At 38.6% G+C, this 72,089-nt stretch overlaps 1 protein-coding gene across 4 annotated transcripts; it reads right to left on the bottom strand.

The window, feature by feature from the left end:
- Nucleotides 1–37,535: 37,535 nt before the first annotated feature.
- Nucleotides 37,536–63,690, bottom strand: SLC35B3 (solute carrier family 35 member B3). Of its 4 annotated transcripts, none has more exons than XM_055322581.1 (11): nt 63,602–63,679; nt 59,041–59,176; nt 56,832–57,125; nt 54,498–54,619; nt 50,612–50,766; nt 49,270–49,377; nt 44,934–45,031; nt 42,643–42,735; nt 42,119–42,230; nt 39,172–39,241; nt 37,537–38,162 (listed from the first exon to the last, which is right to left on the bottom strand). In XM_055322581.1, exons 3-11 carry the CDS (start codon nt 57,030–57,032, stop codon nt 38,012–38,014), a joined length of 1,110 nt encoding a protein of 369 aa, XP_055178556.1. In that variant the 5' UTR covers nt 57,033–57,125; nt 59,041–59,176; nt 63,602–63,679; the 3' UTR covers nt 37,537–38,011. The 4 variants fall into 4 exon arrangements, with proteins under 4 accessions (XP_055178553.1, XP_055178556.1, XP_055178555.1 ...); XM_055322580.1 differs by having other exon boundaries at nt 59,041–61,031; nt 63,602–63,677; XM_055322579.1 differs by lacking the exon at nt 63,602–63,679 and adding an exon at nt 60,906–62,383.
- Between the last annotated feature and the right edge of the window lie 8,399 nt (nt 63,691–72,089).

The following is a 72,089-nucleotide window of genomic DNA, read 5'->3' as shown; positions in this document are numbered from 1 at the left end:
AGCTCTTCCCCTACCAGATCATCTGCAGGTTTCCCTGAAATCTGTTCTAGGGGGCAGGCATCCTCTCTCTGCATGAAGATGTACCTTTACTGTCGTTTCTCAGCCTTTTAGCCTTTCCTGCCCAATGTTTAATCAAATTCTATCCACTTGTCAAAATATTCTAGAAATAGCTAATGTACATTGTATGTCTCTAATATGCCAAGCACTGTGCTAGGCCTTTAGAAACATTACCTTAATTAATCCTCAAAACCAATCTGAAAAGGAAATGTTATCTCCCATTTATAGGGGAATAAGAAAGTTAGCCCTTGAGGACTCTGAGAGGTTTAGCAAGTTTCCCCATATCCTGTAGCAATGGGGAAGCTGAGACACAAATTCAGGTTTATCTGTCAGCAACGTCCACACTCTCTACTGGAAGCATTGCAGCCCAGTGGCCAGGCTATGTCCTTTTGTGGACGTGCAGTCCTGGGTTTGAAATATAGCTCTACCACTTATGACACTTCCAATATTCAAGTGTTTTAGTTATAAAGTCAAGATGATGATAATACGTACCTCACAGGCTGCAAGTATACAGCTAATATAATACTTGGAACACAGTTCTCAAGCAATTTAATGTTCATATTGTCATTATTATACATACTCTTACTCCTAAGGCAAATGCCCTACCCAAAGTCTAACAAGTCACATTTCTTCCAGGATTATCCTCACCCAGATATCTCTCCTCTAAGAGCTTTGCTGCATTTCCTGTATATACCATACCATTTAACTTAATTGTTGTCCTCCTATTTTGTTCTCAAGCTCTCTAGCAGTTGTGCATTTGGTCTCACCAATGAATTATATCAATTTTGCTCTGAGAGTTACAGCACAATCTACAGGTAGAGCTTTATGAAGTTTTGGTAAGTGCTCTACATGATTTCAAAGACATCCCTGTTGTCTGTCCAAAAGCCAGTATTGTCTGGTTTGATCTCAGCTCTACTACTCCTCCAAATGCATTACTGTAGTCATTTCAAATTAGCTGCAGTTTACTAAAGCTGCTTATTTTCTCATATATCCCTCCTGCCCTCCCTTTCTCCTAGTGGTTCATCAATAGAATTAGGAACCTGCTACATGGGGCATCTCAGTTGGTTAAGCATCTGACTCCTGATTTCAGCCCAGGTCATGATCTCAGCATCGTGAGATCGAGCCTCGTGTCAGGTTCTGTGCTCAGTGGGGGGGTATGCTGGAGATTTTTTTCTCTCCCTCACCCTCTGCCTTTCCCCCTTGCTTGCACTGTCTCTCTAAAATATAATAATAATAATCATAAATAAATAAATACATAAATAAATAAAATCTTCAGAAAAACAAAACAAAACAAAAAACAAAGAAGAAGACCCTGCTATGTGCCAGGCACTATGCTGAACACTGGGGATTCGACATTAAACAAAGCTTATGTAGCTCAGTCTAGTGGGGAGTTGAGAAAACAGTGAATCTATTATACAACCATTTGTTGAGTATTAGAGAATATGAGTACCAAGGAACCCCAGGAGAGCCCCTAATCAGAACTGGGAAATTGAGGGTAGTTTCACAATGGAAGTGAGGTCCATGCTGAGACCAGAGGTGCCACAGAAATTCGAATGGGGATGGCTTAGGGAGAATGTAAATGTTCCAGTCAGAGAAAATAACTTGTAGTATGGCTTATAAGTAAGGGAGAGCATGTGGGGTCAAGAAGCTGAACAAAAATTGGTAGTGCTGGCTCACTGGGTCCTGGCTGGAGATGGAAACATGACCTGGTCACTGAAGCCTTTTGGACCATGTGAAAGGATGAGAACTTTACATAATGCTATATGTAAATGGCATTTTTTTCTCTTCAACATGAAAATTTCTTGGAGATTGGAATAGTCAAGAATATATTGAGGAAGGTTTGTTATGAGCAGTTGGAATAACCTGGGTGAAAGTTAGTGATGGCCTTTAGGATTTGGAGAATGTCTAGGGAATAGAATGTAGAGAAGTTCATGATAGATTTAGTGTTGGAGGAGACAGAGGACTTCAGAATGACTCCTGATCTCTGGTCTGGGCAGCTGGGTGGATACTGGTTCTAGTCAGTGGAGAAGGTACATAGGAGGAGGAGAAACTGGTTGGTGGAAAGGAATCTGTGTGTTCAATTTTGCTTAAGTCAATCTTGAGGTGACTATGGCACATCCAGATGGAGATGTCCAGTAGGTAGGACAATATGCAGATGAGTCTCAGGAGGTAGACAAGGGCTTGACTTAGAGACCTTACAACACAGTGTGTGTGTGTGTGTGTGTGTGTGTTTGTTTTATTTCCCCTGATTTGCCCTCTCTCCCTGACCTCACTTAAACTCCAGTTGTTAAGATTGAGGTTAAGTTTTACTTCCTTGATTGAGAAATTCCCTTTTCTTCTCATCTTCACTCCAAAGTCATCACGTATAAACCTACAGTGGAGCCCTTACAAGGTTGCTTTGCTACTACCCACTGGTCCCTCACTTTGGATTCTCCTCTACCTGGAGGCAAGGGCTTTGCTTGGTTCATCTCCATACCAAACATAATGCCTGGCAGATGTGTGTTTAATGAATATTTTTGCATACATTGTAATTAGAAGCTTGCTATGGTCAAAATGGCAAAATGCCCTTGCTTGCTTGGGCTCCTCTAATTTTCCACCAACATACCCAAGACCTGATTTACAAACCCAACTAGATTTTCCTAGGAAAGTACCTGCTCCGAACTTGTTACCTCACTCACCTCTCAAACATATCATTCCTGGCTGAACACCAAACACTGCTAAGACACAGTACTAAGGTGCTAAGGAGGAAAACAGAAATGAATCAATACATTCTCTGCCTCGAGGAGACACTCAGCTACAGATTGAAGAATGAAAGATATCTAGGTTCTGCAGGCAAGAAGAAAGAGGCCCCATCTCCTCACATCACATCTCTGAGGTGCCGCCCACCAGGGCTATATTTGGTTCCTGTCCCCAATCTTCCAGGATTACTTTCCAGACTTCAGTTTTTCAGATGGTCCTTGTCCTAGGCTACTCTAGATTTCTAATGGGAAGACCTTGCTAAAGCTTGAAAACAGAACTTTGGAAATCCATTCGGGAAAACTACTAGAATTCCAGATTTTACAAATGGCATTTTAGAGAGTTTTCCCGAGGTTGTCAAATGAACAATATCAAGTAGCCTCTGCAAAGGTCTGAGCCTGCTATAAAATGGATCAGTAGGTAAAATAATGGCAACGAGAGGTAGTAAAGTGAAATGCATTGTACTCTTTACTTACGATGCAACAAGGTAGACCAACCTTGACAATGGCTTTCATTAAAAGAACTTGCCGTTTGAAGAATCTTGAAGTGCTTTTCTTAGTTTCCAGCTAAGATATGACATTTTATTTAAGATTTTATTTATTTATTTGAGAGAGGAGGGGAGAGCATGAGCGGGGGTAGGGGGAGTGGGAAGGAGCAGAGGGACAGGGACAAACAGACTCTACCCTGAGCGTGGGGTTCCATCCCAGGACCCTGAGATCATGACCTGAGACCAAATCAAGAGTGAGCCACCCAGGCGCCCAAAGATGTGACTGTTTCAGACACACTTTGTGAGGGTGTGTATGAGTTTAAGTGAACACCTGACGGTCATACTGTAACAGACCGTGTCTCTTGAGAATCTATGTTCCTTTGTTTTATAGGAAGGGTGTCTCACGTTCCCTGCATGTGCTGCAGACCATGGTCGGCAGGAGCAGAAGCCCAGATACTGTGCCCTTGACCCTTGTTGGCAGTAGCCTGTCGCAGCATGCCGAAGGGCTTCTTCGAGGTGACAGGACAGTTTGGAAAAGATAGGCAGGCTGCTTACACAGACAGATGTCTCTGAAAAATGGACCTCAGGCCATCAGTCTCAGGCTGCGAAGACGATGGAAAAAGCCTCTAACAGGAATGCTTTCGCTTCTGAAATTCGGAAAAATAAATTTCCCAAGGACTGTAAAATGACTCTTGTCTCCTATATTGATATTTGTCTCTGAAAAATAAATGTCTTTTTGCATTATTTAAATAGCACATAATTAAGTACTAAGGGCTCTCTGTTGTTTGTACCCCAAGCACAGCTGGTGAGGTTTGCAGGCCTAGAGGGCCGCAGAGAAGCATGGCTCATAGGGCGGGAGAGAGAAAAGAACACTCGGGAAAGAGAGGCAGACAGGGACCAGGGGTGGGAGGAAGAGAAAGGAAATGTTTAACATTCAGAATTTGTCCACAGCCGATAATTTATTGGAACTCATCTGTAACAAGGCCTGGCACTGATTTATAAGTTGATTTGAAAAATAAATAAAAGTGATAGAAACCTGCATTTGGTTTTAATGATAGACTGTTGCAGCGTGAAAAGTAAGGATATGAAACATTGCAAGGAAATTAGATAGTATGCCCCGAAGACAATTGCAGCTACCAGCCCATTAATTGTTAGATATTTATTATTAAAAATTTCTTTTCATGAGTGACTGCAGAATATTTGTGCTACTCAAGCTGTTGAGTTCTGACATGAATGGAGTGTGGGGAGCTCATTTGTTTCTGTGTGTGTGTGTGTGTGTGTGTGTGTGTGTGTGTATAACTGGCAAGGCAACTGACCAAACTGGGTGATAGATCTTTATTGCAAAAACACAAACACAGAGGGGCTGCCTTTCAGACCACTCAGAACAGAACAAGGAACGCTAGAGCAATTGTTGTTTCTGGAGCCATCATCATTGCCATCTTCATCATCATCAACATCGTCATCATCATCATTATTATTTTTTAAAAAATATTTTATTTGTTTATTTGAGAGAGCATGAACGGAGTGGTGGGAAGGGCAGAGGGAGAGGGAGAAGCAGGCTTCCCACTGAGCAGGGAACCTTTCTCGGGGCTTGATACCAGGACCCCGGGATCATGACCTGAGCCGAGGGCAAATACTTAACCAACTGAGCCACCCAGGTGCCCCCATCCTCATTATTATTACTGCCATTATTTTTGACTCTCATGTAAACACAAACTAAATCATTTGACCCCAGAAAATAACATTACTGGCAAGAGCACTCCAGAGGGATTCAGCCTAAGAATGTGAAGAGCAATATTTTTTTTTATCTCACCAGCAATTAATTTATACTGTTTTGTTTTGGCCTGGGAAGATCCAGAAGGATTGCTACTTGAGCATATCACAGTTTAGATTATTATACATAATGGATACACCCCAAAACAAGGTCTCCCTTGCTTTAGAGTACCTAAAACCACTTTCTTAAAAAAATGGGATATTTGTGTTCTTATAGAGATTAAAAAAAAGAAGAGTAAGTCTTTAATTAACTGGAAATTCCTCATCATTACAGACTAACATTGAAATTGTCCTTCATTCTTTTTTTTAAAGATTTTTAAAAATTTATTTACTCATGAGAGACAGAGAGAGAGAGAGGCAGAGAGACACAGGCAGAGGGAGAAGCAGGCTCCATGCAGGGGACCCGACGAGGGACTGGATCCCAGGTCTCCAGGATCCCGCCCTGGGCTGAAGGTGGCGCTAAACCGCTGAGCCACCAGGGCTGCCCCCATTCTCTTTTTAATTAATATTTGCAACTTTATATTTGTGTTTTCTTATTTGTCAGATATCTTTAAGAAAAGGATATATGTGGGCGGGGGGGATGCCTGAGTGGGGCTTGCTGTGGGGCTGGATCCCACGACCCTGAGGTCACAACCTGAGCCAAAGTCAGACTTGGACACTGAACCTACTGAGCCACCCAGGTACCCTGCGATTTTTTTTAATTGCAGGGTTTGAGGGGATCCCTGAGTGGCTCAGTGGTTTAGCGCCTGCCTTTAGCCCAGGGCGTGATCCTGGAGTCTCAGGATCGAGTCCCACATCGGGCTCCCTGCATGGAGCCTGCTTCTCCCTCTGCCTGTGTCTCTGCTTCTCTCTCTCTCTCTCTCTCTCTCTCTCTCTGTCTCTCAAGAATAAATAAATAAAGTCTTAAAAAAAAAGGATATATGTGGACAGACTTCCATTTTTAAACTAATTAACTGGTTCAGATACATACATATTTTTTTTTTAATATTGAAAGGCATTTTATAGCCAGTCTTAATTCCTGATTCATTCTTAGGGTTATTTTCAGTTTTACTTTTCCATCGTGCAGTGAAGAAGTAAACAGACAAATAATTTACAGTGGGGAAGGCTGCCATAGAAAAGACACATATGTAAATAGTTCATTTAAAAAATTGCTGTGATGAATTGCCATGCAAATCCATAAATCCATAAATTTAACTTGCCATGATTTAATGTCATTTGTATCTAATAAAAATACAGTCCAAAAAGTACAGTCTAAGTGGTCCATGTGCCATGATATCCAGCTTTGCCATGGAGTAATTTACAAATGCTGTTCTTTGCTTCTCCGTTTCACTGATGGCTTTTGCTGAACTCCTCGGTCAACCACTGAAGATTCGAGTAAACTCTGGAGCTGAGACCATGGCTAGATGGTAAGTTTCCTGAGGGGAGAGCCTGGGGCTATGTCAATCTTTGTAGCTTCAGAGCCCAGCCTGGTGCCTATGACTTTGAGAACAACAGACTGATCAGCTGACTCAGCTGGAAGGCTTCATTTTGAAGAGTTTGTGAAAACCACCAACCAGTGTTTATCGCCTCCCATCCTTCCCCCTACCCCGAGTGAGGAGGGCATTTCAGCTACTGATACATAGATGCTGTCCCTGTGGTTGAGAACCAGGCTTGCATACTGGAATAAAGGATTTATACTGTAAATTTCCTCCTCCTCCTCCTCTTCTTCTTTTTCTTCTTCTTTTCTTCTTCTTCTTCTTCTTCTTCTTCTTCTTCTTTCTTTCTTTTCATTCTCCTTTTCCATCTCCTTCTCCTACCTCCTTCTCCTCCCCCTTCTTCTTCTTTTAAAGATTTATTTATTTATTTCAGAGAGAGAGAGGAAGGGAACATGCATGCAAAGGGGTGGAGGGGCAGAGGGACAGAGGGGGAGAGAATCTCAAGCACACTCCCTGCTGAGCTCAGAGCCTGACATAGGACTTAATCTCAGGACTCTGAGATTGCGACCTGAACTTAAATCGAGTCAGGTGCTCAACAGACTGAGCCACCCAGGCGCCCCTGCTCCACCATTCACTGGAGCCCACCCACTCCTGTCCTCTCTACAAATCACCTTATCTATCATTTCTTGGAGATCGTACAGATATCCTTAACTCCATCTCAGCTTTGCTTACATTTCCTTTCCTTTTCTCTCTCTCTCCTGTCTCAAATTCATTTTCCAAAATCAACTCTGCTTCTTCTTGGGCCTGTCTACTCCCCACACATAGTCATTATTTTTTTAAACTATAAATCAGGGGCACCTGGGGGGCTCAGTCGGTCTGCCTTCAGCTCAGGTCATGATCTAGGGGAAGGCTTGTGTGGTGTGTCTAGCAGTGATGGTGAGGGTGGTGAGGGTGGAGGCCTCCAAGATGAGGGAGCTAGGCCATCTGCTCAATGTCCTGGCCTGGTGGGACCATTCCCTATTCTCTACCCTCCTCAGAAGTCTCTGCAAATGGAGGCTCTGACTATTTTTTTCCCTCCAAAACTAGATAGAAGCTTATGTCTATTTTCCTAGAGCAATTATTAATGGTAACCCCTTTCATTTTCAGAAGTATCTAGGTTTGGATGATGTTATGGTAGCCACCTCTTATCTGGTGGTAATACATTTTAAGGCCCCAGTGGATGCCTGAAATTGGAGATTAAGAGACTATTAACAATAACTACTAACAAAATAGAGTAATTATAACAATACACTGAACTAAAAGCCAGGTGAATGTGGTCTCTCTCTCTCCAAATAGCTAATTGTACTATACTCTTCTTGGGAGGGTATGAGATGATAAAATGCCTCCATGATGAGATGAAGCGAGGTGAAAGGTATATACACTACCACATAGTTTTAGCCTACTCTTGACCTTTTGATAATAGCTCAGAAGGAGGACCATCTACTTCTGGACCGTGGGTGCATGGGGGTAACTGAAACCATGGAAAGCAAAACCCTTCAAATAAGAGGGAACCACTGTATATGATTACCTATCAAACTTTCCTATAGAAATGTCACCAGCTTATAGTGTCTTTTCTGATATTCTTGACTGGCTGTAATCTATTTCTTTTCAAAACCACATCATCTATCTTTTTTTTTTTTTGGTGTTTTCCTGGTTATAGTCATTTACTATGGTCTTCACTTCTTCCTACTAAAGTTTTGAACATAAAGACTGTACCTCAGTAGATGCTGCCAGAGTACCTAAGACAGTGCCTTGCACAGAAGTGAATACCCAAGCCTGTGTGTTGAATGATAAGCGACTGACTGACGGACTAGAAACTCAGTAGAAAGACCACTACTGACATAGGGAGTTTGAAACCCATGAGTTTGGATCTCATTTCTTCATAAAAGCTATACAAAATGGATGGTGAATTTTCCTGCCAAATCATGAAGTAGAGGAATTTTTAAAGAGTTTACAAACTACAAAGTACAAAAGTATCTGTTTAGCTACTGAATTTAGAACAGCATTTTCTAAGATATGTTCTCAGAACATGAGTTGTATCTAATGTTGGAGTGTTTATCATAAAATGAATTATGAGGTCAATTAAGTAAATGCTGTGTTAGAGCTTACTGAGATTTTTAGTATACACTTTTTGGTTAATAGTGAGATTCTCAGAATTTTTAATAAATAAATGTGCATGGCAAATCTATAAAGAGGGACTATAGCATCTCACATTTTCCAAATTTAATTGATCACGAGCACTTCTTCTGAATTCTTTCACCTCCTTTTCTTATGGAGCCTGTCTAAGGGAAATAGTAATTTAGGAAATGGTTTTACAATTACTTCTAAGGATATCTCCACGACATTCATTTCCCAGGTTAATTCTAACCACAAGTTGTTAATACACCTCAAAATCTTATGAGGCAATTTTCCCTGGAGTCAGTTTCTTAATTGAGATTTCTTGATGAGCATGACCAGTTGGGACTCCATTCATGCCTTTGAAGCACAAGGACTTTAATACTGTCGGACTGAGCTCAGGCCCTCAATCTGGACAATTCAGCTTCCATCCTTTGCTTTTTATTACCATTTTTGCTCAGTGCTTCATAAATTCATGCTGAATTCTTTTACTTTCAGCCTCTCTTGCTCCTTTCTGTACCTACCCTGCGTAAGCTCCTATATTCCGCTGCCCCACTGTTTCATCAAAGCACATCCTGGGCATTAGCCTTAAGTGGTTCTCTTTTTCCTGTGGAGTCATTTCCAACTTATTCACCTGTCTGATTGCTGTCTGAAGAGCTCCATAGAGTGATGATATATTTAATTCTGATAAACAGATTAGAAAAACATTTGTAGGGGGAAATTTTTTCTATTGCATATAAAAATTACAGACACAAGCATATCTCTCTTAAGAACACACTGGCAAACTAAGCAAGCTTGGCTATTTTCTGGAAATTCCTTGCTGCTTGTATTTTCATTTTAGTTAAAGTGTTAAACTTTTAAAGGAAAACTTTTTTTCCTATTACTGATATAATTGACATAGAGCATTGTGTGAGTTTAAGATGTACAGACAACATGATTTGACTAACATTGATTTTGAAATGATCACCACATTAGGTTTAGTTAACATCCATCATCTCATACAGATACAGAAAGAGAGAAGAAAGAATGAAAGAGTGAAAGAATGAAAAAATGAATGAAAGAAAGAAAGAAAGAAAGAAAAAGAAAAAGAAAAAAATTTCTTTTTTTTGTGGTAGGAATTCAGGATTTACTCACTTAACAATTTTGTTGTATACCATACGGCAGTGTTAACCACAGCCATCATGTTGTACATTGTGTCCCTAGCACTTATCTTATAACTGGAAGTTTGTACCTTTTGATCACTTTCCTACAATCCCTCCTGCCTCCAACCTCTGTCTCTGATACTCTGGTTACCACAAATCTGATCTCTTTTCCTGTGAGTTAGATTTTCTCTTCTCTTTCTTTATTTTTGATTCCACATATCGGTAAGATCATATACACATTATTTATATTTCTCTATCTGATTCTTTCACTTAGCATAAATGCCTTCTGTGTACATCCATGTCATCATGAATAGCAGGATTTCCCTTTTTGTGGTTGAATAATATTCCATTGTGTATATATATGTATCAGATCTTCTTTATCCATTTATTTTAGAATATTATGAAAATCTATATGCCAACAAGTTGGACAGCCTGTAAAAAATGGATAAATTCCTAGAAATATATAAACTACCAAAAACAAAACAGGAAGAAATAGAAAACTTGACCAGACTGATAACCAGCAAAGGAATTAAATCAGTAACCAAAAAACTTCCAACAAACAAAAGTCAAGGACCAGATGGCTTCACAGGCCAATTTTAACAAACATGTAAAGAGGAGCTAATACCTATTCTTCACCTATTCAAAAAAAAAAAAGTGGAAAACTTCCAACTTCATTCTATGAGGCCAGTATTACCCTGATTCCAAAACCAGATAAAGAATCCACTAAAAAAGAGAACTATAGACCAATATCCCTGATGAACACAGATGTAAAAATTCTCAATAAAATACCAGCAAACCGAATCCAACAATACATTAAAAAATAATTCACCACAATCAAATGGGATTTATTCCTGGGTTGCGAGGGTAGTTCAATATTGGCAAATCAATCAATGTGATATGCTACATTAATAAAAGGAAGGATAAGAACCATATGATCATTTCAATAGATACAGAAAAGCATTTTACAATGTACAACATCCATTAATGATAAAAACTCTCAACAAAGTAGGCTTAGAGGGGACATACCTCAACATAATAAAGGCCATATATTAAAAACCCATAGTTACTATCATCCTCAATGGGGGAAAAACTGAGAACTTTTCCTCTATGGTCAGGAACAAGACAAGGATGTCCACTCTCACCACTGTTGTTCACCATAGTACTAGAAGTCCTAGCCTCAGCAATCAGACAACAAAAAGAAATAAAAGAGATCCACGCCAGTAAGGGAGAAGTAAAATTTTCACTATTTCAGATGACAGAATATTATATATCGAAACCCTGAAAGAGTCCACCAAAAACCTGTTAGAACTGATAAACTCCACTGTATTCTTGTAAAATATAATCTTCCACTACTCTGCTTTCCCATCCCCTGTACCCTCACCACTCTGAGTGTGGTAACAGACCAGCAGCCCCAACACCACTTAAAAGCTTGTTAGAAATATTGATTCTTATTGCAGATAATTCTTCTCTCTCTCCAAACCTAATGAATAAGAATCTGCTCTTGAACAGGGAGGGTTCCCTAAGCACACTAAGTTTGAGGAAAGAGGTGAGAGGGTAGCCACTTAAATCTCAGTTTTCTCATTTGTAAAGAATAATCTCTCAGGACTGCTGTGGAAATGAAATAAAACAATGTATTTTGGTGACTGAAATGTGCTGGTAATTTGAGTTATGTGATGCTGGTTTACTCACTGTCCCTGCTCACCCATGCCCCTTTCTGCATCTCCCTGTCCCTCTGCCTGGAATGCCTTCCCTCTAAGTATCTGAATCATCCCTGCTATTTGCTTAATTATGTACCACCAAAATTCATATATTAAAATCCTAACCCCCAGTATCTGAGAATGTGACTATTTGGAGATAGGGCCTTTAAAGAAGTGATTGGTTAAAATGAGGTCATTAGGATGGGCCCTAACCCAAGACAGATGGTGTTTTTATAAAAAGAGGAGGTCAGGATACAGACACACAAAGAAGGAAGACCACATGAGGTCACAGGGAGAAGACGGCCACTTACGGGACAAGAAGAGAAGCCTCAGAAGAAATCAACCCCACCTGCCAATATTTTTATCTTGGACTCCCTGCCTCCAGAACTGGGAGGAAATAAATGTCTGTGTTTAAGTCTTTCAGTCTATGGTGTTTGTTAGAGCAGCCTTAGCAGACTAATATTTTGTCTTCCACGTTGCAGGAAGTTTCAGGTCCTGGCCCCTGATTTCACATCCCCTACAACTCCAATCTACACAACTATGTTGGTGGAATTCTAATTAACTTGACACACATACATGTCTTACATCTTCCAGTGTCTATTATGATTCTGGGGACTGGGAGAACTCTATACACGGTCCCCTTTACTTGCCTGTGAAAAATAGTTGATCAATATATACTTGTTGATTGATTGGTTGAAAGAAGAATCCCAGTCAACTGTGCAAGCTGACCCAAGAGTAATTCTTCTGCCTCTAGATAAGCAAAGCAGGTTTTGCTCTAAGTCTCCATTTGGCATGCATTGGTGCCAGTCTCATGACTTAATAGAGATGTTTATAAGTTCATTTTGGGAGCAGCCCAAACTGTGGGAACAAGTGGATCTTAAGGGCTTACCTTCAAATGAAAACTTCTAACTTCTTATTTTATTTGACCTCCCAGGCCGACTCCATCCGACAACAATGTGGGACAGGCAAAGATGTTAACATTCCCATTTGAAAGGTAAAAAATCTGACATTCAGGAAAGTCAAGGTCCCTAACTAGTTAGTAGCCAGAATGGCAAAGGGGAGTTTCCTGGTGTTCTGACGACAAGTAGGTCCTGTGATGACGTTCTTAATGAGGGGGTCTTCATAGTAAAAAAAAGAGAAAGGGCTCTCACTCCTCTCTCCACCCCATCCTTCCCACAAAACAGAAAAATAGAACTTGCATGTAAACAAGTCAGAAACCGCATTTTTCAACTCTCTGCCACATCTCCTTAAATTTAAAACCAAAATTGAAAGCAATCTTCATAGAGTTTCTCTGGAGAGAAATGACCTACTTCAGCTTATATTCCTCCTAGTATTTGCTCTGAGCCTTGGGAATTACCTTGTCCATGTATTTTCATTCAGAATGAATGCTCTAATATATTTCTTTAATCATCTGTTGCATCAGAGAATATTGTTTCATGCATATTAAAGACTTGAGCATGTAATAGACCAGTGTTCTGACTAATAAAAGCACTCAAAGCATGTCACTAGTCTTATTGCTTTTCTTGGCTTCAGGATAGATGTGTTTTATTTGGCAAGTAATAATAATAATACAAATAATAATGATGATAATAGCACTTATATTAAACAAAGGGAATTATTTTATTTTAAAAGGGTGCCATGGCATTGTACAGATCATTATTCTTTCAAAGGGGTTGGCTCTCTACCCTCCTTCTAGAGTGTTTAATTCCCTATTCAGGCAAATCAATCAATGAATGTAGGAAACTTCTCTGTGCCCAGCATCAGGCTCTGCAGAAGTAATACAGACCCCACTGTTACGAGAATGTCTTCTAGTCTGATTTGGGTTTGTAAGACTTTCACAAAATAACTAAAAGTACAAACCACTCTAAGAATACTCAAAGAATAAACAGAGAAGGGAAGGTCTTTGTAGAGGGATGAGGCTTAAGCAGGATTTTGGTAGAAGAGAAAGATGGAGATGGTTGGACCAAAGATAGGAGGTGTTTCTGGGCAAGGGGAAAAATATGAACAAAGGCACAATGTTGGGTCTTCATTTAATAGACATTCACTCTTTCACTCATTTTTCTAGGTGGAGGGCCACAAAGATAAAAGACATGAACTGTGTTCTAGAGTCAAAAGTAGAACAGACTAGCAGATCGTTGTATACAGAGTGATGAGTGCCATGCAAGAGCAAAGCACTGTACACTCATTGACTTCAGAAGAGGGTGACATGACATGATTGGGGGAGAAACAAGAGTATAAAGATATTTCCCTGGAGTTGTTCACACCTAAGAGGAACAGGAAGGAATTAGCCAGAAGAAGAAGGAGAGGAAGAAGATCCTAAGCAGAGGGAATCATTTGATGAGGGCAAGTGAGAGAGAAGAGAGAGTTTGTTGTGTTACAGTTTGGCTGGAATGAGACGTGTGTGCAAGGCACAGTGATGGATGAGGCTGGAGACACTGGCAGGGACCAGGCTGAGGAGAACTTGGTAAATCGTACCAAAGAATTCTGACATTGCTCTGGAAGTGGCCAGGAACAAATACTATATTTGTGAAAGGGGAAAAGGGAGGAAGGCCTGGTTGGAGCACAATCTTCTGTGAGGGTTCAAGAAAAAGAGAGAGAGAGAGAGAGAGAGAAGAGGAAAGATAATGGAGGATTTTGCTTGTCTTTCACACAAGTTTGGGTTTGAGCTGGGACATAATGTGGTCACTGGAACAATATTCTTGTTCTGGCATTTCTTTTTGTGAGACTCATTTGACATGAGCTTCAAAATAATCAAACCAGATTGTGTGAACAGGGGCAATCACAGTCATACTCTCTGATTTTGCTAACATCATTTAATGATGACAAGGGGAAAATTAATGTGTCCTTAATGATCTCAACTGATGCTAATCTTTCTCAAATACTATTTTGTCCCAATTTCTGATGCATTTAAATTCCTTGTAAAAAATAACAGGTGCTAAAGTGAACCCGAGTGTCATAACTGGTACTTTAGTATTTTAATCACAATCTGTAGACTCAAAAATCTTTAGAAGTAGACCTACTAGCACTAAGTTAGAACAGTGCAAAGTCGGTGGACATTGTCTTGCTTCCTTGATCTCCATCAATCAAGAACATTTGGGTGGTTTTTAATGACAAGGTAATGAAAAATGGAAATGTGCAAGAGATACTAAGAGTAGAATATTTCAATGTAATCCTTTAGCATGGCTCTGAAAATAAATTCACACAATCTTGCTATCCCTTTTACCAGCTTGTAAAATTCCCTTAAAATTTTCCCACACAAATGCCCCAGGGATAAATGATGCAACTAATGGCAATTTTCTGTATGACTTCAGGATTTATTGCTGAAAATGGAATGTCCTGTCATTTAGAGATTTCATATCTTCCAGGAGTCAGTAAATAAGTATTGTCTTTGTGGATCCTCCTACAATTTAGGAGTGGGATCCAGATATAATGAAAGAGGAGACAGGTAGTATCTCTTGAATCTAACAGGCTCAAAAAAGCTTATCTTCAGGGAAACTTAAGGGATCAAGATAAAATGAAAGTTAATCAAAACTACCTAAAATTTTTGTATAATGGAAAAATAGATTTTTTTAGACATGTAACTGGATTTTAGGAAAAGTAGATTATGGATCATGATTTTTTATGAAATCCCCAAATAAACTATTGAAAAAATTAATACAAGAGGTGATCCAATGGAAAAGTGTTAGTAAACAGTACATCTGAAATAAATATAAAATTTTAAAAATGCAAAACATGCTCAAATTGTTCTAGCTTATGCAAAAAAAAATCTGGCAAAAAATTTCACGGTAGAAAGAAGCAAAAACAAATATATTACCTTCGAATAAGTTTTAAAAGTGCTGGCATTGGAAAATGACAATAAGCTTTTTAAAATATACATTATAGTAAGTTCTGGATATATGCTTTTTTTTTTGTTATGCTATTTTTCCTTGCCTAGGAGTTCAGAAAACATTCTACAATTCTCAACACAGTGTACAGCCTTGCTCATTGGCTCAGTCTGTTCAGGCTGATATAACAAAATACAACAGACTGGGGGCTTAATCAACAGGCATTTATTTTCTCACAGCTCTGGAGGCTGTCATGGTTGTTTCCACGGTAGCCTGGCTTGCACATGGCTACCTTCTTGCTTGTTCCCATGTGGCCTTCCTTGGTACATATGTGTAAAGAGATCTCTGAAGTCTCTTCTTCTTTGGATAAGGACACCAGTCTTAGTGGATTGGGGCCCCATCCTAATGACCTTACTTAACCTTAATTGTTTCCTTATTGGTCCTGTCTCCAAATAGTTATCTTGGGGTTAAGGCTTCAACATAAGTGCTTTGTAGGGGGCACAATTCAATCCCTAACACTCATCAGTATAAACTCTGAGAAGAGCTAAACCACAAATTAAATTATTAAAACTCTTACAGCAATAGTTTCTTCTAGTCTTTTATGTATTTGTATATAAATATTTTTTTGTTACATAAGTCCCTATGCCAGGGGTCGTGTATAAACTCTAGATGTATTTATAAGAATATCAGCAACATTGGGGCACCAGGGTGGGTCAGTTGGTTAAGGGTACAACTTTGGATCTCAGTTCAGGTCTTGATCTCAGGGTTGTGAGTTCAAGCCCAACAGTAGGCGCCACGTGGGGGTGTGGAGCCTACTTAAAAACAAACAAACAAACAAACAAACAAAACAACAACAACAAAAAACAAAACAAAAAGAATATCAGCAACATTGACATAATTCTTTGGAGATTAAAGTAGCATCCTAATAAAAGCAGTGGATATGAAGTCTAGGCTGGAATACCCAGATGGTGAAGGAGAGGCTTAATAGAGGAAAGGAATATCTCACCTAGATAGGTGAGAGCAGAAGGAGCCTTGTTCAGGCTCATTTCTTCAGGGAGAATAATGGGTTTGGGTTTTAGAAGCTTACTGCTGTTATCTTTCTATCACCCAGAGCTTTCAAGTGGACAAACACGGCTTCCCAGAAGGTAGCCTCACTTCTGCCCCAACCATTCCTGCCTCTACTTCAGAGTAAAATCATAGACAATTGGCAAAATCCTGGCATCCCTCAATTTCCTGTTCTCTAAAGCAAAGTGTACATCCTAATAAAATATTATTCTTCTAGCAGTCTGACTTGGATTCTCCTAAGAATTCCTTCTGGAGAATGCATAATCTGGTTCCAGTATTTCTAGAATACTTTCTGTGTAACATATAGAAATCTTCCTTTCCCTTCTGGGCATAAGCAGCTATGCAATGCCAGCTTTATGGCCAACTTGATTAAATTCTGAGGTGTAATCTGGAAACCACTGTAATCTGAGAAGTAGGAAGGAAGAAGAAAAAAATATAGTATAAAATCCAAGTAAATGGACTTATTTCCCTGGCCCTGTTATGTAGTTAGCTCGTTTATTTAGAAGTAATTTAGTTTTAATTACCCCAATTCTGTTTCTGTAATGCTCATGTTTAAAGGGATAGATTAAATTTAAGCTTTATGTGTTGAGAATAGAATTTCTTTCTGTTTTTTTTTAACCAACATTAGAGCTTTATTCAGCAAATGCTGTTCTTAGTTTATTAGACAATTCAAAATATCTATGCTTATGTGGGACGTATCTTGTCATCACCACAGAATGACATGGTAGGAACACTTTATATCACTATAATGCCATCATTTATACTTTTTATGATATTCCACATATGGCACCCATATATTGCAGATGTTAATAAAGTTATATACCTCATTCAATCTTTTTCTCAGAATATCATTTATCATAGCATCTATCAGTCAATATGAAAAGGTGGTCACATTATATAATTTAGGTCAATCTCATAGCCTCACCTGAGAGCTTTATCAAGATTTATGGTTAGTTTGATGTTGATGTGATTTCTGGGTCATGTAGGTACAGAGGGTGGGATTTTCCTTAGGGATATCCTTGATAAAGAGGAAGTAGAGGGATGCCTGGGTGGCTTAGTCAGTTGAGTGGCTGACTCTTGACTTTGTCTCAGGGTTGTGAGATTGAGTCCTCTGTCAGGCTGAGTGTGGATTCTGCTTAAGATTTGCTCTCCTTGTCCCTCTGGGCTCCCTCCCCCACTCCCTTGTGTGTGCAAGCTCTCTCTTAAAAAAAAAAAAAAAAGAGGAAGTAGAGAAAGCTGCCCTTCAGGAAGAAAGCAAAAGAGAAACAAGAAATGGCTACATGAAGACAGAGGATAGAGGAAATGCCTGGATCCAGATGGCTTTCTCTTTCCTTCTTTTTTTTATTTTTTAATATTTTATTTATTTATTCATGAGAGACACAGAAAGAGAGAGAGGCAGAGACACAGGCAGAGGGAGAAGAAGCAGGCTCCATGCAGGGAGCCCAATGTAGGACTTGATCCCGAGACTTCAGGACCATGCCCTGGGCCAAAGGCAGGCACCAAATCAGGGATCCCTCTCTGTCCTTCTTCTAGTCCCTTTGGATGGAGTCCAATTTGCAATTTCTGCTCTTGGGTTCTTCTAAGAGATAAAGCAATGTCCTGGTGATAAATCCACTCCCAACCTCTGGACAAAGTTAATTAAAGACAACTTTGTAGCACTTGCACTCAACAATTTCTTCATAACCATACTTGATTTTGGCAAACCACTCTAGAATTTAACTAAATTTTTATTGCGTTTTCAGTCAGTGTTCCCTTATGTACTTGCTCCCCTAAAGAAATTGTACATAGTTTGCTCAGATAGTTAGTGATATTGTGGTAATCTGGCTAAGCATGGCTGTAGACTGAAACTAAATGAGTTAAATGATTCATTTGATGACTAAAATTTAACGTGTCAGTTAGTGATCTGAAATAATTTCCAACAAATACATGCCCTCGATTAAAAAGGAGCAGTCAGGTTTCTGAAAAGACTTATTACTGCAAGTCCATCACCAGAAATCCAACTAAAAGTATACAGTGAATGTAGGTTAGTAGTATCAGTATGGGAAATGAGCTGTTATTTGTCATATTTGCTTATTGATTAATTTATTATCCACAGATACTTAAGAATAATTCTCAAATGTTATTGAGATCAGAATTGCCTGGGAAAAATTCTTCAACATAAACTCCTAAGGCTGTCTCATAACTATGCAATACAATCTCATGGGAGATGAGGTTCCTGGAATCTGTATTTTTACAGTTTCATTGGTAATTTTATGTTTATCTAGCTTTTAAGACCACTGTTCTAGAATACATATAATGACCAGGGGAAATACTGTAATTGAAAATAAAATGCCAGCCAATATAGAAAATATGTTGTATTTCTAAATATCAGGAATGAGCAACTGGAAAATAAAATTTAAAAAGTAGAGTTTATGATAGCACTTAAAATACAAAATATTTAGGTATAAATCTACCAACACGTACAAGATATACATGCTGAAATCTGCAAAATATCGATGAAAGAAATCAAAGAAGACCTAAATAAAGGATTAGAAAATTTAATATTGCTAGAATGTCAATTCTCCCAAGTTGATCTATAGCATCAACTCAATCCCAATTAAAATCTTAGGAGTGATTTTTAAAAAAGATTTATTTATTTATTTGAGGGAGAGGGCGAGAGAGCATGAGCACAAGTGGAAGGAGGGACAGAAGGAGAGAATCCCCAAGCATAATCCCTGCTGAGTTTGGAGCTCAAGGCCAGGCTGCATCATACAACCTGAGAAGAAACCCAGAGTCACATGCTTAAACTGACTGAGCCACTCAGGTGGCCCCTAGCAGCAATTTTTAAAAGAAATAGACAAGTCTATTCTAAAATGAAGAGACAAAGAAACTAGATTAGACTAGATAGTCTTGAAAAAACAGAAAAAAATTGTAGGACTTGTATTGTTTTTTTATTTATATTTATTTTTAAACAAATTTTTATTCTATTTATTTTTAAAAAGATTTTATTTATTTATTCCTGACACACCACACACACACACACACACACACACACACACACACACACACAGAGGTAGAGACATAGGCAGAGAGAGAAGCAGGCTCCCCATGGGTAGCCTGATGTGCGACTCAGTCCCGGGACTCCAGGATCATGCCCTGGGCTGAAGGCAGGCACTAAACCACTGAGCCACCCAGGCATCCCTGGATTTCTTTTTTTGTTTTTATTTTTTAATTATTTTTTTATTTTTATTTTTTTATTTTTTTAATAATAAATTTATTTTTTTATTGGTATTCAATTTGCCAACATACAGAATAACACCCAGTGCTCATCCTGTCAAGTGCCCCCCTCAGTGCCCATCACCCATTCACCCCCACTCCCCGCCTTCCTCCCCTTCCACCACCCCTAGTTCTTTTCCCAGAGTTAGGAGTCTTTATGTTCTGCTTGATTTTAAAACTTATTTTAAAGTTACAATAATCAAGACAGTGCAATGTTAGAAAAAAAAAAACAGATACAGAAATTGATGGAATAGAATTGAGTCTAGAACTAGACTCCTGCACACAGATTTTGAGCAAAAGTGCAAAGACAGATTAGTGCGGAAGGGGACATCTTTCCAATAAATTATGCTGGAATGATTGAATATCCACATCCGAAACAATGAACTCTGACCTCAAGCCTCATTTTATTTATTTATTTATTTATTTATTTATTTATTTATTTATTTATTTATTTATTTTCAAGCCTCATATTTTAAGCAACTATTAACTCAAGAAGAATAACTAGACCTACATGTAAAACCTGAAGCTATAAAACTCTAGAAGAAAGCAAAGAAGAAAATTTTTGTGATATCAGGTAAGGCAAAGATTTATTGGAAATGGTCAAAGCATGATCTACAAAAGAAAACAACAGAAAAAATCATAAAACAGAAAGCTTCTGCTCTTTGAAGAATATTGTTGAGAAATGAAGACAACGCTGGGAGAAAATATTTGCAAAATATGTATCTGATAAAGAACGTGTATCTAGAATATAAAAGAAGTTCTAAAACTCAATAATAAAGAAGTCAATAAAAATAGGCGAAGGATTTGAACAGACACTTTACTAAAGTAAGTACACAAATGACAAATAAGCACATAAAAAGATACTCAACATCCTAATCATTAGGGAAATGCAGCTTGAAATCACCATGAGATACATTTATACACCTATTAGGATGGCTGAAATATAAAACCTTATAATGCTCAGTGTTGATGAGGATGCAGAGTGGTTCGTAATTGTCATACACTGATGATAGGAACACTACTTTGGAAAATAGCCTGGAAGTTTCCTATAACGTTAAATATACACTTACCAGAGAGCATAAAGCTCCTTACTCCTAGGTATTTGTGTACTCAAGAGAAATGAAACTTCTATTTTCATGAAAACTCATACAGAAATGTTTGTATTGGCTTTATCATTCATAATCACTGAAATTGCAAACAACCCAAATGACCATCAGAAAGTAAAATGATTAACCGTGGCACATTCATACAATGAAGTATTACTGTAATGCAAAGGGACAGCTTGCATTGACCACAACAGGGATGAATTCCAAGTGTATTCGGTTAAGTGAAAGAAGCCAGAATCAAAAGGTTGTACATCCGCTTCAATTCCATTTTAAATGCTATCCTGGAAAACATAAGACTGCAGAGACAGAAAACATGTCATTGGCTGCCCAGAGCTGGGGTGGGCAAAAGAAGAGAGGTTGACTACAAGGGCATGAGGGAATGTTTAGGGTGGGGGGATATTTTGGCTCCTCTAAACTCTACATCACAGTGCTGTAGGTATTTCCCCAAAATTCATAGAACTATATATAAGAAAGGGCAAATTTTACTATAAGTAAATCATGCCTCACTAAATCTGTTTAAAAAGAAAAACAAAATAAAGACGAGCAAAATTCCAGTTTAGTGTATGAAGGGATATGTATTTTGTTCCCATTATTTTTTTGGACTCAAATTATCTTTCTTTTTCCTCACAATGACTATGGTAATAAATGGGCTGTCAGTCTTTTCCTGCTGTGGTTATTCGGAGAGGACAGGGGGTGTGTAGTAGTCTATTTGTTGCTGTGAGGGGCTTCCTTCTCTACCATTATTTATGGTGCAGGTTTAGGGTAAAATGGGGAGGTCCTCATCCAGCTGTGGTGAGATATTAAAACACTGGGATAGACCAGGAGACGAAAACCTTTGTTAGGTTTTCACTAATATATCACATAACCTGTGGGATGAAAAAGACATTTTGACAGACCTACAGATCAGTTTCTGGAGAAATCTCATTTAAAAAAAATCTGAAGAGATTGAATTAAAATGTTAAGTTGTACACCAGTTTTTGCCCTGAAAATGGGCATGGTTGAGTTGTTCTCTGTTAGTGGACACCTGCATGACACTTACCCCGGAATCTTTCTGGAGGGGAGAGGGAGCTGTTGTGATCTCAGGGGTACCATGTATCTTGATTTCTCTTTCTTTCTTTCTTTCTTTCTTTCTTTCTTTCTTTCTTTCTTTCTTTCTTTCTCTTTCTTCTTTCTTTCTTTCTTCTTTCTTTTTTTCTTTCTTTCTTTCTTTCTTTCTTCTTCTTTTCTCTTTCTTTCTTTCTTTCTTTTCTCTTTCTTTCTTTCTTTCTTTCTTTCTTTCTCTCTCTCTCTTCTTTCTCTCTCTTCTTTCTTTCTTCTTTCTTCTTTCTTTCTTTCTTTCTTTCTTTCTTTCTTTCTTTCTTTCTTTCTTTCTTTCTTTTGATTTTATTTATTTATGAGAGAGAGAGAGAGAGAGGCAGAGACACAGGTAGAGGGAGAAGCAGGCTCCATGCAGGGAGCCCAACATGGGACTGGATCCCGGGTCTCCAGTATCTCGCCCTGGGCCGAAGGTGGTGCTAAACTGCTGAGCCACTGGGGCTGCCCCCCTTAATTTATTTCTTATTTTTTATTTGTTATTTTTAAAAAAGATTTTATTTATTTATTCAGGAGAGACACACACACAGAGAGGCAGAGACAGGCAGAGGGAGAAGCAGGCTCCCTACAAGGAGCCTGGGATCCCAGGACCCCAGGGTCATGATGTGAGCCGAAGGCAGATGCTCAACCACCCAGGTCCCCCACCAGTGTACCTTTAACGGAAATTTGGCTAAAAGGAAGCATTAGCTACTCTCCAGAATGCCATCAATTTTTTTAATATTTGGAAATACACAATAAGTACTAAAGAGTTGAGGAAAATGAATTGATTGTAAAAAAAAATACTTGAAGCATGAGGTTCCCCTCTGCCCCATTGGACCTCAGATAGGTTAAATAATTGGCACAAGCTGATAAGCAGCAGGAATCATATTTAAACTCAGGTCCTCTGACTCCATGGCCAGTGCACATTGATTTTGCTTTACCTTTTCCTCTTAGAAAGTCCTCAAATGTATATAAAAACCATGATGGCGTGTAGATCATGCCAAGGGAGGCCAGCAGCATTTCTTCTCTTGGTTTCTGTTGCTATTAAGCTGAATACAATTTTTAAATTAATTCATGCTTGGTGTTCCGTTATGATTAGATTGATTTAACTGAGCTACATCTTTAATACATCAGTGCTCCAGGACGTATGGCACACAGCTTTATTTTCTTTTATGACTTCTAAAAATACTCTAGCAATGAGGAAGCATCTTGAAGGAAAATACTTGGTAGTATTCTTCACCAGGGAGTAATATTTCTTTTCTCTTGCCTTCCATGGCACCCGCCTCCTGGTTCCTCTCCTTCTTTCTGGTTTTTTGCAGACCCCTTGTGGGATCATCTTCCCCTGCTTGTCCATCAGATGCGAGTGTTTCTCAGAGTTCTGCCCTTGGGCCTCTTTCCTTCTCACTGTGTATGACAACTCCTGGGTGATGTCATGCATTCCGTTTCCACTACCATCTGTAGACTGATGACTTCATCTTTGGCACAGATCATTCTGACTTTGCAGAGCCATAAATCCCATTTCTTTCTTGTTGGACAATGCCCATGGAAAACTAAATCTCACCATGCCCCCATAAGGAATTCAGTGCCTTTCCCACACTGAGCCCTGCACCTGCACCTCCCCTGTTCCTGCTATGCTCCCCATGTTCTAGATGGCACCTGGGAGCCATCTCAAGGACTTTCCTACCCTTCTTCCATCCAAGCTGCAACTTGGTCTTACTGGGCTGCCTCCTTTATACCTCTCAAAGTCAGCCCTTCCTCTATATACCTTGACCATAGACCTCATCAAGTCTAATCTTCATTATTCTGGTCCATCTCCTCATGAGTCCCTCCCACCATCAGGTCAGTCCCCCTTCATTCTTGGGGCACACTGCCAAATCATGTTGCTTCCAGCCGCACAATGGCTTCCCACTTCCAAAGGGGAAAATCCAACTCCAAGCCCTCCTCATCTCCCTTTGCCATGTAACCCTAATTGAAATCTGGGTTTTAGCTGTCGTGAACTACCTGCAGCTCTCTGAGCTCCCTTTGCCATTAATCATCTTCAATTACTCGAGTACACTAGCTTCTCTGCCCAACCTCTTGGTACTAGGTTGGTAGGTCTTTGTCTTTACTATCCTTGTCATTATTGATTTGTTCAGCAAATATTGTGTGTATATATATATTTTTTTCACATTTAAAGTAGTTTTTTATTGTCACATTCTCCCACCCCTCAATTTTTCACAATGAGCAAGCAAATCCTTTTAATCAGAAACTCTAATCTTTACTAAAATATCTTAATGAAAAAAATACCTTAATGAGTAGGTGATGGGTTTCTCTTTATTTTTCTGATATCGTTCAGATTAATATAGGCATGATAGAGCTTCAAAAAAGTTGTTTAAATCTTCATATTTTCAAAGCTTCCCATTTTATGTGTGACTCACACCATCCCGAAGCGAGCTTTCAGGGGTTGTGGATTTACTCCCAGATCTTCAGGAAGAGATAGGGCTTTCCTTGTCTACAATGGTTGGCTTCTCCATTCCCTTCTTCTTTGGTGAAAAAGTAATTAATAGGCTTTTTTTTTTAGTATAGTTTTAGATTTACAGAATAATTGAGCAGGTAATATACAGTGTCCCATATATGCACCCCCCTCCTCCTCCCGTGCCCCCACCCTCACCTCCACCTCCTCACACATAGTCTCTCTATTATTAACAACTTTTCATAGTATTACATTTGTTATAAGTAATGTTCTGCTGTTGATACACTACTATTAACTATAGTCCATAGTTTATAGTTATGGCTTGTTCTTTGTGATGTCTAGTTCTATGGGTTTTGACAAATTTGTTTTTTTAAATAAATTAATTTTTATTGATGTTCAATTTACCAACATACAGAATAACACCCAGTGCTCATCCCGTCAAGTGTCCCCCTCAGTGCCTATCACCCAGTCACCCCCACTCCCCGCCCTCCTCCCTTTCCACCACCCCTAGTTCATTTCCCAGAGTTAGGAGTCTTTATGTTCTGTCTCCCTCTCTGATATTTCCCACACACCTCTTCTCCCTTCCTTATATTCCCCTTCACTATTATTCATATTCCCCAAATGAATGAGAACATACACTGTTTGTCCTTCTCCGATTGACTTACTTCACTCAGCATAATACCCTCCAGTTCCATCCACGTTGAAGCAAATGGTGGGTATTTGTCGTTTCTAATGGCTGAGTAATATTCCATTGTATACATAAACCACATCTTCTTTATCCATTCATCTTGGGTTTTGACAAATTTGTAATGACACGTATTCAACATAGAGTCTCACACATAGTAGCTTCATTTGTGCTTTATTCATCTTTCCCTTTCCTCCCCTCCTCCTCCACCAGTGATCTTTTTACTGCCACTGTAGGTGGCCTCCAACATTACATTTTGAACCAAGGATTGCATCACCTTTTTAGGCAGATCTGTTTTCTTAAAATGAAGAAACAATATCTTCATGAAATTTATTTGTATGCTAGTTGTGCTATAGATAAAATACTAAGGGATGTGTCTAGTAGTACCGTGACTCACAGACTGAATTATTATTATTTTTTTAGTCAGTAGTAGAGGTTTTTCAAGGACCAACCAGGTTGCATTTTATACCCCATGACCCTTCAGTGAATACACATTGGTCAAGCTATAGGAAAAAGAAGGACCCGTGGGGAGAAACAAGGGTCCAGACAGACCCAGAAATGCCCATGAGGGAGACTGATTTCTCTTTATGTGTCATCAAATTGCAACCAGCTGTAGTGCTGACAGCTTGGTAAGAGTTTATCAATTTCTTACATATGACAATGATAAGATAATCTAATATACAATCTAGGTGATTGCCATGGTCTGTATTATTATTTTCTATATTTTTTCATCAGAAAAATCTCAATAGTGAGTTCAACTGCAAACCTCAGCTGTAATCATTTTCAAAAAGACATAACCAATTTCTCAGTGCCACTCCCATTTACATGTGATAGCCGTGATACCAAAGAACGGAGTGCATACTCATCACTCTTTGTTTTGGAGTAAAGGATCACAACACCAGGTTAATAGTGCAACTGAAAGCTGGGTGCCTGAATCTGATTGTTACCATGTGCAATTCATGGGCTGGATGCCATGACCTTTGACCATATTTTTTAAAGGATTTATTTATTTATTTATTAGAGAGAGAGAGAGAGAGAGAGAGAGAGAGCAAGCACGTGAGCATGAGTGGCGGGATGGGCAGAAGGAGAGAGGGAAGTATCTCAAGCAGACTCTCTGCTGTAAGGGGAGCCTGGTGCAAGGCTGGAACCCAAGACGCTGTGATCATGACCTGAGCTGAAAGGGAGAGATGCTTAACCGACTGAGTCACCCTGGTGCCCCCTGCTTGACCACATGTTAATCATTTGATGGAAAATAACTTTAAGGGGACCATAAAATAATCGGAAGTCTGCATGGAATACAATCAAAGTTAAAAGAGAATTTTTTTTTTTAACTGTGAAAACAAGATATCTTGGGGCATGACCAATGGTAGAGAAGAACGTGCTCAGACTAATTGCTTAACAGAAATTAATCCTTTTATAGTGCTTTCTAGTTTTATAAGTGCCTTTTCTCACTTCTATTTTGATACAAGTTATCCTTGCCAGATGTGTTACTGATATAGCAGTGTTTTAAGATATTGAAAATCTGCTTCTGAGAGCAACGGATTTGAGTGATCAGAAATGATCCCATAGTGAAAATATAATGGCTTTCTTCTTCCTCTTTGCTTTAGTGAAGTGCTTGAGAGCCTACTCTTTGAGTTGCAAGTATGATTTGCTATTCCAAAACGATGTTAGTCTCAGCAGAGATGGGAGTTTGCACATGCATTTTCTATAACTGGGGCTGACTCACATTAGGGGAGAAATAAAGTATATGATTCATAATAAGAAATTGCCGCCTTTGAAATCACTTCCTACCATAATACTGGCCACTTCATTACAGTGGTAATTAGAAAGAAAAAAAACCCAGAAATGGCCATTTGAAGGGGGAAATTAGTGCTTAATTTCCAAGACTGTTTTGTTCTAATGAATGCAACACTGGCAGGATTTTATACTTAAATTGCAAACTGAAGAATGATAAGGCTGGTGTTTTAGATCTGTCTTCTAAATGGAAAACACTTAATGTAGTATGTGATGCAAAAGTATCCTAATGACTAAATACGTCCCTTCAAGTCAAATATACTGTCTTTGAAGTGAGTTTAAAAAATAAATACGTATTTAAGGGTAGGCGTGTGTGTAAGTTATACCCATTTAATCTGCTGCTGTCATTAAGCAAGGAACAATTCTTTTCATGGGTACCTTTAGCTTGCTAAAGGTACTCTGATAAAGAGAAGGCATCATTAAAAGAAAATCTTTTGTTTTATTTGAAATGTCTGGTACAATCTAAAATAAGGAATGGATCTTTCACTGAAAGAGGAAAATAGGACTTAAGACAAGGAAATAAGCATGGGTTGGTCTGATTCCTCATTTTTTTAGAGAGCTGTTGAGTCATCTTCTAAAGAATATGTTTTCTGTTTTCCTCCCCTTTTCCTCTTTTAGAAAACTATTTCATTGTGGAATGTAATACTCATACAGAAAACTGTACCGAATAAAAATATAGAGCTCGATGCTTTATCTGAAAGGGCACAGCAGTGAAATCACCACACAAGGCAATTACAACATTGCCAAACACCGTGTGCGCCCCGTCCTGCCACCCCTTGTCCCTTCCTTACCCCCCAAATGCAAGTCATTTATTGCTTCTTTGCTTTCCTACATAATTTTACCATCAAAACATGTACCCTAAACATCACAATTTTGCTTTGCCTTTTTGGGATAATTTGTATAGATGGAATCATAGAGTTTACATTCTTTCATACTATGTTTTTTTCATGCAGCATTAGTAATTTGAAATTTATTCTTATCCTTCATTTTTGTTCCATTTATAGGTATATACAACTACCCCCCCCCATTCTACTGTAGGCGGCTGCTGTATCTGGGTGGCTTTCAGCTTCTGCTCTTACGAATGATGTTGCTCTGAATATCCTCATGTCTTTTGATATATGTGTGCACACATTTCTGTTGTATGTGCATATGAGTGGAATTTCTGGGTCACTAGGTAGGCATATATTCATATTTGGTAGATAATGCCAAGTAGCTTTCTGAAGTGGCTTTATCAATTTACATTTCTACCAACAGTATATGAGAATTCCTCTTCCTCCACGTGGTTGTCAATAAGTAGTAGTTGTGATTAATTTTAGCCTTCCTGGTAAATTTTTAGGTTTTCACTTGAGGTTAAATTTATATTTCCTTGGTGACTACTGAGGTTGAGCACCTTTTCATATGTTGACGGCTATTTGGCTATCCTTAGTAAAATGCCCCAAGTCTCTTCCCAACTTCTGTGTTAGACTATCCTTTTTTTTTTCTTCAAGTTTTTATTTAAATTCCAGTTAGCTAAAAGGGCTATCCTGTTTCATCTTGATTACAGAAACTCTATTCAGGGGGCACCTGGGTGGCTCATCCGTTAGGCATCTGACTCTTGATTTTGGCTTAGGTCATGATCTCAGGGTCCTGAGATCCAGTTCCATGTGAGGCTCTCTGCCCAGTGGGGAGCCGGCTTCTCTTTCTCTCTCTCTCTGCTTCCCCTGCTCCACTCACGCTATATCTCAAATAAATAAATCTTTGGGTCATAGGGTAGCTCTATTTTTAACTTCTTGAGGAAATTCCACATTGTTTTCCAGAGTGGCTGCACCAGCTTGCAGTCCTACCAGCAGTGCAAAAGGGTTCCCCTTTCTCCACATTCTTGCCAACATTTGTTGTTTCCTGTTTTGTTAATTTTAGCCATTTTCACTGGTGTAAGGTGGTATCTCATTGTGGTTTTGATTTGTATTTCCCTGATGACAAGTGATGCAGAGCATTTTTTCATGTGCTTGTTGTGCCATTTGTCTTCTTTGAATAAATTTCTGTTCATGTTTTCTGCTCATTTCTTGACTGGATTGTTTTTTGGGTGTTGAGTCCGATTAGCTCTTTACATATCTTGGACACTAGCCCTCTATCTGACATGTCATTTGCAAATATCTTCTCCCATTATGGAAGTTGCCTTTTAGTTTTGTTGACTGTTTCGTTTACTGTGCAGAAACTTTCTATCTTGATGAAGGCCCAATAACTGATTATTGCTTTTGTTCCCCTTGTCTTCATAGACATGTCTTGCAAGAAGTTGCTGAGGTCAAGCTCAAAAAGTTGCTGCCTATGTTCACCTCTAGGATTTTACCCCAAAGATACAGATATAGTGAAACAATGGGACACCTGCACCCCAATGTTCATAGCAGCAATGTTCACAACAGCCAAACTGTGGAAGGAGCCATGATGTCCGTTGACAGATAAGGATAAATAAGATATGTGTGTGTGTGTGTGTGTGTGTGTATATATATATATACACACACACACACACACACACACACACAATGGAATATTACTCAGCCATCAGAAAGGATGAATACTTAGCATTTACATTGATGTGGATGGAACTGGAGGGTATTATGCTGAGTGAAATAAATCAGTTGGAGAAAGACAATTACTTTACAGTTTTACTCATATGTGGAATATAAAAAATAGTATAAGGGATCATAAGGGAAGGGAGGAAACTGAGTAGGGAAAAATTAGAGAGGAAGACAAACCATGAGAGACTTCTAACTCTGGGAAACAAAGGATTGTGGAAGGGGAGGTGGGTGGGAGGATGGGATGACTGGGTAATAGACACTAATGAGGGCACTTGATGAGATGGGTACTGAGTGTTATACTATATGTTGGCAAATTGAATTTAAATAAAAAATTTAAAAAATCTCGAAAAAAGAGAAACTCTATTCATATTCTAGATACAAGTTCTTTTTTTGATTATGTGTGTGGTAAGTTAATTCTCCCACTCCATGGTTGTATTTTTCCTCTCTTAGTGGAAATCTTTTGATAAGGACATTCTATTTTTAAAATTTTATTTTGAATTAATTTCAGATTTACCAAAGAGTGGAATACAGACTGATTCCATATGCACTGCATCCAGCTTCTTCTAGTATGAACATATTTATCAAACAAATACACTTAGAAAACTCAGGAATTAGCACTGGTATGACATCCTTGACTAAACTACAGAGTTTATTCAGATTTCATGGGTTTTTCCACTGTTGTCCTTTTTCTGTTCGGGGATCCAAATCAGGATTCTATGTTGCATATCCTGTGTCTCCTTGCTTTCCCCCAGTCTGTGTAATTTATGTCTTTCATTGTTCCTCATGACTTTTGCACTTTTAGAGAGGACTGGTTATTTTGCAGAGCGAACCCCAAAGGTTACCATAGAATGCTTCTTCTCTCCAACCCCATATTAATCACCTCCTAAATATTTCTGATATTGGTTCCATTCTCTCCAACACCAATTTCCTCATTATTTCCTACTTGGGCTTGCATAAATACTACCTCTTAGAAAGTCTTTCTGAATGTTTTATATGTATCCACATCATAGAAATTATTGTCACATTATAGAAATTATTATACCATAACTCTATGCCTGCCTCTCTCCTGTGGGTTGAGTGAAAGAGCAATGGCATCTATATGTATCCTAATATATATTCTAAGAGTCCTTCAAATTGCTCTATATGCATTTGTTGAATGGATGAAACAATGTGACATTTGGGTCAATCAAAAACAAAACAAAACAAAAAAATCTTACTGTTTTCTCATTGCTTATTAAAATTGCTGATAATTCATACTTTTCAGTGGAAAGGCCATGTGAGTCCATGGATTGTTGTTTATTAACCTTTCTGAAAAGTCAGTTCAGATAGCACTACTAATTTGAATCAATGTCCCTTTAAAATAGAACACAAACCATTTACAACTATCTCTGCTCTCTAGGAAAAGTCTGTGTTCATGTGCTTATAATGAAGCCTTCTGACACAATAGCCACCTCATTTGAATATTCAGGTCTATTCAGAAGATAATAGTCAAATCATAATACTACTGAAGTCATATGCTTAGAAAAGCTTAGATCATGTAATTTGAATTTTGAGTATTATAATTTCAAATTATATACCACTTATTAACAAAACTATCATAAGAAGGATATCTCAATTCTGTGGTGAACGGGTTTTTCAGTATGGCAGATAAAATACGGTAAAAATCAAGCAACTTATGTTAAATCTCATCATATTACTGACAATTCAGGAGTATTGATTCCTAATTCTAGATTTTTCCCTAATGATGGAAACATCGTCTCAAGCTAACATAGAAGAGTCACAGAAAATCATCAAGCATAACTTCTGATTTGGCTCTTACATGCCATATTTTTGAAATTCCCATTGTGGATGGCCTTTAATCCCTACCCCAGCTTCAGGTGTAGTCCCTTCTGGATCGCTTTTTGGGGGAGAAAAATGGACCTTGGAGTTCACAGCTTAGCAAGTCAGATTCCATTTCATTTTCCTCTGACCCTGGCACCTACATTCTCTATTTCTTTTCCTTGTGATTAAGCTTCTGTCATGTGTCCTATCCCAGTGATGTCTTTTCAACCTTGACCACACTTCCTTTGGCTCTGGGCTCAGTATTTCTACTGAAACTCACATTCAGACTAGTCCTTTGAATCAATCCCCTACCTCCACTTGTCCCTAAAACTTCTCCCTGTGGTTGAGTCCCATTAGCTGCTGGTAGCCTACTCCAAGTGCCTGCCTGTAAAATGAGCTATCTCGCTGATGGGTCAATGAATTTACCTGATCAGGGACACCAGGTAGAAAAGCCCTTCACCACAGTCTGGGCATCCCTCTAAAGCCTCGTTAAGGTGACCAGTCTCCTGTGATGGGTTAATAGGTAAACCAGCAGAATTGTCCATAAAATCCCTTCCTTGGAAAAAGTCTTGCTCAGTGTAAGTGGACCAGAGAAAGAAGGCAGCATTAAGTCATTTGGGAGGCCGGAGAAACAATGGAGAGGATACCAAGCCTCATCTGGTGGTAAAGAGCGGAAGTTCAGGAATGGATTATCAGACAGGCATTAGGATCCAGACTGAAAGACACTGGATTCAGTGAACTACATGTGAACTTTATTTATTTATTTATTTATTAAAGATTTTACTTTTTTGAGAGAAAGAGAAAGAGGTAGTGACAGAGTATCAGTGGGGTGGAGAGGGAGAAGCAGACTCCCCACCAACCAAGGAGCCTGACACGATGTGTGACACAGGGCTCAATCCCAGGACCGTGGAATCATGACCTGAGTCAAAGGCAGACACTTAACAGTCTGACTGAGCCACTCACGTGTCTCCTCCTACCTCCCCCCCTTTTCTTAAAGATTGTATTTATTTATTCATGAGAGACACAGAGAGAGGCAGAGACACAGGCAGAGGGAGAAGCAGGCTCCATGCAGGGAGCCCCATGTGGGACTTGATCCTGGGTCTCCAGGATCATGCCCTGGGCTGAAGGCAGCGCTAAACCGCTGAGCCACCCGGGCTGCCCACCTCCTACCCTTTTAAAAGACTATTTATTTGAGAAAGATGTAGACATGGGAACTTTAGGTACATTTTCTTGCTGAGGTCTATTTCCATATTTGCACAACAGAAATAATTTCTGCTTTTCCTGTTGCCCAGGATTTTGTACAAGTGATGATTCCTTCACTGTGCATTAGGCAGCAGCACAACTGGAGAATCTTATAAGGTACACGACTCAGTATCATCACAAATAACCAAAGCTCTAGGTGTAGTAAAATTTTCTCATCTCAAACAATTATGCACATGCATTAAAACAATCTTATTAATCATACAATCTTATAAATCATTAATATAAGTTTATTAATGACTGAATTCTATTTTATATCTCCATTACTTAGTTTTCCTTCCAAAAGATTTGAAATCTTTAAATTGTTAAACATTACAAATCTTACTGCTTAAATCTGAATTTTTACTGAATTGATAAATGGACCAGTATTTCTAAAATAAATTGAATCAAACTAGCAGTCAGCAAACTATTATTTATATGGGTTGGAAAGGCAAATTGGAGAATCACCACATAAGAGTCCTAGAGGGAAACTAAAAATAAACTTTTAGATCTTCTTAGGAACTTTGTAAATGGACAAGCTCTCAAATTAAGGGGAAAAAAAAAAACCCAACAGCCCCCCTTGCCCCCTCCCAAAAAAAACTGCCCATGCCTCAGCCTCAGTTTTGTGAAAATGGCAAACTGCTAAAAATTGAGTGAATAATTAAATATATGCTAGTAAGATTAACTTTGAGAATTTATGAGATAGTGGGGACATTAAAGAATGAGATTCTTTATTCAGTGCATGACTGTCAGCTGGTGTGTGGAGCCATTTGAGCTAGTCCCGTAACTGTGCCCTCACTCCATGAGCTACCCCGTGTCCGCAGTGGCATTGCACTCCCCTGGCGCAAGCCTCTCCTGAATCCCCCAACAAGTCCTAGTGGTTTAGAGACAGGCTTAAACTGGCAGAGGGTGGGTTTGTATGCATTCTACAGTAAAGTATGCCCAACCCCACCCCATCCTATTGGATCAAACCTTCTTAAGAGATATTTCAACCAACATCTCTGATGATATGAGGTGTCCAAATATCAAAATAGTCACGATGTGGGAAACAATGGCAACAGAAAAATTAAATTTCCTTACTACTTACAGCCCTTTGACAAATCCTAGAAACAAGCAGTGACATTCCTCTAGGAACTCAGCTACCTTGATGTTAATACTTTGCTAAGGGCTAAAGGCAATCTGAGCCCAACCCCCAGAATCCTGTAAGTCTACTTTGACATATAAAAATTCCTTTGGAAACTTCCTTTAACTCTCTCCCCCAAGATAATAGTTGGCAGTCATTCCCCCGAATATAAGACCCACCAAAAGACATCTGACCCCAGTGAAGCTCTTTCTGCCTCAGTCCTGTCCCTGTGCTTTAATAAAACTACCTTTTTGCACCAAAGACATCTCAAGAATTCTTGGCTGTTGGCTTCAACCCGAACATCTTTCCTACGTCACTGAGATTGGCACATATATTGCAGACTAACATTAATATCAATTAAAATGTGGTTATAAATGAAAGATGATTACTTGCCTTCCCAAATGTTCATATTCTGTTGAGTCAGAAATAAAGCACTGTATACACTTGAATTGATATTTTTTATTCCTTTCATTGTGAGTGGCATTAGGGGAAAAAAATGGGAGAGGAGTCCTACAAGGAAACCTATAATAATCAGACTCCAAGGTCTCATTTCTATCATTATCTATTGTGAATAATTATCCACATTTTACTTATTTCATCTATTTAAATCTTATCAATTGTGTTCAACTGATTAAAATGGACTAATTAATTATGTTTTAGAAATTTGGGGGGTATCATAGGATTAAGATATTTAATAAAACACATTTTTGTGATTAAAGTCTCAGAAGAATCCCTTAAGTGTTAAGTCCTACTTCCCGAACCCCTTGTAATGCACAGTTCATTCTGAAGCAGGAGTAAATCACTGAAGTGAACATTTTCTTCATAATGTCACTACAAAATAGCATAAAAAGTATTCTAACTACATGCCATGAAATTAAAACAGCAGACCATGACTGGTAGGAAATAATGGATTTATCTCAGTTTCGTGAAGATTTTTTTTTTAAGTAGCATTTATGGATAAAGTAATGAATATTAAATCGTTCACACACCTACAATGATTAAAGAACTCTTTTCACTTATGCTAGCGACTCTGCGAAGGGGTGAGATTTTTGTTCAGTTTGAACAAAGAGACTTAGAGATGTTAAATAGTGTCAGGTCAGACAGAATGAGGAGTTTGAAATGCAAATGGAAAGGAATCAGGTGAAAGTTATTCAAAAAGTTTAAGATGTCCTCACTTTGAAAATAGGACCCAGTTCTGGAACTCCAAGACGGATGCTCAGGTGTGGTTCACAGCCCAGCAACAGCAGCATCTCCTCAGAAAGTATCTCAGCTCCAACACAATCCTGTTAAATTAAAATCTTTTTAAAGAAGATCCTCAGGTGATTCAGATGCACATTTATATGCACATTTAAGTTTTGGAAGCACTACCATGATGGGGAAGGATTTTGAAAACTAGGCATGACTGGAAGGAAACAACATGGTTTTATATAACAGGAAATCTTCTTTAGAATGGGTGTTCCTTAAAGAGTGAGGGCTTTTTATTTTTATGTTTTTTGCATTCTCAGCACCTAGTATAATGCCTGGCTCGTATCTGACCAGTGAGAATGGATGAGTAAATTATGTTAAAGTAAAAACGGAGCAGTCAAGTCAGTGATGCAACGCTATTTGTTAAAAACATTAAGGATGGTTGGCTCAATGGGCAAGTACAAGGACATTTAATAGGGACTCCTGAAAAGCAGAGTAAGTGAAAATAGGAAAAATGTTTGCTCAAACATATAATGGAAAAAAAAAAACAAAACCTGTCGTGCTTATTCAGGAATAAAGCACACAAAGGTTTTGAGCATCGTATGAATAACTTGATAATTTGATAATTGTAGTTTACAGGGCAAAGTGTGATACCGGAATGTGAAAATATTTTCAGTTTGCTAAGCCCTATTATTGGCCCATTATCCTGATCCAACTTTACTAGAATTCTGTGCTCTTTGACCAAGGGAAAATCTAGAATGTAAAGTGGGTTTAAGATAAAAATCCCTTGAGAAAATTAAGACTTAGAGGATATCCCAGAGAATGCTCCTAATTATTTCAAAACTTTTGTTCACCATAAGGCCGGTGAGCAAATTCTGACAACCCAGATTAGGTCAAGTTTCGCAGGCAAAGTCTCCAGAGACTGCCCACACTTCTGACACCAGCGGCCAGCTCTGAGGATCCTAGGCCACTTGTACTTGTTACCAAGAGGGTATACATTTGGCAGTCCCCACTATCCCCTCAGGTTCAGGTTCTAGGGTGCACCAGAAAAATTCACAGAACTCAACAAAGTGCTATAGTTCCCATTTGTTTTGTTATAACGTTTAGGAATCAGGGCCAGACACAAGAAACCCCCTGGGCAAGGTCTGGGTGCGTTACAGACACTAAGCTTCCTTGTCCTCAGGACACATCAGCCTCCGGGCACATCATTGTGTATCCCCAACCCCAGAAGCTCTCCTGAGCCTTCCTGTGGTTTTTATTAAGCCTACAGAGCCATGATTGACTGAATCACTGACTACAGAGTCTTTGCTCTTCTCTGGAGGTTGGGCTGATACGATGAGGCTCAAAACCCCAACTCCTTGGTCAGTCACAGGGGTAGTCACTCTGGCTTGATGGGCCCCTACTTTGGAACCATCTAGGGACCCACCGTGAATATCACAGACATACCCATCACTTGGAAATCCCAAAGATGAAAAACTCCTTCCAGAAACCAAGGAAAAAGGCCAGCTCAATTCTTCAGTCTATACGTGGGCCTTACCAAGGACTCTGTTGAGGCTTACCTCTAGGTCAAATCTAGAGTGATCCATAGGAGATGGCCGGATTCTTCTGCTATTATTTCATTGTTGCACTGATTATACCAAAAAAGTGGACAGAAAATGGCAGAACTCAGAACATAGGTTATCCAGTAATTTTTTTGCCTAATGGTATTCTTTATCACAGGTCTTTTATGACACAGATATTTACTGAGCCCCTACTATGTGATGGGCACCTTGTGTGAATACTGCCGCAGAAACGCTTTGTCTACATACTGCTGAAAACAAATATATCCACATCTGCATTTAACTAATGTTCCAATCGGTCCTTAATGTGCTTTACAAACTTTTCACTAAAAATATTTCAGTTACTTTGGGTTACTTCTATGCCCATAGGAGAGTACAGTCCTCAACCTCTGTATCTGCAAAACCGTGAACATAATCACACCTACTTAGAAGGGCAAACAGTTGGTTAAGAGCCTGACTCTGGGACTAGGCTGCCTGACAGCTCCCGTTCTTTCTAGCCATGTCAGGTTAGGAATGTCACCTAATCCCACCCGCCACAGCTTTCTAATCCGTAAAATGGTAATACTTGCCCTCATAGAGATGTTGTGAGGATTAAATAAATTATTGAGTATTTCACTTATAATAGTGCCTGGCACCTAACAAGCACATTTCAGTGATTTTAGCAATTATTATTTTTAATTCCCTTTTTAATTATATTTATTACTTATATTTGGGTTGTGTTCATATCAGATAATATTTATGAATGCTATTATAAAACTTGATGCAAAGTATAATTTAAATATTTCCTTTACTATAGAAATTATTCTGTGTTTCACACTATTTCACACTATTCATTAAGAAGAGTACTCCACGGATACAAATAAGTGAGATGAAATCTGCTTCTGTCTGATAGCAGGTTAAAAAAAAAAAAAGAAAAAAGGAAATGGGAATATAAAGGGATTCAGCTGACAAACCAATTTTTGGGCAGTGCTAAACTACTTAAAATTGGGGGGTGGGAGGAGGAATTCTTAATAGGCAAAGGTAAAAAATTGGAAAAGTATGGGCATAAAAGGAGGCCCTGAGAAGTTAAAATTATAATTAATTAAAAAATTCAAATCATTAAATCTTTTGGCACTTCTTTTATGGATAGTTCCAAGTTTTTCTTGTGATACATACTTACAGGATGCAGGATGTTAACTCCTTTTGTTATAATATCTATATGGCACAGAAAACTTAAAAGCATGTTTTCTCTAAAGAATACTTTTAAACGGTCAGAGGGAAGTCTAAGGTTTAAAGTTTATGGTTTAAATGTTTAAAGCCTTACTCCAACCTTCACTTCCCTCTTCATAACAAAATTCTAACAACACATTTATTAAAAAAAATCACAGAATATTTTTTATTATAATGAAATTCTTTCTAGACTTTAAATCATCTGTTCACTCTTATAACAGAGAATCATTTAAATAACACCAACAAAATGGAATGAAGACAAAACAATTAATTGATATTATTATATCAATTTCTTTGATATATCATAATGATATCCAATTAGTTTTGCAGCATGGTCCACTTCCAGTGAAATTCTCAACAGACTGCTAAATGAGTCCTTCACACTGACATTTTATTCTAAGGTGTGGCAAATGTGGCTCTCTTGATTGCTTCAGAAGTCAAACAGTTAAACAAGTGCTCTGAGGAAGAGGCTGACTTCACAGGTGACCTATCCACAAAAGGATAGCATGCCTTCAGATCCTTTGGTTTTTGTAATAATCCCTTTGGAAGATTAATTATTTGATGATTGTTCCCTTAGAATTCTATTTTAAAGAGGACGAATCACTCCCTACACAGTTTGTGCCAACGTCCTTGACTTTCTCATTTCCAGTGTTTTGTTTATCAGATCATACAGTGATGGTAGTCTTATTTTATCCATATTTTTGCTGTAAACATTGAGAAATATACCGAGGACAACTAACAAACCAGACCATACGTACCTAAGAGGAGAAAGAAGAAAAAGAGTGTTAATATCATGGTAACAGTTTATTGTTAACCACAGAACTTGGTGATGAGTTCACAGTAATTCTGCAATAAAATAAAATTTTGCTACTGGAAATCTACAATAGCATTAAAACAAAAAACAGTATTTTTAGATCAGATTAGATAGAATTCCATATCACTTATGTTAAGTATATACAGAGAGATTGGATAAAATGCTAAATGTAGTTCATCTGAATTTTGAAGATAATAGCAAATTCAAGTCCACATCAACAGTCTGAAGAGTCTTAAAGCACTGAATATGTCAATCTGCCAATGGCCATCTTGGGAATCCAGTCTGGCGGTCCAACTCTTTATCCCAGTTGGGTGGAGTATAAAGAGATAAAAAGAAGCACGTCCTGAGAAAGTAGGGGAATTGGCTAGACTGCTATAATGTATACCTAGCACATGGGGAAAGAGAAATTAATTTATAGAAAATACAGTGACTGAAATTTATTTTGTGGTTATCTTTAAGTTTATACATTGATAATTGCTAGGTTTGAACCTTCTTAATTACCAAGCAGCATAAATTTAAATGATACTGATTCCAAACACGCACTAGAGAGTCAAGAAAACAGTAAATGCTTTATAATAAGTCATAAACTAAATAAACTTATATAGAATAATTCTCTACCTCAACTCCATTGTTGAGGTAGAGTTAAACTTAACTTTGAAAACTATATATATATATGGTTTTGTATGTATGTGAGTATATACCAGGGCAAGGTGCAATCCCTTATCTAAAGATGTCACTCACGTTCATTTATACTGGAAACAGGGTCACAACGGCGTTGGGACTGTGGTTATAATACGATTTCTTCAAAATAATAACATTTTGAAGCAGCAGAAGATACATCAATAAACTAGGGTTCCAGATGAAACTGATACTTTATAAGGAAATTAAGACTGCTTAAATGTGAAGCCAGGTATCTACAAGTAGAGAAACTTGTTGAATTAAAAAGTACTTACTGAAATGTGAATGGTTTAGCAAAGAACATAAATGAAAGTACAATGGTCATGGCTTTTCTTCCTGTTGTCACTGTAGGGAGAAAAAAGGTTGACTTAGAATGTACCTACCATCTTGGTAATATCTTGGAAATTATTTTCAACAAATATTTACAGAACCTACTATGTGCCAAGATCTATGTGACACACCAAGAAAACAATGGAAAACAAAAACCAAACAGAAAGTTACTGTTGCTGCTACTATGGAGTTTACAGTCTAGTAGGAGTATAGACATTAAACCATACGGTTAAAGTACAACTGTAATAAGTACTGGATAAAGGGCCATGCTAGTACACTAGGGAGGCAGGTCATCCCTGAGAGACACTTAGTCTGGCAGGAAAGATAGGCTTTCCCAAGGAAGCTATGGTTAGGGAGAGCAGGGGTTAGTCTTTAAAAGCAGTAATAAGCTAAAGCACACACTAACATTTCAATAGCGGTCATCCCTGAGTAAGACCATGAATAATCTTTACAGTCCTCTTTACACGTCTGCATTAACTTTTACCTGTCTTTCAAGTACTATAAGCAGCCTAAAATCTGCTGTCAGGCTTGAAACCCTCTTTCCTGTCCCATGCAGGTAGAGGTAGCACCTTGGCATATATCTCCGTCGTAGCCTTCTGCCACTTTGCATTATCAGTTGCTACCCTCCCTCTCGACTGTGTCTCTTAGTTCCTTGTCTTATTCATCCTATATTCCTGGACTCTGTGGCTCCTGACACTTATTATCCAAGGCATAAATAAATGAATTCCAAATGAAGAGTTTGTTTTGAAAACGCATCATCAGAGCCTGATTCTCCAAATCTATTTTTCCTTGTCTGTTGCCTTCCAGACTTTCCTACAGTCAGATCTGGTCATATGATGAGGTTTGAGCCAATGAAAAATGAGCAGAAATTCTATTTCTAGGAAAGGTATGTTCTAGGAAGATTCCATGAAAAGGTATGTTCTTCATCATCTCCCATCCCACTGGCTGAAATGAAGATGAAGATGGCAGAGAAGACAGAAGGAACCTGGTTTCCTAATGAGCGTGGAGTCACCACATGAGCTCAGCAGGCAGTATAGCATGTGGGTTAAGAGCACGCATTGGGAGACAGACTGCCTCACTTGGAATCCTAATTCTGCAACTGACTAGCTGGTTGACTACTGGACAGGTCACTTCACCTCCCTGTGCCTCAGTTTACCCTTTGGAAAATGGAACAATAACAGTACCTACTTCATTATGGGATTATTGTGAGATCAACATGAATAATGTATGTAAAATGGCTCCTGGTACATAATAAGGGTTATATGCATGCTGGCTATTATTATTACGGCTAAATTTCTTTTACACAACACAGAAATAAACCTGTCTGCACCTAACAGGAACTGCATCTCACATTTTTTTATACCAATCACAGGGTTTAATCAATACATATCAATTATTATCAAATATTTTTTGAATAATTATTATTTTATAAGCAAAATTGGAACTTGAGCTTAGTATATGAATATGCAATCTTTCTTGGTAGCATGAGATGACTTGACAGATTATGGATAGGCCCTGATCTATAATTACATGCCCTCTGTTTACCATTAGCTATGTAAACTTTATTTATTTTTTTTAAAGGTTTTTTACACTTTTTTTTTAAAGTTTTTTTTTATTTATTTATTTTTATTTATTTATGATAGTCACAGAGAGAGAGAGAGAGAGAGAGAGAGAGAGAGGCAGAGACACAGGCAGAGGGAGAAGCAGGCTCCATGCACCGGGAGCCTGATGTGGGATTCGATCCCGGGTCTCCAGGATCGCGCCCTGGGCCAAAGGCAGGCGCCAAACCGCTGCGCCACCCAGGGATCCCAGCTATGTAAACTTTAAAAAGAGGAGTCATAAATAAATAAACAGAAAAGGGAGTCATATGTGAACAAATACAGAGACCCATTAGAAATCAAGTATATTTTTATATAAAGAGAAGTATTTATTCTTTTGCTTAATTTACTCTGTAGTAAATAAGTATCCCTCTAAAACTAAAAAATATTAAAATCAGGTAAATGACTAATGCATTTATGCATTATGATGTAAATCCTATGTATCTCTGATAGACAAGTCCAAACCAGTCTCTTCACGAGAGAGAAACGAAGCCCAGAGAAGAGGACAGAATTACTCTCCAGATCACAGGTCATTAAACATCAGAGCTGGGCCTGGGTCTCCTTCTCTCACATCCCAATCCAGCACACTTCATGGCAGGCCACCCTGCTTCCAATCCTGGGTTTCACTCAGGTCTCTCTCCATATGGGAGACGCTGAGAGTATTTGTTTATCTGGACCATTCACTTGGAAAATGACACAAGGTTAGCACACACAGTCATCTATCCTCCTCACTGGGCCTCACTTGTAACCCCTCATCTGTTCTCCTGATTCCTCCAAAGCAAACAAATACAACTACCGCTCCTCTAAAGTGCCAAGCAAAGTTCCTGCATAAAGCAGGTACATGATAATTATTAGGGACAAGAAAGACTAATCTGTTTAATGCTCTAGAAAGTGTACAAATGAAAGGTCCAAAAAGCTTTGTTTAAAATATACCTACCATACTTTAAGTGCATCAAAATGGGGGTTTTTCAGTTATAAATTAAAAGTGCATATAAAAGCAGGATTTTCTTCTCCGAGGGTACTTTTTAATAAAAAGTCCTTTTAATGTATTTAAAAGTTAATATTTAGATAAATGTATATATTTTATTTTTAAAATTAAACCCTTCAAATAAAAAATTATGAGCAAACATCATTTTCTTTAGAATTTTAAAGAAATATAGGCCAAAAAAGATAAATGGATAAAGTCTGACAGTTTCCTTAGTGCAGAGTCGATATTGCCCATATCTTTTGAAAAGGAGCATCAGAGAAAATTTAAATGCTTATTTAATAATCTAAGCAGGTATATCATTCCTACCTGTTACAGCAAGAAGTGCACCGAAAATTTTAATCAAAGCCAGAACAAAGGAGATTCCAAAATACCCAGTGAGGGAAAAAAGGAAAGCATAACCATAGGTCTGAATTGGATTCTGCAACATATAAAAACAGACTGTTAGGAAAATGCAAAACAAACCCTGAGGTATTACAAATGAAATAAAACTACAGATTTTAATCAACTTCCTGAGCAATAATAAGCCATTCAACAATGCAGTCAAGCAAAGATTCTTATTTAGTTCTGATTTAATGGAAAAACAATGATGAAATTAAAAATCCCCAACTTTTACATTATGAATCGCTTAAAAATTAACTTATAGGGTAGAGCAAGGATAAAATAAATTTAAATATAAATAATTTCATTTCTGAAATAATTTCTGATCTGCATACATTAAAGGAGTTATCAAATTACATAAATAGAATCTTTTTGAAGAAGAAATATAAAGAAATACAGAGGGGACTATTTAATGGAAGATGTTTATTTTAAAAAATGTGATTAGTGTTTACCTTTGAACAAAATGTTACTGCAGGGCCTAATCCACTAGTGCATGTCAATCCCAATAAAATGTACACAAAACCAATTGAATATGAATACAAAACCTACGGTAGATAAAAACAAAGTGGAAAAAAATGCTATCAAACCAAAGGCAGAAAATGAAGAATTTTCAATATATGACTCAATTAATCTATTCAATTAAATCTGAAGAGCAAGTCATTTTTTAAGTTAGATCACAGTGTCAATATGGCCTAGCTTTCTGGAGATGATGATTAGATCCTGTTTGTAAGTTTACAACTTATTTTATGCACATCATAATACAGTAGTACTGATCCTTTCACATATATAGTTACATAATACTCATTTTTTTGCCGGGCTTGATTACTGAACTTGAACCACATTTGAATTTTGGAGTTCCAAAAATATACATAAAACTCTAAAGCTACTTATTAAACATCATGAAGTCCAAACATTAAGTTTGTAAAGATACTAACAGATAATGAAAATAAGCAGGATATAGCATATCTATTGCTTGATTTCCCAGTTTTCCTACTAATCTTTCTATCCCAGTTCCTTATACTCCTCATAAAGCACAATAAGCAGGGGCACTGTCATCACACTTGCACACTTGTGAAGTGGTGGGTACTGTGCTACAAATGCGTGAATTATCCCACTTAACTTCTCACAACCAGACTTTGAGTCAGACACTCTTAATGATCACTCCTCAATCTGCAGATAAACTAAAAATCAGAGATAGTAAGTCACTTTCCCCCAATAAGAGAGCTCATAATGCTAGGATATAAATGATGTGATCTTAGCCCAGAGTCTCAGCTCTTAACCACTGTATTATAGTAACTTTCTAGCTACTTCCACTGCCTTAATTCTCTTATCTTTACCTTATCTAGGAAGAATGCTGATAATGATCAAGAAAACTTCTGACCAAGATTGAAGACTTCTTAAATATGCCCACTGTGGTGACAAAGTAACTGGAAAGACCATTCCTATACACCCTTACTCTGGTATGCTGCCTAGCAAGGGGTTGGCTATAAAATTAACGTAAACACACACACGATAACTTTCCTATATACAAATACCAACCAGGAAGAAGATATAATGAAAGAAAGGGCATTATCTCCAGTAAACAACAGCAAAAAGATGAAACCCCTAACAATTAAGTTCAGTAAGAAATATGCTGGATTTATATGAAAAAAATTTTTTTAAATCTAAGGGACACTTTAAAGCCTCTTGAATAAAAGAAAAGTCATACCTTATTCTTGGACTGAAAGACTAGTGTATAGGTGCCATTCTCCCTAAATTAACTTATAATTCAAATCCATACCAAGAACAGTAACAAAAGGATTTTCTAGTTTATTTGGGGATAAGAACACCCAAGAATAACTACTGGTAGTAATATTCTGAAAAACAAAAGGAATAATCCTAGTCCTGACAGATGGTAAATGTATGATAAAACTGCACTCATCATATGGTTCTGGTGCAGAAATAAATTCAAAAGAATACAATTCTGAATCCTACATTAGAATATGATACGATAAAGAAGGCGTTTAAGCTGGAAAAGTGGATTTTTAATAAAATATTAGGACAAGTGGATAGACACATGGAAGAAAAATTTTTTAAAGCTCTGGATGGATCAAAGATTTAATTAGGGGTGCCTGGGTGGCTCAGTCAGTTAAGTGTCCGACTCCTGATTTTGGCTCAGGTCATGATCAGGGTTGTGGGATCGAGCCCCATGTTGGGCTCTGAGCTGGGCACAGAGCCTGCTTAAGATTCTCTCTCTCTCTCTCTCTCAAAAAAAAAAAAAAAAAAAAAAAAAGAAAACAAAAAAAAATTAAAAAGGAAATCATAAAATGAATAAACAACATGGGTAAAATTCTTACACCTTCAGAATTGGGAAAGTCCTTATCAATAATAAGAAGTAGCCAGAAGCCATGAAGGAAAAGATAAAAGATAAACTACAATAAAATTACAAACTTCTAAATGAAAAATAATACCAAATACAAAGAGAGGAGAAAAGTGATGTAACAAAGGATTTCTTTTAATACGTAAAAAACTATAAATAAGAAAAAAAAATTATCAAATGCTATACCATAAGCTCTTAGCAGGGATAGTAGTATATTTACTTTTGGTTTCTCATAATGTTTGAATGTATTACTTTTATGAAAATGATGACAAACTAGTTTAAAAATGCCATGCAAGTCTTCACTACCATAACTATTTCATAAAATTAAGCACAGCACCACTCTGGAGTCTGTCTGCTACGAGGAAAAAGCACAGGAGTACTTACCATTTCTGAATTAGAAGCATTATGCAGTTTCATAGCTTTCTCTTGGACATTTCCAATGACAGCATCTGCACATAGTGCCAGGGAAATAAGAATCACACCTTCAAGAAAGCATAAGAGAAACATAACCTCCTTATTTAAACATGTGAATGATAATCAAGATTCACCAGAGATTTAATTGGGCTGAAAAACGAAAAGCAGATCTTAAATCACACTGTCTCAGAAGTTAACGGTTTTTATTCACAACCAGCTCTAATCGGCACATATATGATGTTAAAAAAAAAAAAACAAAACAAGTAGCTGATGCTAATGAAGTATGTTAACCCTGTCACACTGTTTCACTATTATGTCAAATAATAGTTTTGTCTTTAAGTTAGATGAAATGTTTCAAAGGAATACTGTATTAAAAAATACAGAAGAAACTCTTAGGAACTCTATCAGGATTGAGGACCGATGAAAATCATTTTTTAATTACCTACGTTATTAAGACACATAAACATGCATGCAGTTGCCAGTCTTTTGAGTAAGGGTCCTAACAAAAATTCTGCACTTTCTCTTCTGTATAAACCATACTCATAATACACATTGCTAATGCTTCCCTGGTTGTTTTTGTTTACAAGCACATGGGAAACACAAGAACTTCTCAAACAGTTGGGGAGCAGAATCCTTTCACACTTGTAGGATATCCCGCTCTTTTTACAGTTGTTTCTTCCATACTTAATAGTGATTTTATTGACTAGTCAACCGAATTGTTTCAATTAACAGAAACAATCCTCTTCTTAAATTGTTTTTGAACAATTTAAGTAATACTGTTACTTAATAACAATAGGTTATAATAACAGGTACAATTGGCAAAAAACAAATCTGGAAATTAACACTCATGCAAATGTCTATGTCAACCTGAGAGCAAGCTGTTAACTCCAAGTGTTTGAGGCACTGCTCACCACCATGGTGCTTTACAGAAAACATAAAAGGCAGCCTGAGTTACTTCTGGGAGTCTGATCAAATTTAAGGAAGCTTCCCCTTTGCATTTTTCTTAAACAATGTATAAGCAATCACAAGGAACAGAAAAATACATGTGTGTGTGCACTTAATTGAGAACTTTCAAGTCTTCATACTCTTCAATTTGCCTTTTGATCGTCTAACCTTGTAATTAGTACCCAATCGTACATTTTTATCCACTGAATGCTCTTTTACTTATTTCAAATGCCAAATCTGTCCAATTCTGAATGCTCTTTTACTTATTTCAAATGCCAAATCTGTCCTTGAAACAAAAAGACAAGCTGTTGAATATAGTATCCTAGCTCCTAACAGGCTACTCCAAAAATGTTCTGAACAATGACAATGGTGTGAAAATACCTGAATTGCACCCTGAGGGGAATATTTAAAGGCAGACATTTATCTGAATAAGTAAATTCTAATATATTCACTTCATACATTCTAAGTTTTATTTATGTCTATTGTCTATTATATCTGTGTCTAACATGACTATTAACTATCTTAATAGTCAATCTAATCTCCTTTAGATAATATATTGCATTACATCAGGAACTGTGATAAGTGCTCATCAATTATTCTTAATGATGAAGTATTAGGTTCTCATTCTCTTACCAAACATCTCCATGGGAGTCAGAATGTGCTAGCACTACAGCACCATGAGAAGTTGCAGGACCAGTGACACCACCTCATCCCATTATTATCATCACCCTTGCCCCTGTACGTGCATGCATGAGCTTTCATATCCATTAGCCCATGACCTCAGTCAACTGTCCTCCCACTGCCCTTGTGTGAGGCAAGCTGTCATCATTATCTCTGTTTTAAAGGGGAAGCATTACCGTGTCTGGCAATTTACCCATGGTTATAATTTTAAGTGATCTGAACAGAATTTGAAGCCAGGTCTCTGACTGCAAGTTCTGTGCCTTCTCTAGAACTGCTTTTTCAAAAGTGAAAGAGTCAATTGCCTCAGTCTTCATATATAATCTTCCTTTTAGGGTTGCTGACTTGAAGTAGTGCTGAAAAAATCTAAACCATGTCAGACACATCTGTAACTATAACCTGCTTTCTCAGAGAAAGACTCATTGAAGTAATGATCACTTGTACTGTGAACCATCAAAGTTGAAAGAGATGGAATAAGTTCCAAATCTTCTGGTTAAAGGGTTGCTGCAAAAGGCTCTACTGTACATTTAATCCATTAACTTAGGCTGGTTAACAAGGTAAGTAAAGAAAGCAAACTAATAGCCAGTAAAAATTTTGAGTCTTTGTTATGTAATATTTTTTCTCATGAATAATTAAAAATGTTTCCCCTGTTTCTCAGAGTTCCTCTGAATACCTCTTTTTATTTTCTTTTTTTTTCTTTTTTTTCCCCAGCTGAGGATTTACTGGCATAAATGTAACCATATAATAAATTTATGAAAAACAGTCACGGTGTGCCCTCCCCAGCCCAGGCCCCCAAGACTCCCTTCTGAGGGAGGGAAGAGACAATGGGGAAATCCCAAAACTGCCTAAGAACATCACCGCCCCTGGAGCCATTCAGGACTGGCCCAGCAGGGGTGGGAGAAACCAGGTGCCACCTCAGTGCATCTGGTAGTGAGTAGAGCAGGAAAACTCACACAGCTGGCCCGTGAAATCCAGGTCGATGGTGAAGTCTAGGTTGTGATCATTCTTGGCACTGAGCCAAACATCAGTGATGCCAAAGATCTTTTTGCCTGTGTTCACTGTTAGGTAGTCCCCCATGTAGAACACTGTCTGCTTCTAGTGTATGCACAGGGACTTAGGGCTGGTGGAGGAGCCCATCCTTTTGTAGCAGTGAGTGAACTTGGATGCTGAAGCAGGCCACAGGGTGTTCCACTTCACTTGCAGGCAGAAGGGAGAAGTGAAGGTCAGGTGTCCCACCTTGACAGTCTAGATGTCCACCTTTTTTATAAGGCAGGTGTCAGTGACCAGCTGCTTGGGATCCACCAGGGGCTTCTTGATGGCCACATCTCTGACACAAGACACGTTAAAGTCATGTACTTTCTCCCACCAGTGGATCTTGTTGTCTTCGTACTGCTGGTCTTTAATGGCTATCACGTACAGTGAGGCTCAGTCTGGAAAGATTAGGCCACCAGGTGCCAGTCACTTGTTTGGGGTATAGAGCACCACATTGAGCACTGACCTGTAGAAGAGGCAGTAGCCCATCCAGTTACTGATAATCATGTCCACCTTCTCCCCCAGAAGCTCTACTTCCTCTGCCTTCCCCTTGATGACAGTCACCACATCCTCAGCATTGGGCTTCTCGCTGTTTTCTGCCTGGCCACAGGAACTCTCCATGATGCAGTCTGCAGCCTTGGGTGACATCATCTTCACCTGTACCTTTTCCTCCTCCTGCCACAAAGAGTCCCCCCTCCCCAAACATCTAGGTATTTTATTTTTATTTTTTAAAGATTTTATTTATTCATGAAAGACAGACAGACAGACACACACACACACACACACACACACAGAGAGAGAGAGAGAGAGAGAGAGAGAGAGAGAGAGGAACACAGGCAGAGGGAGAAGCAGGCTCCATGCAGGGACCCTGACGTGGGACTCGATCCCGGGTCTCCAGGATCACACCCTGGGCTGAAGTACAGCTAAACCGCTAAGCCACCTGGGCTGCCCACATCTAGGTATTTTAAATACCGTTTCTGTCAGTCTAGGAGATAGGATGATAATAAGCTTATGAATAAAACTCAATAGTATAAGAATGACAATACTGTATATAGAATAATTTCTCTTCAAGGTATTTAGAATAAAAACAATATTCGAACACAATTATTCTTCTTTAGATCTAAAAGTACTATAATACCTATTCTGCCTGTCAAAGTTCTAAATTTTATTTATAAAACTCCACCTGGCACACTGTGGGCTAACTTCACAGTGGAAAGTTTAAGCACTTTATGATTCTAACTATATTTAGAGTACACAGTTCAATATTAACATACAGCATAACTTTCCTCTTTAGCTAACACAATGACAAACATACGATTTCAGTTTTTTTAAAAAAATAAAAAATTACTTTGATTCTCTTATAATGCATATGCATACTCCCAACTCAGCCCATGAAAAACTGCTTTATCACGTACTCGATCACAGATGATTTTGACTGGCCGAACAGCCTCTTGTCAGGTCAAAATACAAGAGCACTAAAAACAACTCTTACATTTCCATAACTGTAATATTTTTTCTATGTCTTATATGGAAAGTCTGAAAGCTTTATGTCAGATATGAAATCACAGATGTCATATCATCATTTGAAATCCCTATGAAATTGTTGCACCAAAATGTCTGCAAAATCCAGTAGTATGAATAATTTCCTTACCTGTCAGGTTGAAATTTGGTGCAATCGTGCTGTCAGCCAGGGTGAACCATATCAGGCCAAGACTCATACATACTGCAGCAGACACGTCTGCAATATTATAACGTTTCCCTGTGTAAAATAAATGTAAGCCAACCTCATTACACAAATGCCCACTTGGCACAATTTTAGATCTGTGTGTAACCAAGTAGAGCAGGGTGTGCTTTTTATATCCAAAGTCAAAAATATATGAAGAACACACAGATCAATGCCTGAAGTAGTCATAGAAGGGCTTTTGAGAATTAAATGACCAATGAGCACCAACATGTCCTTGTAAGTCAGATATAAAGTCCTACTTTATATATTAGGGTAGTGAGTAAATATGAACATTTAAAGTTTGTGGACACGAGTGCTTCCTTTACCTCACATATAATAGAAAGTATGAATTTTCTTATAGCTTATATATTTTCAAAGTAACCAGAGCAATTATTCAGACTATATGACTGTTGAAGTTTGCAACTACGATAACTGGATAACTCCTAGATTGGTGAGAATTAACCTGTTGGAGTATATCCACATTTCAATAATAAAATCATGTAGTGTGACTTTTTCATAAGGATCGCTAAGGAAATATACATGCATGTGGTTTCTAATAGGGATTGATCTCTACTTTTTCCTGCATGAACAGTGACCCTGAAATTGTATGTGAAGCAGCTGACATACATACTTTCATTGCAAAGGGCTTTTGTGAGAAGATGCTGAATGTCAAAAATGAAGTTAGGCGATATAAGAACTTCAGTGATACAGGGACATTTCATTATCAAAACACAACTACAACAAAAGCTTGTTCCATTTCCTATTACTGCTTCCTCTTTCACTCCTAACTTCACATAGCTTATAACTTAGTTGGGGCTCTAGAAAGCCAACAAGCCAGAAGAGTTGGTAGGAAAAAAAAAAAGGCAGTTCTGCTCAGGTCAAGTTTTATTTCATTGCAAGAATTGTTCAGTTGTTTAATGGAGGCAGAGGGAGGAGTCCTCAGGAGCAGAAGAATGAAAGAATTGAAAAAGGGAGATTTCCAGGTATTTCTGAGCTATGCCTTCAATATGCGGTATTTCTGGAAATGTGGTAGATTCCAGATTAAAAGAAAAAAAACAACAAAATACTCTTTTATTTTTCTCAAGTATGAATCACTGATTTCGAAAGTAGGGTATATTTTAGAATACCTTATTTTTATAAGATGTCACTCAGAATTGTTCCTAAGACCAAGAATGTTCAATGAAATTGGAGTTTAATGTTTTTCCTAATGCTAGATGCCAAAACATATCCTACTAGTTTCAAACAGTATGAAAATATATCATTACTATACCTTGAATAAAAACTCCTCCTAGCATAACAGGAATCAATTTGCAGCACTTGAAGATGACTTGGGTAGGATAATTCAGGTAGCCCAAGGAAGTATTTGATAACCCCATAGTACCCACAGTTAGAAAAGCTATTATCATGTAGGTTTTTCCTGGTATTCTGTAAAAGACAATTTTTAAAACCTTCATTTCGGGACCCAATTCATACTATTGTAAGATAATGTGTTTACAATGTGCAAATGTCTAGTTTCTGTTGAATATTTCTAGCAATATTGGTGAAGAAGCACTATTTTAGAAGTTATCACACTTGTATAAAAGAATGTTGGTAAAAACAACAATTTACCCTTATATTTAATTAATCACAAATGAGAACTGTCAACTGTGTGGAAAAATGGTGTACCAGAGTTAAAGATTCTTACTGATAGAAAATGTTGGTAAGAGTTTTTTTAATAGCTGCTCTATCTATATATACAAAAACTATCTCTACTAAATTTAGAAAAAAAAGAGTTGAGTTTTAAACAATATTGACCTCCATTGTGGCAAAAGGCACCTTAACTAATTTTCAACTTCTAAAGTGTTGTTCTGTTTCCTAATGTTCCCATCTAGCATTAGGAAAAATATACTCAGCGCTTCTGCTAAAATAACCTGAGCAGATTATCTCCAGAAAAAGAACACAGTAGCTTAAAACTCTAAATATGCTTTTTATTACTGCATTGTTTTAAGATTCAACTCTAACCCTATATTCCATGAGATGTTACAATAATCAACTTCAAGATGAAGAATCTGATTCTCTCCTCATGACCCCAAATCGCTACTTTGGGTCCTACTGGAATTTCCTAAAGGGGTTTTTAATTTGGCATCTTCAGAATTTTGAGCTATTATTGCAAGCATATGCTCGCTTTGACTAGGTATTTAATGGCCTAAAATACTCTTGTACACTGGTGTGACTAACACATGAAGCACTACTCACATAATCAGATTATGCTGCATACTTAGAAGTAGCTTCCATTTAGGGATCTGTGTTCCTGTTTAAATCAAGACCACAAAATTCTTCCATATTTTTTATTTGGCTAGATATAAGGCAAAATAATTTACTGGAAAATTCAATTAAAATGTATCTTTTCCACTTATATTTCAATTTCGAGGCCGTTCCTACTCAACTGCTAATACAGTAGTCAACATTTAAAGTCCATGTGGAAATAATGTGGCATGCACATATGCACCAATGGACATAAACACGGATTTACATGCTGTCTGTGGGGATTAACCCTCAGTGAGGTATCATCAGGGGAGGACAGCACTACTCCTCCAAGTAATGACAGAAGTCATGGTTGGTCAAATTCCCTCGGAGATAAACTGTGGCCAGAAAAAAAAAAACAAAAACAAAACAAAACAAAAAAAAACTGAAATCAGAAACAAATCATAAGGAATGGTGATGATGGAGATAGCACAACACAGGTTCGAAAGAAAACCAGCCTAAAATTCAGGAGACCTCTATTCAGAGGGTCACAACTCTGAGAGAGACTTACTGTACAGTCTCATGAAAACCCCAGCTCTCCTCGAGGTGTGTTTGCTCAATGGTGAGACCAGGAGGTTAGATTCATCATCTCGCCGTTCTATTTAACATTCCAATTTCTTACTTCTTTAGGCAGAGGGTGTGTGTATGTGTGTGTCATTGTGACTTTCAATAGCTCCTTTGAAACCAATTTGACATATCTCCTTTTTGAAACTTCACCCAAAGCTACAATACAGTTTCAATGTAACTTTGGTAAAAAATAGCAAGTAGTGTATTTAGGGTGGTAGGGCTTACAATGTGCTCCCTGCACATTACCACATTTGATCCTCAAATGTCAGAGAATTTAAGAAACTCCCCTGAAGTCTTAGGAGAATTAATTAGAAGCTGTGCCAAGACTCAAACACATGTTTTCTGACTCCAAATCCTTTATTCTTTCATGTATGTAGGTATTCATATAAACATAGGAAAAAAGAAAGAAAAAAAAAAAAAACTAAGCAAAGAGCTGTCTAAAGGTCTAAAGAGCAGTGCCACTTAAATTCAGAAATATGTGATTGAGCATATTTTCTCACTGTAACATACCTTTAATAGCTTTTTCTAAAAATGTTTTTAATGTGCCTTGGAAATGAAAAGGTTTCAGTTCATAATTATATTTATTATACATCTGAAAATTCTTCTCCTATACTCCTTCATTTCTGTTTAAATCAAACACAAATTATTTTAACTTTAAAACTGTTATGGGGGATCCCTGGGTGGCGCAGCGATTTGGCGCCTGCCTTTGGCCCAGGGCGCGATCCTGGAGACCCGGGATCGAATCCCACATCAGGCTCCCGGTGCATGGAGCCTGCTTCTCCCTCTGCCTATGTCTCTGCCTCTCTCTCTCTCTGTGACTATCATAAATAAATAAATAAAAATGTTTAAAAAAAAATAAAACTGTTATGGTCATTTGGTTTAAGGGTTGGGATAAACATGGCTGGAGGCCCACTCCCTATTCATTAGCGTAGATGAGTGAGAGGTGTTACCTTTTTTTTTTTTTTTTAAAGTAGGCTCCATGCCCAATGTAGATCACAATACTCAGGACCCTGAGATCAAGTTCTGACCCGAGATCCAGAGTCGGATGCTTACCTGACTCAGCCACCCCTAGAAGTGTATCTTTTTCGAAGGGGGTGTATCTTTGTGTCACTTTCCATTTTATAAAGATAGCATTAGATTCTTTTCCTTTGGAAACAGAGGTCCAGCAGTTTGTAACTGGTAATGAATCATCATGCTTTCCTATACATTAGTCTTGACAGATATATTTAATTCTTTCTATTTTATCACCTATATGGCTGAGTACTGCAGTTTCAGAACATGAAAATAATACAGATGCTATCCTCAGATTCAAATATTTTTTACTATCACTGCTATAATAATTTATTGGCAATAAAGAGAGGTTGAGGGGTAAAATTAGAAGTATGAAGGAATACTTAAACACTTAAAATTTTATAGTTACTTTCAGACAAATCTCAAAAACATTTTTATAAGAAAAAACAGTAGCTGTGAATATATATTTAATTTTATTTTTTTTTTTTGGAAAGACCTCTATCAATGAAAACAGGATATTAGTGTTATAGCTCCTTGATGCATTTAAACTGCATAGTGTATACATGAAATATTCACATCTTAGAGTCTGATATGACAGGATAACCACACTTACATTACCAAGAAGTTACATTCAATTTCCTAACCTCCTCTTGTTTATAATCGGGTTTGCATTGCATATTGTTCTATAGATCTTTAAAAGTATTTTGAGATCTTTCTCAAATCTAGATAGTCAAGTCAAATGTCAGACTCCTTTGGTTCTGATGAAAAGGCATGCTATGAAATTTCTGATGTCTAAACATGGCAGTCTCAGTGACTGGACATCCTAAGGCAATGTTAAATGGAATATATCCCATGAAACAAAACATTAGCTGTACATTTAAAAAACCACTATAAAAGTGGCACTGATTGTTCATTTCACCACTTTGATCTTTTAGTAGCACTGTCAATCTTTCAGTAATCACACGCAGTTCAGTTAAATTTACAAGAACACATATGTAAATCTGAGTACTTTCTCCTGTTTCAAGAAGATACATTTACTGTAAGTTGAACCTAAACGACATTTTTCTAGTAACATTACATTACAAGACTACTTTTTTCAGTGTACAATGGAAATATACTTAATACTTTTTAATAAGTTGGTTATACTGATAAAAACCTTGGGGCATTAGATATGTTTTATTAATTGCAAATGTATATATTTCATGTATAATACACTCCCTATTTCCAAGGAGCAAAATAAAAAATTTATTGCTAACGAACTTAACACTCAAAAAAAAAAAATAAAAACCACATACCTTCTCCTTTTGTCCTGAATAAGCTGAAGTTCTATTAGGCCAAATATGGAGTAAAATGCAAACTGTACTAAAGTAAGGTACCAGCCATAAGACTTAAAACCCTCCATTGAAAATATTAATTCCTGTCAAAAGATACATGAGTACTGTTAAGCTCCGGGGCAGACCAATTTTCTCACAATAAATTCATATAAACACAACATTTTAAAAGAACTCAAGCCTTACCCCCAACAACAAAACATAATACATAAAATAAACACTAAAATCACAAGGCTTCTCAGAGGTAAAATTAGAGAAGTTCAGGAGGCCATTCCAAAGACCTGATACTAGATATACAGGTGAGAAAGTAAAGGGAGGGAGGGATAACTATAAAGCAGTTATCCCAGGCTTTTCTTTTTTTTTTTAACATGCCAAAATTAACAATTGCCCCAACAATGTGAAAGGTAGCTGGTTCAAGGACTCATTTACTGTATAACAAATATATTTCATTAAGAGTCTATTATCTCCGGCTTGTTTTTCTATAGGAATTTAATCAGTTGAAACCAATTATATTATTTTTGGGGAATATCTGTGCCACACATTATGCAAAATTTCTCCTTGTAAAGGAAATGGTTACTTTGTCAATACATAATGTTCTATCATGAAGCAACATTCCATTAACTGTTAATAAGCCACTAAGAAGACTTGTGTTAAATCACTCCCCCCACCACAGACTCTGAACTAGATTTTGTATATTTATGATAGTGTAATTCCCTGAATTTAGATTTCATATGCAATAAATCTGAAAGATATTTAGGATTTTTCTGGCATACAAACTATAAAATATGAAAATAGCTTTATTACATATGGTAGCATTCAGATAGATTTCACTATACTGTATATATATATATATATATGCAGCTAACAAAACCCCATTTTCTTTATTTTAACATGCTATTATATGTAAGAGTTAGTAGCAATGTCCGTTTTCACAAAGTGAAAGTAATATTTATTGAATTTTAAAAGCTTTGCATATCTTACAAGTTAAAAATCTCTGATCCTTAAATGGAAAAAGATTAATAAAATTTGTAGGGTAAATTTCTAATTCATTTTCCTTCACAATGGTTAACTGTACCCAAATTATTTGGTAATAATGGTATTCTGAAGAATAAAAAAATTTCTCAACAAGAACCTGAAATCTGTATTTAACAAAATTTACTATTTTTCATCGTTCTTCATTGTGATATCTGACTGTTTGTATCATCATCTAGTGGGGAAATTAGTTACTATAAATATTAAGATTTTTAATTCATGTTTTAGTTTTATACTAATACTCCTCATAGCATTTTTACAAACTAAGAAATAGTCAATTCCACCATTTTCTTCACTTACACTTCCTTTTATATTTCATCTCTATAGGATAATGGGAAAGAGTACAATAATTTTTAAGATCATTCTGATTAATCCTAAACAATACCAGAAATATTAACTGTGTTTCAACAAAACACATCCCTTTCTATTTCTTGAATTATAATGGATTTTCTCACATTAGAAAGCTGCATAAAAAAGCAGAGTTGTTAATGGCTGAAATACTAATGAACTGACCATTAGGAATAGTAGTCCCTATTCAAACAGTGTTCATATTAGCATGGCTCCTCACCCATCCAGCCATGTCTTTGAAGGCCAGAAATTTGCTGCTTGTCAAATGTATATAACTATCCCATAACATAGTACAAACTGGAGACAAATTGTGGAAATGTTAGAAATGTTTTGCACAGGTGAAGAGGTGTTTTGCACAGAAAAATAAGGTTCTGACAAAATTAGATGTGAAGAGGAAGCCAAAAAAGAATGAGAACACAACAGGTGCTTTATAAAAAGAAAAATTTAGATAGTATAGGATTAAAGACATCTCCTGGAAAACTATAAAGCGTCCTGATATACTTCTTCAAAAAGGACCATTTATTACTGTGCTCCAAGGATCAACAATGGACTAGATTATTCAATTTATTCGAGAATTATGTTCTAAAATACCAGGGAAGACTTGAATCACTGTCTTTTAGAAACATATGGGTGCAATCATTACCTATGTTGTTTAACATGTTTCAATTTTTTCATAATTTTAATTTTTTAAGATTGTCTCTGTTTGCTGCTCCCCATCTGAAATATTTAACTATGAAATTTTGATCTCTGCTAAAAGTAGCAGACTTTTAAGAACTATTTTCTATAGTAAAAAACTAAAAAAAAATGTGAATAAAGTGGCATCCTGTAAGGAAAAATATCTTGGACAAAACTATTAGTAATGCCCATATTGACCTCAATTGTTACAAATAATTAGCATCTTGTAAATAACTTTTTTACCTGTAAATATCCATAAATTAGGTAAAATACAAAAACTCCAGCAACACATATGAAAAACTGAGTAAGTTTGTTAAATCTGCTGAGATTTATGCCAAGCACTACAATGTCATCTATTGACTTGATGTGTGGTGACATTGTCTGTGTTTTGGGAGGGACAGTGATAGAAATGTATTTCCTGGAGTTGTTGAACTTGAGATCCATTGTTCTTGTTTTGCTGCATTCAGTGCTTCTAAAATTATCTTTGTTGGTTTCCTCTCCTTTGTTCAGTGTTTCTTGTGCTTGCTGAGGCAAGTCCTAAAGAAGGAAACAAGCAATTAAAGCAAAACATTTGGATAAGATACTATGCTCCAAATATTTCATACCACAGTTTAAAATTATACAGATAAATGTCATCCTCTCTGGATGTTAATATATTAATTCCTATATTCAAGCTTCTAAGCAATCAAAACCAAGGTCTATTCTCCAATTTATCTTCACCTGATAAAGATCAATACATCACTAAATATATGCCATTCTCATTTCCACAGCAAAAATCAAAAGCTAACTTGGTGTTGTTTTTTTTTTTTTTTACTTAGTGTTTATTTCATCATAGTATCTTTTTATTATGGTTTTATATGTATTAAGCATATAATTTCTAAAGTCCATGAAGTTTGAGTAACATCTTTAACATTAAAGTCAATCTTTGATTGCAGAAAAGAGCTGATACTCCATTAAATATTAAGCCAATTCGAAAATGCATTTGCTAATGATGTTTTAAAATAAACAAGTATAAGTTACTTAAAAAAACTAGATTTATCCGAGATAATAGAAAGGATAATATGCTTTAGCAACAGCATTTCTTAGGTTCAAAAAAAAGTTTTCTTTGGAGAAAATCATTAATTTTTATTTATTTATTAAAGATTGTATTTATTTATTCATGAGACACACAGAGAGAGACAGAGGCAGAGACACAGGCAGAGGGAGAAGCAGGATCCATGAAGGGAGCCCGATGAGGGTCTCCCGATGAGGGTTTCCAGGATCACACCCTGGGCTGAAGGCGGCGCTAAACCGCTGAGCCACCCAGGCTGCCCTCATTTTAATTTAAAAAATCTTTGGGGAGTTGTTGTTCAATGAATATCCAATTACAGTTAAACAAGATGAGTAAATTCCAGAGACCTGCTATGACACAGTGCCCACAGTTAACACAGTGGTGTGCACTTAAAAATTTGTTAAGAGGTACGTACCATGGTAAACATTCTTAAACACAAACACACACACACACAAATCGGGAAACATGGAAGTTTCTGGAGGTGACAAATGTGCATTACTTTGATCATTATGGTGATGGTATCACAGGTGCATGTCCAGACTCAATTAAATTTGTGTATGTTATACATGTACAGTTTTTTTTGTATAAAATTATACCTCTATATAGCTGTTTTATTATTTTTTTTAAAATTTTTTTAAATTTATTTATGATAGTCACAGAGAGAGAGAGAGAGAGAGAGAGAGAGAGGCAGAGACACAGGCAGAGGCAGAAGCAGGCTCCATGCACCGGGAGCCCGATGTGGGATTCGATCCCGGGTTGCCAGAATCGCGCCCTGGGCCAAAGGCAGGCGCCAAACCGCTGCGCCACCCAGGGATCCCTATATAGCTGTTTTATTAAAAAGAAATAAAGAAGCCTCTGGGATTAGAAAAAGTTGGAAAACATTTTCTGTTAAGACTGTGAAAAAAAAATCACGAGGGCTCCATATATGATTGTCAGTTTCTCTTCAGATTTATATAAACCAAAGAATGAGTTCCATGTAAAAGTTGAGGAGAGAGCGAAAAATTATGACAATTAAAGAACAAACTTATGATGAAAAAATTATCTTCCTAGAAAAGACTGTTACAATCCCAATGGGAACTAAAATTTATAGTAGTTGAGGAAAGAGGATAGATAAGGATATTTTTGACAGATTTGGAAATCTTTTTAAAAGAAACTGTCATGAGGGCTTAAAATGGCAAGAATTAGTCACTTCTTCATGATCACTTCTCCTTTGCTGGTTAGAGATTAAGGAGGCCATCTTCAGTAATTTAAATTCGGACCAAGGTTCGGACTGCAACTTGTAACTAACAATACTCAGGCACCAAAGAACATTTTTTTTTTTTTTAACAGAGCACCTGCCAAATTTCTAAATAGAAAAAAAGCATAATTTTAAAAAGTTTTACTGTATTTCTATTCCTTTACCTGTTTCTTCTTCTTTATATATCGTTCTTCCTTCCCACACTGCTTCAATCAGTCATCTCTGAGTTAAGACTTTTTAAGTCATCTTGCAGGATACCCTTGAGATCTGACTTTCTTTATAGATCATGCTTTAAATGATCTTGAATGTAGAAGAAACAAAAACCCAAGTAACTACTTTCCATGTGTGCAGGCATGGCTATAGAGTACTATTCAAATAAATCTGGCCCCAGGTAAGCTTCTCCACCCTCTACCTCTTTCAATCAAGCCCTGAACTGCCCACAATGAACTACTATCGCATTCCCTAAATACACCATGGACTTTTAAACACCCTTGCCTTATGTTCATGATGTTCTTTCAGCCTTAATGTCTTCATTCTCTAGGTCAGGATTTGAAATAAACTTTAGTTTTACTTCTTTTGTCATACTCTCCTTAATCCCCACAGTTGGGAGAGAAGAAAACTGGAAAGGCAAGACTCAAATCTTACTTGTCTCTGCATCCTTGGTATCTAGCATACTCTGCACCAAAATACTCAGATGAGCCAAATAAACTGGCCCTTGCCCTGGATGCCCTCAACACCCCACCTTGCAATCACTTTGCTGTCTACCTGAATACAATTTTTCAAAGGTACTCTGGTGTTGGCAAACTTCATGAGCAATGCTAAATATCGTATAGAAAACAGAGGTTGGGAATGTACAAATAATGATTATATGTTTATGCGGAGAGAATAGAAGACTTCTTTCCTGTTTTTATTGTTTCCAAAATTTCTCCCCCAATCACCTTCTGCTGAGGTGTTTTTAACTTAGCAAAAATGGCTGGCATACTGTAATGACTCAATAAAATTACAGCTATCGTTATCAGAAAGCTGTACAGAATGGCGCTTTCCCTATGCTTTAGATTTTGACAAATCTGACTTCAAAACCCAGCTTTGCTACTGATTAGCTGAAAAGCCTTGGGCAAATTACTTAACCTTTTTGAACGTTAGGCTGTACATCTTTGAAAGGGGGGTAAAAAAAAGTGCCTAGCATAGAATTTTTGTTAGGAATTCATGAAATAAATATAAAAGTGCCTGGCATACAGTAAGACAGACCACAAATGTTGGCTGTCCTTTAACTTTTAGAACTTGCTAGTGTGATATGGTCTGCTGACACGGATTCATCACCCTTTTGATGTGCAGCTAGAAATATTAATCTGGATTTCCAACCCAGACTTCTCTTCTGGGATCCAGACCTCTATTTCCAAAGGCTTCTTTGAAAGCATTTCTACTCATGATTTCCACTGAAACCTCATTTTAAGTGTGCATAAGTGAACTCATTATGTTCCCCTCCAAACAAACCTGCTCTTCCTATATTCCCAATCTCATTTACCGGCATTTTATTAGATCCTTTCCTTTTCTCCACATTCTGTTTTGCCAAGGTTCCTGATGACTCTACATCCATAACTACACCAAGAATCTGTTTCTGACCCTACCACCAGTAGCTGTTTTCTCTTGTGTAGATCACTAGATTAGCCTGTTTAATCTCTTCTTCCCGTTCTGATCCCTTTCACGCTGCTCAACATGAATGCTCAGTATGCTGCACTTCTGATTAAAGTCCTATACATTATAAGCTGGTTGATTCTCAGGACTCTCCTAGCACTTTACGGATATTTTTACAAATACCTAGGTCATAACGGCATAACTTTTTGTTTTTAGGTCTGCTTCTCTCACAAGCTTATGAAATCTTTCAGGGAAGAGACCAAATCATTTTCACTGTTTCTGCACATAGTGAAAGTGTAAGATAGGAAATGAAGGACTCTATCGCACTTTAGTAAGCACCGTTTTAATCAACAGGATCCTGCTCCTTGCCGACCATTTGCTGCTTTTAACACACCTATTGGCAATCTTAGGAGCCGCAGTTCTGTGCCGGACATGTAGAGTTAAATCCCTCCAGCACTGTCACTTCTTGGACATTTGTGCCAAAATACTGACATCGCCACTGAAATTTCCCACAAAGCATCTGAAATGAACATGGAAATAAATTCATTTCTTTTGCTTACTTGATGTACCAGCACCAGATAATCTGCCCTGCAAGGCCGTGCATTTAGGATGCACTTTTATTAATGAGAACATCACTGGTCAGATCATGTGACTGATGAAGGAAGATACTGTAAACTCTGATACCCTGTAACTGTGATCCTAAATGTTTGCCATATGCCTTCCATTTCAGACATTAATGATGGTTACTAATCAACATCTAAAGAAACTAGGCCAGTGTCCTTTTGTTACAGGAAAAATCAAATCAAATCAAGGGATCAATATTTTGTTTTGCTTTAGAAGCTCACAGTAACCCTTGAAACTCGGAACAAAAAACCCACAGGTGTGAATCACTGCCTGCGGTCTCTTCCTAAAGAAAAGACAGAGACTTAACACTACTTGGTGGTAACAAATAACTGCTAAAGCGGAATTAAAAGGCAGGATTTCTAGCACATACTGATATTTAGAAGTCAAATAACTGGTGATAACACTGATTTAAAATGACCTACTTAAGTCAAAAATCATTTCAGTTGATTTCTTAATCTAGGTTTTTCCAACCTTTGGAAGAGTCTCCCACTAGGAAAGGGTAGCGTATGAGGCAGTTTTGTCATTATAGTGCAAATGACCGAACAGATTTGATTCTGTAATTTTGTCACACTCAAGGTCACAAATGATCTTGCCATACTATATATGAAGTGGACTCTAAATATTCACTGTGACCTATGGGGGTTATGAGTATAAAACAACGGAAAACAAGATTTCAGTCTCATTTCTTCATAAACACTTCATTACACAAGGTTCAAGAAACAGGGAGCTAATTTTTGATGGTCTATTTTTTTTTCTCAAGGGATACATCTAAATTTAGGATTTGATATAATATTAAGAGATTAAGTACAAACAACACTTTGTCTAAATTGTTTTCAGATGCTGCCCTAACTCTCTCTTCAAAGTCCCGAACTATCCCAATCCACTCAGGAAAGCATGAATCCAAAAACCGATTCTCAACTTCTGAGATCCTACCATAGAAGAAATGCAGATACCCAACCAATGCTAATAAAACAAAAACCAAAAACCAAAACCCTCCGTTAGCAAAGCAAAGCAAGCATTCCACCTTCTTTCAGTGTTTCTTTAAAAGAAAAATAAGGTGGTGGTGGGGGGAGAAATTTAAGCTGCAGAAACTGGAGGATCTGCATGACGTCTAGGAGAAGTTTAGGCGATAAACGTAATAACCTGGCAAGAACGAGCACCTTGCAAGAACGAGCACCTGGCAAGAACGAGCACCCGGCAAGAACGAGCACCCGGCAAGAACGAGCACCCGGCAAGAACGAGCACCTGGCAAGAAAGAGCACCCGGCAAGAACGAGCACCTGGCAAGAATGAGCACCTTGCAAGAAACAGCACCTGGCAAGAACCAGCGCCTTTCAAGAACCAGCACCTGGTAAGAACGAGCACCTTGCAAGAACCAGCAACTGGCAAGAACGAGCACCTGGCAAGAACGAGCACCTTGCAAGAACGCGCATCTTGCAAAAACCAGCACCTGGCAAGAACGAGCACCTTGCAAGAACCAGCACCTGGCAAGAACGAGCACCTTGCAAGAACCAGCACCTTGCAAGAACCAGCACCTTGCAAGAACGAGCACCTTGCAAGAACCAGCACCTGGCAAGAACCAGCACCTTGCAAGAACGAGCACCTGGCAAGAATGAGCACCTTGCAAGAACCAGCACCTGGCAAGAACGAGCACCTTGCAAGAACCAGCACCTGGCAAGAACCAGCACCTTGCAAGAACGAGCACCTGGCAAGAATGAGCACCTTGAAAGAAACAGCACCTGGCAAGAACCAGCGCCTTTCAAGAACCAGCACCTGGTAAGAACGAGCACCTTGCAAGAACCACCAACTGGCAAGAACCAGCACCTTGCAAGAACGCGCATCTTTCAAGAACGAGCACCTGGCAAGAACGAGCACCTGGCAAGAACCAGCACCTTGCAAGAACCACCACCTGGCAAGAACGAGCACCTTGGCAGGAACCAGCACCTTGCAAGAAGGAGCACCTTGCGCTACAAATCACGCGGCCAGCAGATGACCCCAAGTCCCCCCAGCTAGCACAGAACCCGGAAGTAGCTCCCAGATGCAGTCTTGGGAGTCCAGGCCACGGACGGTTCTCCGCAGGCCCCTGGCGATGAGCCTACAAGGCCCTCCCGGAGGGCTGAGCCCACAGACAGGGCCCTGGGGCAGTGCCAGCCAGCCGCAGGGTGGGCAGAGGGCGGGGAGGCGCCGGGACTGCTCCCCAGAGCCGAGCCCGCAGGTTTCCGCTCTGTAACGAAGGCAGTCACCGCGCTCTCCATCCCGACCCCGCACGCTCCTCGGAGATGAAGATAAACTGCGCCAAGATTCTCTGGGAGGAGGGGAGGGGGTCGGGTCCCACACGCGGCGAAGGGTCGGAGGGGAGGGGGGACACGTCCACTCCAGGGCCGGCACGTCACCCGAAACGGTGACCGCAGCCCGAGTGGCGCCAGCCCGACGGAGCGTCTCCCCCTCCCAGGTCCGTCGCCATCACCTCCTTCTCCTCTCCGCCTACTCCTGCGCTTTCCACCGCGGTCGCCGCCTCCTCGCAGGGGGCTCGCATCGCCGGCGCCCGCGCGCCACTTCCGCCTACGTGTCTCCGCGCGCGTGCGCGGTTGCGCCGCCCCGCCCCCTGGGCGGCCTGGGCCCTCGGGGGCGGGGCGGGGGCGGGGCGCGGTCAGCTCTCGCGCATGCTCTGTGCTCTCCGAAAGGCGGCGGGAGCGTAGTGGGCCTGGCGGCGCGAGGGTCGCCCTTCCGCGCTCGGGAGCGGGGAGCGCCGATCCGGTCGAGCGTTCTCATCCAACGATCGGCGCTCGCCTGTTGCGGGGCTGGGAGCCTCCGCAGCCTCCCCGGTGCTGCGGCTGGCGCTGCCTGTGCCTCACCCCCCCGTAGACCGCCGTGCCAGAGACCACGAGCCCTGCGCGGAAATTTGAAATTTGAAATTTGGGAAAGAAGCCTAGTGGAGAATGTTGAACCTGGATTTAGAAACCCTGGAGTTCCCTCTTCCCTCTTCTTGATCCAAACGAGACGGACGTAGTCACCCTTACCTGTCTCGGTTTTGATGCGCTTGCCTGACTTGCACCTGCTTTCTGCTGAAGGTGTTCAGGTGGGCGCACCTGGGTTGCTTCTGACGTTACAATTCACCCCGTAGCTACAGCAACCTCACCTTGCCACGTGGCACGAAGGTTGCTGGCATTGTTTCGACGGTGCCTCTTACTGCTCGGAATGTAAACCCCGTAGCTCTACCAGTCGTCACAACTAAGCACGCATCCTGCATATAGGGCTAGGTCTGCACTGGGATGCAATGACCTAAACACCGAGATGGGATAAGAGATATTTTTAGGTAAAATAAAATGACCCGGAAGGCCCAGATTTACCGTAAGGAAACCAGACTATTTTTCGAGTATGTGGTTTGGATACCCAGAAGGGGTCGAACTGGATCAAAATGTATGCTAGAATCCAGGCAGTTGTGCAGCTTTTAAAATTTCACAAGCATTATACAGAAAGGGCAGCACTTGTATTTTGCATCGGGTGTGAGGGTTTATATGAAAGAGTACCCTCTAATGCTTACCATAAGTGGTGAGTTTGGCTAGAGTTTTTTTTTTTTTTTTTTAATCCTTACCAACCTCGTACAAGGTCAGTGTTATCAGCGTTTTATACATGTTGAAATTAAGACTTAGAGAATTTTAATTTCCTTAAAGAAACAGTAAGTGACAAAGTGTTACCACTTTGATGATGCCATAGTGTTACCTAATTAATGTGGATTTAAAAGCATTCAAAGTGTTACCACTATGATGCCACAGTGTTACCTAATTAATGTGGATTTAAAAGCATTCAGGTAACATTTATTGAGCACTTATTAAATGGGTTTATTCATGAGTCATATACATAATCCATAAATTATAAGTATGGGCTCCCTGCCCTCGAGGAGTTATGGATACACAAGAGAGGGTAAATAAATGTCAGCATAAAACAACTTACTGTACAAGAGTTGTGATAAGATACACTCTACTCATGCCTGGACAATTATGGTGGCCTTCTGATAGGTCTTTCCATTTCCCCGTGATCTTTCTAATTCCAATTTCCATTCAGCAGACAGAATGATTTATTTATTTATTTATTTATTTATTTATTTATTTATTTATTTATTTATCCAGAATGATCCTTTTAGAACTTGTGACAGAATGTACCATTCCTCTGCTCAGAACTCTTCAATGGCTTATTGTTTTACTCAGATTAAAGTTCAAAACCCTTACCATGGCTTCTCAGATCTTGATCTTAGAAGGAAGAAGAAGAAAGATCTTGATCTGACGATCAAGCTTTCTACAGCTTTCTACAGCCTCTCTTCAGAGTCCGTCTACCCTCTCCAAGCACCAGTGCTCTGGACTTACCATTCCCTCTGTGTGGAGCACTACTCTCTCAGATACGCACAGGAGGTGCTTCTTCACTTTCTTCAGGTCTCTGCTCAAATGGAACCTGGTCAGACAGTTCTTTCCCTGACTACCCTATCTAGAAGCACTAAGACACTGTCCTCACTCTGCATTTCTTGTCTTCATAACAGTTATGATTTATTCCCATATATTTGTTGCTTGTGCCTCCCACACCTATTTTGCCCTATTTGAACGTTTGTTTTATGAGGACAGAGACTTTTGTCTCGTTCAGAGGTGTGGTGCCATCATTTAGAACTTGGTACATCTTGGTATTTGGTCTGCACTCAGTAAATATTTGATAAATGATTAAGATGAAATGGCAAATGAGTGTTAGGACAATAGTACAGGAAGCCAGAACAAGTAAAGTATTGGCTGGCATGGCTTATGAAAGCTTCCTCTAAAAAGCAGAACCTAGATTATAAGGATTCCATTGGGTTTTGGAATTGAGGAAAAGGGGGAAGGAAGGGCAGTTGAAGTAGAGTTAATCAAAATGAATAGAGACATTAGATGAGGCAGTAATCAGAGCTACAGTAATGCTAATATGCCGAGCTCCAAAAGCAAAACTAAAACAGGAAAACTGGTAATAGCTGATCTGTGAAAATTCAGCCTTGCCTCACTGAGGGCTGGCTTATCATATCCCTCTTTACTAGCAAATCCGATCCTTCCTAGATTGTTTCTATCAGCTAATACCAATTCCAGACTGATTGGAAAATACACTAAGAGAATAGCTGGAATTTGTTTTAGACTCTGAGAAAGAAAATACTGGAAATAACATAGAATGTAATGTTTAAATAAAGCATGAAGTTACATGCATAAAGATATCTCATGTGCCTGAAAAATAAATAAAATAATAAAATATTAAAAAAACCAACCGTACATGGGAAAAAAACTTTAGGAATTCAGAGTAATTTTATATTAATTCAAATAAGCAGTACTTTAATCTAATATTAAAAATATTTTTAGTGTAAAGATCAATATTATAGACTAAATTGTGTTTCCCCCCCCAAATTCATATGTTTACATCTTAGCATCTTAGTATCTTAGTATCTTAGTATCTCAAGGTATGATTGTACTTGGAGACAGGGTCTTTCAAGATCCTGGTCTAAGGTAGAATGAGGCAATAAGGGTGGGCCCTAATCCAAGCTGATGGGCATCCAATAAATAAATACATAAATAAATAAATAAATAAATAAATAAATAAAGGTGGGGGAATTGGGAAATGGCTGGAGGTCTCAGAACTTTTTTTTTTCCAGGACAAGCTGGGGTTTGTATATCATCCAGGTATAGACCTGGATGTCTCTGTAGGGAATCCCTTAAATACACTCAGAGAAAGAATAGCAATCATTTAACAGAAAGAAAAAACAGAGTAGAAAAGGTGATATGCAGCAGTTGTCAAAAAAAAGAGAGAGAAGAAAGAAAAAGAGGAAAAAGAAAAAAAGAGAATTTTAAGACAAATGTATTTATAGGAGGAAGGCCATGTGAAGACAGCTAGGAAGAGGGGCCTCAGAAGATACCAACCCAACCAATATGTTGATCTTAGACTTCTAGCCTCCAGAACCATGAGGAAATAAATATTTGTGGCTTAAGGCACCAGTCTGTGGTATTTTGTTATGACAACTCTAGCAAAGTAATACAATAAGTGCAATATTTTTACATGTCAAATGTGAGTTAAATGATGGGTATCTGAGTATTACTAATTATAGAGTAGATGTTTAATAGATACTGACTCCATTACATCACTGTGAGACCCTAGTGATGGCAGTTGTGGGTAACTAAAGGTGTGCAGCTATGAACTGATTATCAACCCCTAAGAAATTCGTAGTCCTATTGCATCAAAAGCCTATGGTGTCCTGACTCATATCCTGAGCATTGCCTCTGTTTTTGGACTTGGTTGTAGTTCATGCAAAGTTGTCCCTCTTCCCTGACAGCTTCCTTTCTCTTCCATTCTATGCTTTCTACCCTGAGGAGCCTCTGACTTTGTGGACTCTGATGGCAACAGTAGTCCTCTTCACTCACACCTTGCACACCTTTGAAGTGTTGGTGAGTTAACACTCCAGGGCCAGCCTTCAACCAACGGATGACAGTATCCGATGGATAAAGCCTTCTGCCTCTTACCTTTTATCAAGGCAGTTCAGTAGGGCCATTCTGGGTGCTTCTCAAGAGGTCATGGGGAAATTGAATTGTCTGCTGCAGCAACTTCAGCTGCTGCGGTATACCTTTCTCTTCATTCTCTCACTGCTTCTCAATAGGATCACCTTTCAAATGACCTGTCCACAAGTACCTGTTTTTGGTTATGCTTTTGAGGGAAACCAACCTAAGAACATTGGTGTAGGAAGAAAGCATCAAATGCAGCCCCTCAGGTGTCCAGGTCACTCACTAGTCAGATAGCAACAGGAATATCTCCTGCTGCACTAGGGAATCACAATCACTAAGGCTTCTTTTACCTGTGCATGATGGAAGATGAACAATGAAACACTAGAGCATGGTAGCTGTAACACTTGAATGGGAAGAGACAAGGGCACTTAGAAGGATAGCAGAATTTGCTGGCTTTTCTTTTTTTAAATTTTTTCTTTTTTCTATTATTTTGACTTTCATGGACATCCATCTATCAACTCAGGGCTCACCAGGAGAGATAGGAAACCTTCATATCAGCATCTAAAGAGATCCTCATTGTTTGCAGCCACAGGACAGAGTGCTACAACTCCTGTTCAAGAGTTAGTTATAGAGATGGCTGAGTTGATTGGTAACTGAATGTGCATCCTCGGCAGATCTCTAATGCTAGATTCAGGGCCTTGATAGGGAAAGAAAAGAACCTAGGAAGGGGAAAATTGTGTGGGTGATCTCAGGAGCCTTCCACCTTGAAATTCCCTTGAGCCCTTTGGGCAGATAGAAAACCCCTCCTCCCCTTTGTGCAGGGAGAAAGAACAACTCCCACTCCCACCTGAAGACAATGAAAAGACCTCATCAGAGACAGGTGCCTAACACGATCATGCTTGTCTTCAAGATCTGCTCCAACCTCCCCTCATTGCCTCCAGACTGAAAATTAGGTGAGCTCTTAGTACAGCTTGAGTAGAGAAGTGCAGTCCCTTCTCTGGAAGGAAATAATTGTGTCACCCAAGGAATCACTAGATCTAACTGATAAGAACTGGCAGTGACTAGGAGGACACATGCTAAAATCCAGGAGGTATTGAACTGAGGGTAGGGGGAAGGGGACAAGATATCAGGCTAGATCACAGAGGATTCAATAACATAGGGACAATCTCCATGATTCAATGTAATAGTCAGATTAGGTCACCTAGAGGCAGTTCTAATGCCCTCCTGAGATGGTTTGTTGAAACTTAAGTGCAATGATAGCCCATAGTAAATGAAGTAGGGTTGGTAAAAATGACCTTGACAGAATATCAAGGAAAGAATCAGGGAGATGAGTATTTTTGGAATGAATTTATTATGTGAGAACGAAGAATCCAACACTTGACCATTTTTCCTGGGAAGGCTGGGTGGGCACTGCCTTCCATAAAGCAATGAAGAATACTGGTGAGAAGGCCACTGGTATCTTTGAGAAACTTGATTTCTTCTGATCCCTAATAAATAGTGGGTACGACAGAGGTAACAGGATTCCAGAAGAGCAGAAGCCCTGTGGCAGCATTTAGGTAAGCAAGGCAGATGTAATTACTAAAACTAGTAGAAAGCCAAGGTGGCAACCAGGTTGCCTTGGCTTACAAGCTCACAATCAAAGTGTTTTCTTTCTTTTTTTTTTCAAAATGTTTTCCTAATAGTGAGGCAGATGTGTATCCCAAGTGGATTATTTGCCTTGAATAGCCATAAGAACAAACAGAAGAAGTAGTGAGCAAAAGGCAGACATTAACTGCCTTAATACAAGTAACCTCACACTCAGACCCATCAACTGAGGGGGAAGCCAGGTGCCTTGAGGAAGAACCCTGTAACGCCACTACAGATTATCTACAATACATGCTCTAAATACATTCCCCAAAGGGACCGAATGCCATTTGCCCAGGGAGGAGCACAGTGTGGAAAGTGAATTACACAGGGATGAAAACTACACCAAAATCTGTGTCATCATGTGTCCAATGTGTCTATGGACTCCCCCAAGTGTAATTGGGGAGCACTGACGTACTTAACAACTGATAGATTCCTCTCTGACACTGTCATTAAGAGCTCTTGTGCTAGGGAGGGCCAAGTGAAAGGGCCTGAAATCATCTCACCTCGCAGGACTAGAATAACAAATCAGAAGTTTATTGTACCCAAGAGGAATTGCAGAGATTGCCCCAGCTAACACTTAAGGAATGTACAGATGATGACCTCCATCATAACTCATTTAACTCATCTTTCTGGTCTTTGGAAAAAAATCAGGAGTATCATGCTGAATTTTGGTAGATTTTGTAAACTTAACCACGTGGTAGCTCCAATAGCACGTGCTATTGTGCCAGATGTGCTATTTTTGTTAAAATAGATAAAACAGCCTCCATACTTGTCAAATGGTTATCGAGCTAGCAAATGTCCCATCCATAAAGTGGAACAAAAGCCCTTCATTCCCTTGTGCTAATGACTTCAGTACACCTTCACTTTCTTTCTCTAGGGCTAGGATAGCCTTCCTCCTCTCTGTCCACATTGAATCCTGCTAGAACCTTGATTGTCATGAAGTCCTCTATATCATTGACATCCTGCTCATTGGACCAAGAGAACAGAAGGCAAGTGCTGGATATCTAAAGAAGATATTCTAGGAAGAGTGCCACAGAGGGGGAGATAAAACCTAGAAGGATTCAGAATGTGCCTAATTTAGAAGCATATAAGGATTTATGAGTCGGTGGCATCCTCTCCTAATTTGGTTTCACCTGATATAAGACCTTGAGACAAGAACTTGTGTGCAGGTAATTTGGAGAGTCATCCCAGGAAGTAGAAGGTAAACAAGAAGGAGAGGAGGACGGAGAATGAGCAAAGGCAATGCCAGGGTTCATATAGCGGTTGTTGCTCTGGAAAGCCTGCAGGACTGGAGTTTGGATCATTTACCCACAGTTCCTATCCCTCCAGCTTTCAGAACATACATTAGCACTGTCTAAAAGACACCTGTAGTATCAAGGATCAGTAAGCAAATGGCCAGGATGACTTGTCCAACATGGGTTAGTTATCTTTTGTTCTCAAGCTAATTCAGTGCTTGCCTGATATGCTCATAGACAGAACAAGCCATGATGTCAAAGAGGGGGTGCATGCCTGGCCCGGAAGCTAAAGCTCCTGCTTACTAAAGCTGGTATAACTCTTGAAATGTCCAGCCTGTCAACAGCAAAGATTGATGGTAAATCCTGAAAGGAGAGTAACCAGCTACTTGGTTGATTACGTAAGAGCCTGTGTTTCTTGGAGAGAGGAGAGATTTGACCTTATGGGATTGATAACTCCCTTGTTATGAATTTGTCCTGTTCACAGTACACCTGCCAGTACCACAATCTGGTGGATTTACAAAATACCTGATTTTCTGATGTACTGCCTCTGACTAAGGGGCTGTATGATATGATATATGATATCATATGATATCATATTTATCTTATGATAAAGGAGGTGTCACAATTGGCTACATGATCATGAGTTCTACTGGTCCTACTGTGTGTCACATCTCCTGGAAGCAATTGGCCTAATAGTCCATTGCTATGGTCTAATGAACATCAAATCTTCTTCTTAGAAACAATACCCTGATAGAGTTAGAAGGCCACTGTACAGGATGTGCCTAAAACCACTAGCTGACAGATATGATCTTGTGCCCCACATAGCTAGAATATATGAGACTGGGAACCAAGAAGTGGAAATAATATTGGCCTTTCTCACAATGCCTCTTAGTGAGTTAACTAGAGAGGTTGTGCTTCCCGTTCCTCTAATAATTAGAGATTCTGATTGCATGAAGGAACGAGGGACCATAATAGGAGCCACTGAAACTGGAGTTATGACTACAGCTTGATTATATGGGTACCTCATACTAGTGGGCAAGCAGGTAGAGAAGAGGCCTGGATTCTTATTGGGACTTGTTCATTATGAACGCTACTGTATTTAGTGGGAGCAAGGAGGATCTTTGTCTATAAAGCTAGAGGATTCACAAGGGGGTGTCTCTTGGTGTTTCCATGGGCAGTAAAATTGCCGAAGGCAGGCAGTAACAATGGCCTTATAAGGGCAAAGCAATCAAGGGCTCAAATGTCTGTCACCCCAGTAGGCAAGCAATCAGCTGTGGCGCTGGCCAAGGGTGAAATGAATCTAGGATGGATGTTGGAAAAAGAAGAAGATGGTAACCAACTACAGCTTCAGCAGTGTTTTAATAGTAGGCTTTCTAGCAGATTCTGCTAACTCTTGGGAATTAAACCTTCTGTATACGCATGCATGCACCTGTGCACACACACACACACACACACACACACGCCCACTCCCACACAAAACTGTCCCTTAAAAGGTTTGGAGAATGGGGATCCTGAGTGGCTCCGTTGGTGAAGTGTCTGCTTTGGCTCAGGTCATGATCCTGGGGTCCTGGGACTGAGCTCTGCATCAGGCTACCCA

This window comes from Nyctereutes procyonoides, unplaced genomic scaffold (genome assembly GCF_905146905.1).
Source record: "Nyctereutes procyonoides isolate TBG_1078 unplaced genomic scaffold, NYPRO_anot_genome, whole genome shotgun sequence".
Classification (NCBI taxonomy): domain Eukaryota; kingdom Metazoa; phylum Chordata; class Mammalia; order Carnivora; family Canidae; genus Nyctereutes; species Nyctereutes procyonoides.
Note: the sequence above shows the minus strand (reverse complement) of the source record. Positions and strands in the feature narration are given on the sequence as shown.

Coding starts and splice junctions, on each gene's coding strand:
- SLC35B3 (XM_055322578.1), bottom strand. CDS start 63,670: ATGCGAGCCCCCTGCGAGGAGGCGGCGACCGCGGTGGAAAGCGCAGGA. Junction 45,032..49,269: donor ACCAAATTTCAACCTGACAG/GTAAGGAAATTA, acceptor GCTTTCTTGAAG/GTGTGATTCTTATTTCCCTG. Junction 42,231..42,642: donor CAGTAACATTTTGTTCAAAG/GTAAACACTAAT, acceptor TATATGTTGCAG/AATCCAATTCAGACCTATGG.